Consider the following 61,503-nt stretch of genomic DNA (forward strand, 5'->3'; position numbering starts at 1 on the left):
ATCACAACAGGCGTGGTTATTACAGAGACCACTACCATTTCTTCTCTATGCAAAATTTTCCATGCGATTTTTTATATAAAATTTCAAATTATTAATTCAGTAAACATTTTTTAAAATGATTTACTGATTTTTTAGAGTATAGACTGACAGGTATATTCATATTTAAACTATAATTATGTTTTAGAATAAAGTAGGAATTTTATTAAAATAATATATAATATTCCAACATATTGAATATATTAATGTTCAAACCCAAGTGGAAAAAATATATTTAATAGAAATTTACTTTATATTTAGAAAAAATTTAGAAAAAATATAAATTTAATTTAAAATATACACAGATTTGGGCATACTAAAATTAAATTTAGAAAAAATTTAGAAAAGATTTAGAAAAAATATAAATTAAATTTAAAATATATATACAGTTTTGAACATACTAAAATTAAATTAAAAAAAAATTTACAAAAAATTTAGAAAAAGTTTAATTTTAGTATGTCCAAACTTGTACATATTTTAATTTTAATTTATATTTGTTCTAAATCTTTTCTTAATATAAAATAAATTTATTTCATATTTCCAATAAATATATTTTTTCCACTTGGGTTGTTGTCTTTGTTGATATCATTCACCTGCATCTTCAACAAAATTCAAACATTTTATTAGGACTGATTTTGTAGTCTGTAGTTACAGTTAACTAGTATTCAAAAAAAAGTTTAACTACTAGTTAAGGGCCGGTTTTTTCGTTCAATATTATACAGTTAACTAAGGTTTAAACTCTACTTAACTAACTAATGGATTTAGTTACCGACTGCGTTTTTATATGGCTTTAGTATTGAAAATATCAATCGATAAGTATATGAAAGAAATAAATTTCATTTTGTAATATAATGTATTGCATTGCGGCTGAGTTACCAGTATTATTATCAATAAAAGATACAGTAGAGACGATATTACATGTTACTGAAGTATGTACACATTTAATAAATAATAGTAAATGTCAAGAAGAATCATCAATTGGTAAAATACGTACACAAACATTAATAATGCTTTGTCAAATGAATCCAATTCAATCATTATCAATATGTGGTAAATGTGTTGAATTATGTAGAATGCCAGCATTATTGTTGCATTTGTATCGAGTTTATGACTCGATAGTGATCAACAAGTTGGACAATGGATTGCATTGTTTATTAATTATTAGAAATGGATAAAAAAAAAAGGTAAATCATATATTGAGAAATGTATAATTAACAAGACTTGGTTCAATAATAACATCAATACTTAATGAAAAAAAAATTGTTAAAGCATCAGCATTGTGGTACTGGTAGTATAATTTTCAAGATGATGTACAATTATTAACATCACATCCTGCATCCATTATCATCATCAGCTGGTGTACGTTTTGTATCACTTGGTTTCTGTATGTTAATAGCATGTCCATCATTAATTTGTAATAATAATAGTAATGATAATCTTGAATAAAAATGTATTGAATGAGTACAATGGCTTGTACATGAAGAAGCATATTTTGTTAATGATAATAATGCTAGTTTTGGTGTAATGTTATTATATTAATGGTAATATGTGATCTTGTACAACATTAGATATATATATTTATTTATTTATTTATATATATATATTTATCTTGTATGTTCAACATTAGATATGAAAACAATAATAAGATTTAATAATTTTACACAAATATTTATGCAAGATATATTTACTAAACAAGTTGTATTTGTATTTTTTTCAATATCACAAAATCAAAATTTGTACATTTTGGAAATTTCTTTTTTTTTTTTTCGCTTATATAAATAACGTCGAGCACAATAGACCTCTAAATAATAATATAATTATAAATTATTTTAAATTTCCAATAAAAAATTCATCCGATTTATCGATTGACATTTATATTTTTATTGAATATTAAGTCTGATAATATTTAAGTTTATTTTTCGATATTAAAATACCATTAAAAAATAAATTCAGCAACATGATAAATTGATTTTTTTTTGTAAATTAAATGTTTAGGATTTTATGAAATATTTTTCGATTATTTAGTTTTTTTATTTTAATTTTTTTAAAAATATTTTAATATTATAAGAAATTAAAAATCATCGGTTTTGTTGAAATAGGGTAACATACTAAGGATGTCCGAGTTTTCTCCGGCGAATCGTCAGATATTATTTGATTATATATACCTGCAGTCATTATACTTGATTGTGAACCTGAATCGTCAAGGGCTATATCGTAGCATGAGAATAAAAATTAACTTGAAATTAATGACAATTATCAAAACGATAATAATAACAAAAAAAAACCATCAACAGGTGATTAATTCGATAAAAATTATACGTACGAAAGTAGAGAGCTTTTTAATTATGATAAATAATTTATCAAAAATTGGCAGTATACAAAAAATTGTATTCGCAATCAGTTTCAACTTTACTTGAAAAAAATATACTGTAAATTCGTAATATATATACGTATACAGCGCAGGATCATACGTTGTTCCAAGCATACATGCATGTGTGTAGTACTTCTATATCATACACAGAAGAGTGCAAATAATAACGTTGCCTCGCGGTTAGATGTTTACATGAATCTCTTATTCGCGCATGCCTCAATGTATACAGATTAAAAACATTGTCAGGCTGTTTCAAATATGTCTATAAATTTGTTATACTTATAATAACTGTGTGTAGAAGAAAATAATATATATATTAATTATTCTTCAATGAGAAAAATATTGTGAGGATCTCAAAGTGTCGATCGTTATATACGTAAAAGAAATTTTTATTGCTGTGTATATTATATCAGTTGAAAAATTTTACTTAAAATAATGTGTCAATTTTGAATAATTAATTTCTTTTGTTTCGCAGGTTGTTGCACGACATACATATATACTTGTACGTCATATATGAAATTGTTTTAATTCAAATTTAATACAATTTAATTAGTGAATCAAACAATTATAACAACAATTTTACATTTTGTTCTATACTCTATATGGGATGATATTAAAATATATATGAATATACGAATTTATATATATATTATTACATGAACAAACAAACTATATGCAAATAAATAATCAATAATGTGAAAAAGGCTTGAATTCATCACGGGATTATACGCAGTTTACAAATTAACTCAATACAACAAAGAATCATATACCTATATAAAAATATAAAACTTGATTAGACATTTAAGGCGACATGAAACACGATTCTGCATTACCACCTTGGAAATTTCAAACCCAGTTTTCTCGAAAACTAATCTACAGAATTTCTTCAAATTTAGACTGTAAATAGAGTGGGCACTACCGAAGAGGCTCCAACTCTTAGTTTTTCGAAATTCGAAAATTTTTTTTTTGCGTCGATGAATTAAAAAAAATTTTCAAACCCAGTTTTTTCAAAAACCACATGTTGAAAAATTCTAAAAATTTGGCTGTATATGTATTTTGTAATCCTAGAGAGGCTCCAACTCTTGGTTTTTTGAAATTTGAAAATTTTTTTCAAAGTCGATAATTTTGAAAAATTTTCAAACCAAGTTTTTTCAAAAACCACGTGTTGAAAAATTCTAAAAATTTGGCTGTATATGTGTTTTGTAATCCTAGAGAGGCTCCAACTCTTGGTTTTTTGAAATTTGAAAATTTTTTTCAAAGTCGATAATTTTGAAAAATTTTCAAACCAAGTTTTTTCAAAAACCACGTGTTGAAAAATTCTAAAAATTTGGCTGTATATGTGTTTTGTAATCCTAAAGAGGCTCCAACTCTTGGTTTTGTGAAATTTGAAAATTTTTTTCAAAGTCGGTAATTTTGAAAAATTTTCAAACCCAGTTTTTTTAAAAACCACTTGTTGAAAAATTCTGAAAATTTGGCTGTATGTGTGTTTTGTCATCCTCAAGAAGCTCCAACTCTTGGTTTTTCGAAATTCGAAAATTTTTTTTAAAAACAATAATTTTGAAAAATTTTCAAACCCAGTTTTTTCAAAAACTACTGGTTAGAAAATTCTGAAAATTTGACTGTTTAAGTGTTTTGTCATTCTCAAGAGGCTCCAACTCTTGGTTTTTCGAAATTCAAAAATTTTTTTTAAAAACAATAATTTTGAAAAATTTTCAAACCCAGTTTTTTCAAAAACTACTGGTTAGAAAATTCTGAAAATTTGACTGTTTATGTGTTTTGTCATCCTCAAGAGGCTGCAACTCTTGGTTTTTCAAAATTTGTCGTAATTTGAAAAAAAAATTAAAAATTTACACAAATTGTCCTGTTTTACCGGCAAAGTATTATGATACTATATCAATTTTTTTCTATTATATAACATAGGCTTTGCCAGTAAAACAGGACAACTAGGGTTGGCCCTCAAATTACCACAATGGGATTAATTTTACTGCGCATGCGTTGTTCAGTGATTGTGTTTTCTGTCTTTTCTTGTCGTGTCAAGATGGCCGCGTGATTGACACATAGCCGCACCAATTTGTTGACATAAAACGAAAATTTATTAATAATAAAAGTGTCATTGAAGTATATAATTATCAAAACATTAACCTGATGCAACAATTAAATTAATCTAAAGTGTCATTATTATTGTGTCACTGCATTTAGTGTCAACATGTTGTTCTAATAATCAGTACATCAACAACTGCATGTACAACATTAAAATGTTTACAACTTATAATTAAAAATATATAGAATATTGATAATCAAAGAATTGCGTAAATTTAAAAAGATAATTAAAGTACAAGCAATGTTTAGGGCATCAGTAATGTCATCAGTTGATAAAAAATTAACAAGAAAAACTTGACATATTATAGGTTATATTTTGTGAAAAATATAAATTGTCAAATTGTATTGATCAATTCAATAATTAGATTTATCATAACAATTGGTAATAAAGAATTAATAAATGCATTTAAACACAATGTATTGTATGCATTTATTCACTTTACAATAATAGTTGTAAAAGGTATGTTGAAAAATCCATAGTTAATAATTGGTTCAGTTGGACATATATATTGAGTGGTTTTGATATTTATTCCAGTAAAAAAATGATGTATGTCATGTATGTAATGGAACAATTGAAACATGTAATAATTATAATTATAATGAAAAATAACTGGAAAACACAGAATTTAGTGTCTGGTAAATTGAAGATTCGAACAAGAATCAATGACTCAATATAATTATTATTAATAAATAATAACTTTGAAAAACACAGAATTTAGTATCTTGTAAATTGAAGATTCGAACAAGAATCAATGACTCAATATAATTATTATTAATAAATAATAACTTTGAAAAACACAGAATTTAGTATCTTGTAAATTGAAGATTCGAACAAGAATCAATGACTCAATATAATTATTATTAATAAATAATAACTTTGAAAAACACAGAATTTAGTATCTTGTAAATTGAAGATTCAAACAAGAATCAATGACTCAATATAATTATTATTAATAATTAATAACTGTGAAAAACACAGAATTTAGTATCTTGTAAATTTAAGATTCGAAAAAGAATCAATGATTTGAAATATTAATATAATAATATTAATAATTGTAATAATTATTAGACACTTGTCGCATATAGACAAATTTCATATGCTTCATTATTTTATTGTTGTTAATAATAACAGATAATAATTGTGTTAATTTATTGTACATAATAATGTTTATTTACAATATAAATAAAGAGAAATCTCTTTCATTAAATCTTAAGTTGTCTCTTAACCGATCGGTAATAATCGTCTTTCTGATCGAAGTATAGGGCTCTAGTAATGCCACTGGGGACCTATAGATGGAGCGCGCGGCACCCCGAGATAAGGCAGAATCGTGTTTCATGTCGCCTTAATGCCCAAAAAAATATAAATTGCTTTTTGGTCATCATTAAATGTTGATAATTGTATTTTACAGTCATCAAAATGTATCTCATCAACGTGGGATTGTTACTTTTCATAGTGACAACAATTAAATTAATTTCTTGTACAGAATTGGATTCAAAAAATTTAAAATATCGAAAAGCAAGTAATAATGGACTCATTGATGTATCAACAAAAAGTGAAGTAATCAAAAATAAAAATTTATTACAAGCTTGTCTTGATGATTATGTCACCTCTCACTTGAAAAAACAGCCAAAAGTCATTACAGCTATTTTAACTAAACACATAACAATATCAAATATTTACTTGGAAGAATTACAAAAGATTTGGTCAACATTTGTTTTAACTGAAAACTACAATGTTAAAAATAATATGCAAAAAACAAGAATGGATATTTTTATTTTATTGAGAGACCATAATGATCTTGATGATTTGAAAATAAAAATTCATGAAATTGGTAGTCGTGGATCTACATATACAGTATTATTGGTTAATCATTTTAAAAATAAAAAATTATTCATCAAAGAATCAAATTTATTGACCAAATTATTATGGACTAAAAAATTAGCAAATATTGTTATAATTGGTTTTGTTGAAAATTATTATCTAGCAATGGAGAGTAATGAATTTAAACCAAAGATACTCAGAGAACCAATGGATCCAGTGATTGTTGGCCAATGTCAAAATGGAAAATGGATAATAAATAATACGTTATTTAGACCAATGAAAATGAATAATTGTTCTGTAAATGTTGGCTATTTGAATAATAAACCGTACATGTATACTGTTAAACAAAAAAATAATAAGCTTGAATATAAAGGTATTGATTTATCGATATTACGAGTTGTCGCAAGTTATCTAAATTTTACAATTAAATTATCGGAAATCGCAGGAACTAAAAATGATACAATACCACAAAGAATTGTTAATTCATTAAGCAGCAAAAGATCCTATGATCTTGTTATTGGTGGTATCCCTTGGCAACCAACAATTGATATTGATTACACAATTCCTTATGATGTTGTAAAACTTGTTTGGCTTGTACCTGTAAACCAACGTGAAAAACCAGCATCTCTACCAATTCCTGTAACAATAGAACAATGGATTATAATGATGGCTATTTTATCATTTCCAATAATTGTCAAGTTTATATTATTCCATAAAATATCATTGTTAGATGTATTCGCTATTTTCATTGGTGTAGCATGCAATAAACAACCAGTCAGATTTCCATACAGAATATTTTTCATGTCTTGGTTTATATTTGGTTGTTTAATATCAGGATTATTATCATCACCATTACTAGCAAATATATTATTTATACCTAGTAATAGAACCAATACAACAGATGCTTTAATTGAGTCAGGAATGAAATTTGGTGGTTCAAAGGATACAAAAAATGTATACATTGGAAATATAACATTTGACAATAATTCAAATGAACTTGCTTATAAAGAATTTGAAAATTTCAATGAGTTTGATAGTATTGAGTATGAAAAAAAACTCCAAGATTTAATGAATGGTGAAAATAAATCAATGGCATTATTAGCGGTAATAAATACTTCAACAGTAAATAAGAAATATAATCCTTCACATGTATATGTATTGCCAGAGGCTATAAAGATTGTTCCACTTAGTTTTGCAGTATGGCATGGTTTACCATATGTCAATGAAATTGATGTTATTTTACAAAAACTTATAACGAGTGGTATTATTACACATTTTAATAATATCGAAACAAAAAGTTATCATCGCGACATTAAATCCAAATTCAAACTCATCATGTTAAAAGATCTTTCACCAGCTTTTTTAATACTTGGTATTGGTCTTACAATTAGCTTCATAACTTTAATTTTTGAAATTATAAATTTTCGAACAAAGATATTTGATCGCATTTATATTTTTTATCTTAAATTTGCTCGCCAAGTTCGTTTTGTGCTTCAACTATAATAATAATAATGATACTTTTAAAAATGTATTGTCGTCGTTTTATTGAACAAATCTAATTATCCAGATTTTTTAATATGATATGGAGATTTTATTGTGAGTGAAGAAATTTTGTTGACCCTAAACAATGCAACTTATTATTAAATAAATAAATTTGTTCAGCTAAACTATAGCAATGATTTTTCTTTTTTCATAATTCACGCACAGGACAAATACGAAAAATGAGATGTTTAACTATAGTGTGTATAATTATTTGGGTTGCTAAAATTATAATTATCAATTGTTGTCAATATTTTTTAACACATAAGAGATTGATTGAATATTTTGTATTGTGAATTTTAAATCACCATGAAAAGATTTTATATTTACGAAAAAGAAGAATTTGTTTTCCGAAAATATCTAGATATAAATTAAATTTGAAACAACATATTTTAACTAAAATTGTATCTAATGTAATTGATGTGTTATAAATGAAATAATAAATAAAAAATGAAAAAAAATTATCATTTAACAATCTAAAAAAAAAAAAAAAAAACAAAATGTACTTAGTCAGATTTATTTTTTCAATTTTTGTTGATATACAAATTGGGCTTTTACCAGTGAATAATTATCTCACTCTTTATTTATCTTTGAAAATAGAAGAAAGTTTTTTAAAAATATTTATTTTACAAAGCACAATGCAATTGTTAATAGAAAATTTTAATTCAACAATTACATGGTGCCCCTAAAAATAAATATTTTCAAATAATTTTTTTTTTTTTATATCAAAGAAAATGACATGGGCCAATTTATACTGATATAACTAAAAATTTATAGGTCAATAATAACAAAGAATTATTGTAAATTAAACTTTTAATTCAATAAAAATTACAAAAATACATTTTATGCCGATTATTAATTTACAATGCTTTGTTATTGTTATATTATGGAGTACAAGTTGATATAACTGCAGTGAAAGATAGTGAAAATTAATCGAAACCCTGTATAATAAGGCACGGTAGTATTTTCACACACATATACATATATGTATATATTTATTTCTCACCCATTCATGTTTTTTTTAATGCTTGAATCGAGGCACGACCATACAGTGCCTCTTGATCGATAATGAATGAGCCTAACATATGACAATAATAAAAATATAAAATTTGATTGTCAAGGCAATTTTTTTTTTTTTATGACGCTCTCAATAAGTTCTTTCATAACTTTATAGGATTAAAGGTAAAACAAACAATTTGACTCCCACATCGATAAAACTGCAATATAACAAAAAAATACTAGATAATAAATATTTATACAAATGTATAAATTACCTGCTTGTTTATCACCCTTTAATCTTTATTTTTTTTTCCTAACATAATTCTATACAGCTTGTAATCACATCATCAACAAAGCCAAGTATGATTGATATATCCAACAAAAACTACAGTCGACAAAATGATTCTCATTATATATTATTAACACAATATCGTTTATAAAAATTAATACTGATAAAATTGGTGGTCTTTATTATAACTATAGACATTTTAAAACTTATTTATACTTTATTATATATAGGTTAAAAAAAAAAAAAATATCAAACGATGTGGCTCTGTTAAAAATTACAAACTAGCAATGGAGAGTAAAAAATTCAAGCTAAATGTGGATATCACGTGAACCAATGAACCCAGGGATTGTTGGTAAATTCCACAACATAAAAATAATAGATAACAAATAATATACTATCTATACAGTATAGATAATGAATAACAATTAATAATTATTCTGTAAATGTTAATTATTTAAATGATAAATTGATGTTGAAAAAGAAAAAAAAGAAAAATGAAAAGTTGACTATTAAAGAATTTTGTGACTTTCCTTGCTTCCAAATATATTTTAAACCTTGAGAAAAAAAAACTACCTGTTTGTGTTAATGTTATATACACTTATGATTATTGTTAGTGATAAAAAATTAAATAAAATAATTATTGATAAAAAAAATATAAATATGTTATTATGAATAAAATAAAAAAAAAAAAACAGATAATGATATAATTAGTTGAGAAGGTAGTTGTATAAGGTATTGTATAAAAACAATTATATTTGAATAGTAAATTTATTTTTACAGTTTACAATATTTATTTAAATTTTAAGATAAAATTTTTGTAACATTATTTGTCACAGTATCAATTGGAGCATCATCAATAAACAATAAATTTTAAGAATATAATTCTGATAATCAAATTGTAATTTGTAATTTTATCTGATGGTATTATTTTTATTTACTACCATTTGTCAACAGAATACTTATAATGTAACACTAAAAGTATAATAATTACAAGGATACATTTATCTTTCCCAATTATATACTGTGAATTTATTTAATATTAGCTTTTTACTTTTTACCATTGATATTTATTTGAATATTGATAATTAATCATTAAAACCAAAAACATCTACCTGCACATTTCCAACATGCATCACAACGAGAAAGTCTACATTCAGTTGCCGTTGAGGTATTGGCCTCACTAGAATAGCACCACCAGTGAAGATTACCTGCACATCTTGTCCAACATTTCCCTTCGTGACATCCATGATCATAGCCACAAGGTCTGCTGAAACTTCTGATATGAGCTTTGAGATCGTCACAAAACAGTGTACTCAAATTAAAAATTATTATTATTACCAATATTGATATGTTCTTCATCTGAAATTAATCATTTTAAAAATCTTTAAAGTATAATAAAATGATTTAATACACTTTTAAATAGAAAAATTCAAAATTCTATTGATATATTACTTTTTATATTTACCTTATTCAAGTTGGATAATTTTTTATTTTTCACAAGTTGATTCTGAAAATTGATTATGTAGTGAAAATGAGTGTTTTTCACCTCATTATATACTCGAAGAACATTAGCAATTATAAATAATTATATTTTAAAAATTACGAATAAAAATAAAGTGCATTTTAATTATGATAAAAAAAAATAATGAAAATAATTATTGTAAATAAGCTGATAAAATTTTTCATTGCATCGACACAAATATAAGAAAAGAAATTTTAAAAATTTTACCTGTTATTATTTTTATTATAAACATATATAGGCCATTTTATATGAAATCAGTTGAAACTGATTGCAAATACAATTTTTTGTATACTGCCAATTTTTGGTAATCAAAAAAAAAAAAAAAAAAAACTCAGAGTTTTGTCTAGTCTCGACTATTAAGTGAACAAAAGTAAATTTTTTTTTTTTATTATCAATACAGTATTTTTAAATATATACATTCTTATAATATATGCTTATAAAATATTTTTTTTTACGGAGGCTAGGAGCCATAGGCTCAGCCGGAGTATTGTATTTTATAACGAAAAAAAAAAAACGTTCATAACTTACGAACTAATTGAAGGAAAATCATCGTATTAGGCTTAAATGATGCGTCTTCGAAAACTCTATTGCCCGCATAATAGGTTTTTTCATCCATCTTCAATAGTTTTTGAACGAAAAAAAAACTATGAAATAAAAAAAAAAATAATCACGTATTTAATTTTATTTCTCAGAAACTATTCAAGGCCGAAAAAAAAGCCAAATATCTCATAATGGAGCCTTGTGAGGCCTTCCATTTGAGCCTAGTGTGATGTCTCTATCTTCATTATCCCGAAAGTTATAACGGTTTTAAACAAATTTGAAAAAATTAGAAATCGAATAACTTGACCAAAAATGAAAATAAAGACTTTGTATTAGGCTTATTTTTTGCGTCCCAAAAAACTCCATCGCGCGCATTGTCGGTTTTTTCCTGTATCTTCAATAGTTTTTGAACAAAAAAAAAAAACTTTAAAATAAATGAAAAAAATCAAATATTTGATTTCTTTTCTCAAAAACCATTTAAGGCCAAAAAATAACCCACATTTCCTACAACAGTAAAATATATCTATTTGTTGATCAATGATTAAAGAAGAAAAAGATTGATGAGTACATAACATAATATAGAAAAAATGTAATTTTTTTTTTGACTCAAATGTAGTGGTATAGAAACTACAGCTAAGTGTAAATCAAAATATATACTTATAAGCAAAAATAAAATTAAATACATATGTTTGATGACTTCTGCTATCAAAAGAGCTTCTCTAAAAAATTTCGCTTTCTTCAAGTTTTTTTTTTATGCAATTTTGATTTTCACTAATAGCTAAAATTGTATTATTTTTTATATATTCACCAATAATATCTCCTTCAATCATTGGAGTATAAATAATCAGCAAATGAACGTAATGCTGCAATAATTATTTTCTTAACTGTAATGTTTCGTTGACACAAAACAATATATTGTCAAAATATTTATCAATACATGTTATCAATTGAGATGAAGAATTACAAAATACAGTATCTTTATGACTGAGACTTGATTCAGATGCATTAAATCCAAGTTGAAATAATGTAATTACAGTAGCATTACTTTCGCATTAAACTGAACAAACGAATCTCTCTTTAGTTTTTCAAAGTCCAGATCGTATTTGTCTCTATATTTTTCAACCAGGCTTTCAAATATGAAATATTCATTCACTTCTGTCTCATATCCGTATACCGTCAGATGGGCTATAGAAAAAAAATATTTGATACTTGCCTTAATTCTATAATTAAAATAATATCAAAACAAAAATTCTTAATTTTTCTATATACATAAATGACTCATTTTTTCGCTTTTATATAAAATATGTGAAATAAAAATAATCAGGTGAAAAAATGCACAAATAGTAATTTTTTCATAATTTTTTTACCTTTATGTTATTCTGGTGGAAATGATTCGGAGCAATGAAAAAACTTCGGAAAAATATCTTAATTACGTAGAAATCCAGAGAAAATTCGAAGATCCTCCGGACTCCGGAGAAATGCGGAGAGATTATTTCTACCAGGGTATGTCTATATATATGTAAAAAATCTGGTGTTTCATATATTTTTCTTTATTTTTGTTTGTTGATAATAAACTGATAAATAATAATTATTTTTAGAAATTATCATGCAAATATAGTTAATAATAATAATTATATTAAACTTCAAATTCCATATTAAAATTTATATCTATTAATAATAAAAAGTAAAAATTAAATGTAAAACATATTCAAACTAATTCTACAGCATCTTAAATGATTATTTACAATCAATTAATATATACATTTAAAAAAAAACAAAGAATAAAGAAAATTATTCATGTAATGATAATATCACGATGCTGTGCTTACGAAATAAAATATATGGCTACATATTTAGATATTTTTTAATATAATTTTTATGTTATAATAATGTCATGTAACAATTAGTTTTCTTTTTTTTTTTCCACCTCAAAAATAAACATTTTTTTTTTCAACTTTACATCGAATAATAATGCCTGTTTAAATATAAAATTAATTAATGATTATTGCAGCCAATACCAGCTGACCAATTGCATATTCCACCAACTGGATCGAATGATAAATTAGCTGGACATGTATACTCAGTTGGTGTAATTTTTTTATTAGCCATTTGTGTGCATGTTATAAATTTTTTGCAAGATGCTTTGAATCTTCATCAACATAATAATCATAATCAATAATAGCTGCTTGTCTTGGTTTTAATGGTCAATTTATTTTATCAAAAGCATCAATTGTTTTTTGACGTTGTCTTATTGGTTTTGGTGATGATGTTGTTTAGAAATCTAAGAAATAGATGTTGCTTACCAATTAATTGTCAATAGCCTTTTATCTATTTAAACAACCCTGGTGGAAAAAATCTCTCCGGATTTCGACGTAATTGAGACTTCCAGAGATATTTACAGAGTAATCTCCAGACTATTTTCATAATATCTCCGGATTTTTTCCGGAATTTTCGCTTAAAAAAAACCAACAAAAAAAAATAGAAAAATCAATAAAAGAACCAGAAATAAGAGTTTACATACGAAATATAAAAACCGAATTTTCTTCCAAGAAAATCCGGAGAAAATCCGAATACATTCCGGATTAATATCTCCGGTAGTCTCAATTGTGAATTGCGTAGAAAATTCGGAGAAATCCGAAAAAAATCCGGATAAATTATTTCTACCAGGGAAATTGAAAGCTATAGAAAAAATGGCTAAGGAAAGGATGTTGCTTACCAATTAATTTTTGAAGAATCAATTTAGCTAAAAAAATTAACTGGCAAGCCACATCCTTTCTTTAGCCATTTGTTAATAGCTTTTTATTTATTTAAACAAATTATAAGCTGTAGGAAAAATGGCTAAGGGAAGGATGTGGCTTACTTATTCATTTTTAAAAAATTAATTTAGCTCAGAAGGGTTGCCTACGCTATAGAAATTTTGCATCGGGCCCTCTATACTCGATAGGACGAGGTACATATTCCGCACGCCATTTTAATTTCAATAATTAGAGGTATTCAAGAGTCTATCATAGTTAGCGTAAATGATAAATTCTATATTATATTTATTAAAAAAAAAAATTATAATAAAAAAAAAATTTTTTAAATTGTGAACAAGTCTCAAAAATCAGGACATTTGACAAATCAGGACCGTATCAGGACAAGCCAATCAAAATCAGGACATGTCCTGCTAAATCAGGACGCATGGTAACCCTAATTTTATTCAATTTTGTTTATCTGAATTAGACTGTATGTGTGCGTGTGTGCGTGTGTGTGTGTGTATGTGTGAGTATGGTGTGCTGGTGTGATCGCAAGAGGCTGATGCGTGGGGGTGTAACTGAAATATTTTTGATTTGGACAAAGGAATGAATCAGCTTTGACACAGTCTCCTTATTCCGAATTAATTAATAAATAATCAAATAAATAAATAAAATAAAAACTAAAAATTCTAACAAAGGTGTATAATAATGAAAAAATAAAGACAAAGGAATAAAAGAAAAAGAAAAAAAAGTCTTTTCGTTTTTTCTTTTCTAACGAACTATTGTGTTTTATGTAAGTAAAATTTACTTTTTATATTTTATTTTAAAAAAAAAATTGCATTTAATAATATGTTTGTTTATTTAAAATTTATTAAAAATTAAAAATCAATAAAAAAATAAATTATTAAAATTTTTTTTTAGATTATAAATACAGAAATTTGGCAAATTATTCGAATATCATTCAAGATGATATTATACATTCATAGAAATTTTTAATTACTCAACAATTATTTGTTCTAAAAATTTAAATTTATTTGTCTCTTTACATGTTGCATATTTATAATAAATAATTTAAAGATTATTTATACGTGTTCAGCTTTTTATTCATAAATTTATTATAATTATAAATTATAATATTTGATGACACATACATCATTAGTCATTAAATTAGGTTAGAATATATTTTCAGATTATATATGGTCGTTCACACTTTTTTATTCATCAGCCACAATTTTTTTTTTTTTTTCAAACGATGATAATATTAATATTCTACGGCGAATAAATCCAGTAATCATCAATTATTGTAGCTGAAGACAAAATTTAATTGACATACTCAAACAAGACATATTTTAAATCAATATTTATAAGAGGTTTTTAAATTTTTACCAAAAAGTAACGATTCAGTAGTAAGTGTTCATTGTATACTGTTCGTTGTTAATATTATCCATAATTAAATTTAATTTGTATATTTTTATTTGATGGATTCTTAATATACAAAAAAACAAATCCAACGTCCCCTTTTTTCAAATAATTATATAGTAATTCCAAAAAGCATTTAATTTTACTGTTTTTTTTTTTTTTTTCAGTGATAAATTCATCAACAATTAATTAATCATGGGTGAAAATAACGAATTCATCTCTTCAGCAATTCATGGAAATCCAGCTGATAATCACAAAGTCATTGAAAGAAAAAAAAAACAGTTAGTAAATTTAGAAATAGCAAGGAACACATTAAAAAAAAAAAAAACTAAATTAACAACAAGTACAATACAACATTGGTTAAATTTTACACTAAAATATAATCCATATCCACATTTAAAATATCCAAATGAAAAATTAGTAGCTGCATTTAAAATTTATTGCAAAAAAGAAAAACACGTTCTACTTGACTATGAAAACTGCAAATTTACTCAATTCAAATCTAGAGTTGTCAAGCAAATTTATAAACCAATAATTGAAGGTAAAAATGATTTTGATCTTTCTAAAAAAGATTTAAAAACAATCTCTGATAAATTTAAAAAGTAAATTTAAAGATTAAAAAATATGAGACAGTCGAAGAAATATTTTACTTAAATCAGCCAACAATTATTGTTTGCAAAACAATGAAAATTTATCGGGTAATATTGTTTTAAATAAATAATTTTTATCCTAAATTTAATGTTATCTATGTCTATGTAAAAAATCTGGTGTTTCATATCTATTTTTCTTTATTTTTTTTCTTTGATAATAATCTGATAAATAATAATTATTATTATATTAAACTTCAAATTCCACATTAAAATTTATATGTATTAATAATAAAAAGTAAAAATTAAATGTAAAACATATTCAAACTAATTCTACAGCATCTTAAATGATTATTTACAATCAATTAATATATACATAAAAAAAAAAAACAAAGAATAAAGAAAATTATTCATGTAATGATAATATCACGATGCTGTGCTTACGAAATAAAATATATGGCTACATATTTAGATATTTTTTAATATAATTTTTATGTTATAATAATGTCATGTAACAATTAGTTTTCTTTTTTTTTTTCCACCTCAAAAATAAACATTTTTTTTTTCAACTTTACATCGAATAATAATGCCTGTTTAAATATAAAATTAATTAATGATTATTGCAGCCAATACCAGCTGACCAATTGCATATTCCACCAACTGGATCGAATGATAAATTAGCTGGACATGTATACTCAGTTGGTGTAATTTTTTTATTAGCCATTTGTGTGCATGTTATAAATTTTTTGCAAGATGTTGGATGTGCAAATGTTCCTTGATCTAAACAACCAATTCTTCCAACAGGTGTTATGTAAATTTTATTTTTCAACTCAGGTTTTAATGATAGCTTTGAATCTTCATCAACATAATAATCATAATCAATAATAGCTGCTTGTCTTGGTTTTAATGGTTGATTTATTTTATCAAAAGCATCAATTGTTTTTTGACGTTGTCTTATTGGTTTTGGTGATGATGTTGTTGTTCTCATAATAATTGTTGGTTCAGTTGGCACAAATATTGTTTCAATAAATTGGGATTTTTGATCATCTCTCTCTCTTGTTGATGTATCTTTACCTATCCATAATTCATTGTCTATTAATAATCATCTTGTTTCATTTCAATAATATTGATCGTTAGTACATAATTAAAATAATGATATTAAAAACATATAAACATTGTTAAGAAACAAAAAATAAATCAGCGACAGAATGATATGAAGCAAGACGATGATGAGTTATTACGTAGATGTTTGAAGAGTCTCTGCACCATCCTGAGACTTAATTTTTTTGTTGAGATGAAGTTGAGTATATTGGTTAGTTGAATGATGTAACAACGTTGAACTTTTTCATAGCTGAGGGATAAAAGTCAATTTAGAGATAATAATATTAATAATAAATAGTAATTATTATTGTTTTTTTTTTTTTCTATTTAAATTATATAGAGTACCAATGATACCAAATGATAGTGATGATAGTTTCATAATGATATTTAAAAATAAAAAATAAAAAGCAAATATTAAAAACAATTATTATGATGATGTAATTTTTGTTGTAATTAAATAAATATTACCTGTTTGGAATGTGGAGGTGACTGTTGATGGATCAGCAAGCTCTTGAACACGACTATTTTCATCAAAATATTTATCTGTTTTACGTGCATCAATTCTACTGGAGAAACGCTCATCCAAAGTGTGACCAACTGTTGTAAAAATTAATTAATTAAATTCAATAATATCAATGTTTATTAATTAACAACAAATAAAAATTTACTAACTTTTAATTGGTGATGCTGATGGTCTAATTAATGAAGCTGGTCTTCTTAACAATACTCGATTATTTTTGATGAATGTTGGAATCTATGAAAAATAAATATCCAATAATTTAATAAATATAAATTTTATTAAACATTATTTAATCATGTTAAATGAATTAGATTATGAAAATTAAAAATAGCTAAGCATTATTAATAGAAATTTCTTGTTTTTTTTTTTATAAACTATATGGTATAGAAATAATTATATATTATTTTAGAAAAAAAATAAGATACGAAGGAAAAGCCAGAAATATTTCTGATGAAGATTCGCACAGTTGTCTGTTTATGGCGATTGGTATTATTATTTATTTTTTTTTTGAGGCATTAAGATACACGTCCTGATCGTTGACGTATGATTGTTAGACCATCCACGTGTTAATTTTTAGCTTGATTTGTTTTTTTGAAAAAAAATTTAAATATATATATTAATGTATAAATAAAATGTATATATTTCAATTTAATTTTTTTATGCTCCAGATTGATAGCAGAGATTTTATGTTTATTTATTTGCAGATGTTTACGTGTGTTTTATATTTATTTTTATATTTTTGTTTTTGTTGATTTTTTATTTAACAAAACTGACCTCCTGTATAATAACTCCTTCGGAATAACTGCTTTCTGCGATGTTCTGATCATCAATTGGTGCATTATCTTCTTTACTTTTTGTATTGTTGTTTATATCCAATTGTGAAATATCAGTTGTGAAACTTTGCATGGTTGTAGAAGACGTTTGCACTCGACTACGTGAGGTAGAATTACGACGTTTATTATGAAAAGATATTTTTTTAGTTGAATTATTTACTTGTTTAATTGGTGATGATTCTTGGATTAATACAGGAATTTCAATTGTTTGATTTGTATTGTTTGGAGTTTTTGATAGTGATGAACGTTGACGAAATGATTGTCTAGATGATGGTCTTTGTGAACGAGATGTATCTTTAATTTTTGGTCCTTCTTGGAACCTTACTCTTCCACGTGAACGAGAACGAGATCCAATATTTATTTGAGACTGTTCAATATGTGTTGAAGTTGATGAACCACTTTCAGTGGTACTTGATTCTCCTTCTTTGATATCAATTAAAGTTTTTATTTGATTTATTTCTGTTGTCGTTGATGTATCAATTTTTTTGGTAACCAACATTGTACTAACATTGGATGTTGCCATTTCTGTTGGCTCAGCTGTCGTGGGAATTTCTGTACTTTTTTCTATTTTAATTTGATCATGATGAAGACTATTTAATTCATTATCAGCATTACTAGAAAGTTCTGTTGTTTTTATAATTGATATTTCTTCATTTGTAAATTTACTTGAAGGCATAGCTGTTGTTGTTGTTTCAAATATCATTGTGGTTTTATCATCAGCACTATTTTTCTCAGTCGTAATGCTTGATAATTTTTCTAAACTTTCGTTTGTTGGAAATTCTGTTGATTTTTCTGATGAAATAATTACATTATTTTCTTGTGATGATGGTGTAATTGTTGTTTCATCAAAATATTTCATCATCAATGTCTCCAAAGGAACATCTGTTACTTGATCACGACGAGTTGTTGATATTGTCGATGCTTCATCAGTCTCAGCAAAATTTGTTGTTGTCTTCATATCATCAGATGATTCAAGAGTTGATCCAGCACTTGTTTTTTTAGTTGTTAAATCATCAAATTTAGTTGTAAAATTTAATTCATCATTGATAATACTCTCAGATGTGTATGGAATTTCAGTGGTTACAAAATTACTTGATAAATTTAATGAATCAATTGTTGTTGGTGCCATTGTAATCATTGTTATTTCATCAATATTTTTTGTAACAAAAAATCCTCTATTAATTCTCATAGCTGTTGTCAAAGTTGTGGAATTTTTCGTTGGTTTTAATGTTGTGATTGAATCATCAGTTGATGATGTTTCATTCAAATCTTTATTTTCAACAGTATAAATTTTTGAAGTTACTCTTCTTCTTGATACATTTTGTTTTACAGTCTCTTCCGTATTAATATTATCTCTTAATCCTCGTTTTCTTGGCTTTGAATCATTCAAAAGTCTACGACTTTTTGATACTCTATAATTTTCAATTTTATTAAAACCACTATCTTCTTCATTATCATCTTGCTCAAGAACTTGAATTCTCAGTATATTTTTTTTACTATTTGGTATTAAAACACCATCTGGTAAATTTAAAAATGCAAATTGATGATTATTATCACTTTCAGAATCTCCAAAACCAAGAATTTTAACTGGTACTTTTTTACCATGATTATTTTTATTTGAAAAATAATTTTTAGCATCATGTGATATTTGTAATTTTTTTTCTTCATTTAATTTAACACTAGGTACGTCATTCAGGTCATTATTATTTTGATAAATTGGTGAACTTGTTGTGCCAGAAGTAGCAGCAGTAATGTTACTTATTGCCACATTATTATCAGTATAAATAAATTCACCAATCAGCTGCTTGAGTGTTGGTAGTTCATGACTTTTCTGCTTGACCTGAAAAATTTTATTTTCCCATTGTTTTGTTTATTTTTAATTAAATAATTTAACTATCTAAGAAGAGTTTGATTGAAGCATACAATAGATAAACGACTCTTTCGACGTTCAAGGTCGAGATTATGGTCGTCAAGTTTATTTTTTTATTATAAAATATAATAAGCATAGCTCGTGATGATTATCAGTTTATCATGGCAATCGTTTTTATTTGTACATTATTTATTTAAGTTATTTTGGTTTTTGTGTTTTATTTTTTTAATGATGTATGATATGGTCTATCGTGATTATGACGATGATGAAATGTAAGTTGTTGTTGTTGTTTTTTATTTATTGTATAACAATCTACGTTTGGTGAGCATAACCAGGAAGATTGTTGAATACTGATTCTATTTGAATTGTTGATGAATCAATTGATGGCTCTGTCATGAAATAACGTGCTCGACGACGGGAAAATACCCTTTCGATTGGCAACGTTGATTTTTCGTGAGATCGCTCAGTTGATTCATGAATGTCATTTGATATAATATGTATTGAACTTGATCCATTATTATCTAGTATATCAAATTTTTCAAATGGAATTTTTTTAGATCTTATATGTGATGATATTATTGTTTCAATTGAAATTTTTTGTCTCTCAGTTGTATCTGATTCCATAATGGATGTAACAAGTCTTGTAACTGGAATGGGTGAATTTGTTGTGGATATATACTGATATGATTTTGGTGTTGTTGTGTAAGTTTGTGATTTTCTTTGTTTAGCATTAGCAAAATAATCAAATTTTTTAGCTGATGATTGATTTTCAACAAGTGAATTATCAGTTGTTGTTGTTGTTGTTGTTGTTGAATGACGAGGATAAGAACGATTTTTTGTTTGATTATTTTGTAATGATATATTGTTGATTGTAAATATCTTGTCTTTATTAGATATTGGTAATTTTGAAATTGAAATTGATGGTTTTTTTGTTACATTATTATCGTCATTTGTAATTTCATAGTTATTAGATATTAAGTAAGTTCTACCTTCCCGAAAATCTACAGAACTATTTATTTTTTCTGATATTTTATCAGGATAAATATCAGTATTAATAGTAATAGTAGTAGTAGGAATAGTTGATGATAGATCAGATGGATAGATAGGAGTCAATAAAAATGAATTTGAAGTTGTAATTGGAGTTGAAGTAGAAGTTAAAGAAGTTAACTCGCTTGATAAGTTTTTTACTTCTTGGCTTATAACAGGATCATTTGATTCTTGTGTTACCTCAGGAATTTTTTCAGGTTCTTCAATGTTAGAAGTTGTAGTATCATATTTGATTGTTAAATTTTCATCTCCATGACTTGGGACAGAAATTTTGGAATCTTCTATTACCTCAGGAATTTCAGGTTCATCATGTGAATTATTATTGTTATCATTATTAATTTCTGATTCATCATCAGGAGTCTTGGATGTTGTGGATGTTGTGGGAACTGGTCTTCGTCGTACAAATAAACTTTTTCTACGATTATTATTTTTATTAGTTTCTAATGATTCTTCTGTTGGACGATTTTGATTTTTTAAAATTCCAAAACGACGTCCTACAGTTGAGGAACTTATAGGAGCATTAGTTGTTGTTGTTGATATGGATAATGGTCGTTTTCGAATAAATTTTCGTTTTACAAAACGTGTTGTAGAATCAGGAGATACAGTTGTTACGGAATTTTTGGAATTAACAATTGGAATAATAGTTTCATCTTTAATTTTTTCAGTTGTTGTTGATATAATTTTAATGTCTTCTTGTAATGTTGTTATTTCATCTTCTGGCTCTTCAGGTACTGTTGTAATATCAACTAAATCAATTGACGTTATTGGTATAATTGTCGTTTGCTCTGAAAGTAAAATTGAAGAATCTGTTGTCATTTCATCTTCATTAGCATTATCAGTCATTGTATCTTGAAGAGTCGTCATAAAAGTTGTTGAATTTATTTCATACTCAGTTGTACCAATGTCAACTTGTGATGAATTGTATTCCTTATTTTTTTCAATCAACAAATCTTGTTCATGAGCATTCATTTGTACCTCATCAGATGAGGATGAATTATTATTTGTTTCATTGATAACAGGACGAATTCTTTTGAGAATTTTAAGTCTTCGATGAGGATTTTCACTTGGTTCATCATTAGTTACTGGTGTTGCATCAGTCGTTGTCGTCACAGGTCTTCGTCTCAATGTCACACGTTTTCTAACTGGCTTAGCCTCCTCAGCAGTTCCATCATTTTCTCCTGATGTCACTTCAGTATCTGTATCTTCTAAATCAATATTATTCATTGCAATTGTTGTTAATATTGATTCAGTTATATTTAATTTATTATTTTGATTTTCTGTTGTTGATTTATCAAGATCTGTTGATGTTGCTGCTGTTGTTGATGATGATGCTAAAGTAAAACTTGTTTCTGGTCTAATTGTATCACTCTCTAACGTCAACGACTCAATAACATTAAGCTCAATTTTTTTTTCTGGAATAATATCATCTGGCGTTTTAAATACACGTATATTTTTTATATTTTTTTCATCAATATTATTATCATTATTTGTAGATTTAGAACGTGAAAATTTTGAAGAAAGATCAGAGTTATTATCTTGAGCAATTCTTATGATAGGACTATCACTTACATCAGATATTTTTTTTGATTTAAGAACAACACGACGTTTTGAAGCTCCAGTTGATTGATCAATTGGAGTTCCAGTTGGTCTACCTCGTCTTCTTGATGATAAATTTTTAGGTTTATCATCAATTATTTCGGTTGTTGTTGTATCTAAATTTTTTGTTATTTTTGATGATAATCTAGTTCTAGTTTTTTTATTATTATTTTTTTCAGTTGTTGATGTTAAAGGAGATGTTGTTGTATATTTAATTGTATTTTTTCGTCTTCCATTGAATCTTGAAACTTCAGATGTACTTGGTAAATCAATTTCTTCATTATCAAGAATATTATCATCGGATCGGGGATTAATTGTTGTTCTTACGCGTTTTGCAAACGAATTCAACGGCCGTGCAAAGTTTCTCGTTGGTCTATTACTCACCTTTGTTCTACTTGATTCTGTATAACTTGGCTGGATTGTTGTACTCGTTGTTGTTGTTGGTCGTCCTCTTCTTGATACTCCATATGGTCGTGATGGATTTACTGGGCTTGTTGATGATTTAAATAATGTTGTTGATTTTGTACTTGCAAGAACTGGAAGAGTTGTCAATAAAATTTCAGTTACTGAATTATCAACAAGTTGAACTGATGGCTCAGTTACTGATATTTTTTCTTCAGATGAATCCATTGAAGTTAGTATAAATTCTTCTGTTGAAGATGTGGGAATTGTTGTTGATTGTACAATTGAAATAAATTGATTTTTCGAAATTTCAGGCTCCAAAGATGTTGACTCAATTGGAGACTCGTTGACTGGTTTTATATCCTCAACTGAAGACTCACTGGATTTTAATGTTGTGCTTCTAAAATTATGGGTATTTTTGTACCTAAAAAAAATATAATCGTTATTAAAAAAACGTAGAAAAATTCACAGATAATATTTTCATCGTTTTAAATATTTATAATTGAAATTTAAAATAAATTTCATTATTAAATAATAGAAACCTAGATTTCTGAACAGGTTGTTCCTTTGACATAACTTCTTCTTCTTCTTCTTTCGAGATACTATCCTCACTTTCAATGCTAAAAAATAATTATTTTTCCATTAAAATAAATATAATTAATAATATTTTTAATAGTAATAATAAAAATTTAATTTACTTGTCGTATCTTTCTTGGCTTAAAAATTTCGATGGAGTCTCATCCCTAGATTCATTTCTACCATCAAGATCATTTTCATTTCTAAAAATAGAATAAAATTAAATTACAGTTGTTTACATATTAATATAAAAATTTCTATTTACATTCTTTGATAATTTCTTGCTTGCGCAATAGGAATTTTTATAGACTTATGACGTCATATACTAGATTAATATATTTTTTTTATTTTCATAATTTTCATATATGAATATTAAATTGTCATATATGAAATATGAAAATTTTTAGAAGGTCATTGCTTTCAAGTGAAAGTTAAAATAACTATTTTTCATCAAGTGATATGAACTTCAAAATATTAAATAAACATGACAATATTTACAATGTTGCATATTATTCGACAGGTCAAATACCATCGAGATATTAATTTCAGAAAATTCAACATTTCGCAATTCAATAAAAGAGAAAGTATCCTCAACATTATTATCATTATAAACTCTCTCGAATTTTTTAGTATGAAAATTATTAATTTATTTGATTTAAAACTGTATTATTAAATTTAAAAAAAAAAAGTTAAAAAAGTATCATCAATATTTCGTTTAAAATTTATGAAAAATAAAAAAAATATTCTTACGCAGGTGTTGTTGGCCTTGAACGTCGTATATTAACATAACTTGGAGATACTTTTTTAGTTGATGATTGATTCTCAATATGGTCTGGTAAATTGCTGATCTCACTGTCATCAGTAGATGCAACATCATCATTATCTTGTTGTTTTTCATCAGATATTGTATCTTCTTTTTCATCATCAGAATTATCATATACAGTTGTTGTTTTTTGACGTTCAATTGTAACATATTGTGGTTTACCAATTCTTCTTCGACTTTTAACTTCAGGTATATCATCAAGACCTTCAAATTGTGAATTACCTGGAGCATTTTGTACTGTATTTAATTTTGTTGTTGTTGTTGTTCTTGGACTTGTTACACCAAAACTACCACTAAATCTTGTTGCTTGACGACTTAATACTCGTTCATATAAACTTCTTGTTATTGTTGCTGGTGTCATTTTATCATTACCTTCAGCTTTATCTTTACCTTGATAATTTAATTGTTTTTCTAATTGTTCTAAACCACCAGCTTTTTTTATTAAATCAATTAATTCTTTAATAACACGTGGATCTTCTTCATCCTCAAAATTAAATTCTTTTTCATTTGTTTTTAATATTCTTGATGGAATTGTAGTGATTGTTTGAGTCTCTGTTGTTGTTGTTGCATCTGTAGTTGTTGTAGATGATGTTGTTGTTGGTCTACTTCGATTGATTGTTTTATACTGATGTGGCTTTGATGTTGTACTTACAGGAACTTCATCATCAATTTCTTCAGCAGTATTAATATCATCGTCTTCAAGTTCTTCATCATCTTCTTCTTCTTCGTTTGATATTGATTCAGGTGTTGTTGTTGTTGTACGACGTGTTGTTGGTGCTTTTGTTGTTGTTGTCGTTGTTGTCGCTGCAGTATTGGCCTTGGGGCATATAACATTTCTTGGATAATCACAAGAATCTGCTGCCTTGTTAAAAACAAGTCCTAAAAAAAATCATAAATATTATTTTTTATATATTTTTTTTCATTTTTAAAATAAATATAATTTACCTGATGGACAAGTAAATGCATGTGCAACAACACCTAAACCTCCAGGACCACTATCTAAACACCAAAAATATTTTTTACAATCTCGAGGATGTGAAAAAAATCCTTCATCTTCACATTTGAAATCTGGAATTTAATAAAATACATATAATAATGCAATTTATATTCTTGAATATAATAATGTTTGTTGAAAAACTTGTTTTTTTTTTTTTATTAACTTGTCTATCATTTAATCCTTAATCAATAATAATATTCAAAAGAAAAGAAAAACCAACAAAATAATAATTTAATATTAATTAAAATAAATTATAATTACCACTTCCAGGATCAGGTGTTGTTGGTGGTTCTGGAGTTGTTAATTTATTACTATCTGATGACTCAGCTTGTTCATTTTTTTTCTGTTCTTTTCTACGATTACTTGAACGACTTCTTGTTCTTGTTTTTACATGATTTTTATTTGACTTATCATTGACTTGTTCATCACTATCAGAATTATCATGTTGATCAATTTGACCTCTATCACGTGATTTAGCTTTATTATCATTTGGTCTTGATACAATTCTTTTTCTTGTTGGATGAATTTTATTAGATTTCTTTTGATTTGAATTTGATTTACGATTTACAATTTCTTCATCATCAGTCTGTTTATTATTTGTTTGATTTTTAATTTTTTTTTGATTAACAATTGTTTTAGTTTTTTGAACTGATTGATTACCTTTAATATTACCAGTTAATAATGTTTCTTTAGCAGCTTCAATAAGTGGATATGGTCTACCATGACATTTACCACGAAAATCATCATTATCAATTGACCAAAACATAATACCACCAAGTTTTTTTTCAATAGCATATAATGCTTTAATACGTACAATATTTTCATCATCATAACCAACCCATTGATTACCTTTAAATGCATATGGTCCCATGGCTTTTGAATTTGGCTGTACAACTTCCCAATCATTTGATTTATCAATATTTTCACATATTTCATAATAAGCAAGATAACCTTTTTCTCTTGTTGCATCACCTTCTTCACCTGGTCCTTCAGCTGGTGAACCAATTTCAGTTGATTCATCATTTATTAATGTATATGATCTACCATATGTTGGTATACCCAATACAATTTTATCTGATGATACATCATGTTTTAATAAATAATTCATTGTAAAATCAATTGTCAATTCAGCATCAAAATTATACTCGTTATCTTCTTCCAAACCATATAATGGAGCATGATGATTAACTGATGGTTCAAATGCTGAATGATAATCATATGATAGTAAATTAAAAAAATCTAAATATTCATTTAATTTTGGTAAATCATATCCTTTTTCAAGATATTCAATTCCAGCTGGTATTGCCATTGATAGTAATAATCTTGGTCTACCAGTTTTTGATGATTCACGTTCAAATTCTTCACGAAGTTCTTGTACAAGATCAGCATAATTATTTTTATCTCTTGGTTTTCCTCCATCTCTAAATGATGGATATTCCCAATCAAGATCAAGACCATCAAAATGATTTTGTCGTAAAAATTTTACGGAATTTTTAACAAGTTCTTTACGACGATTTGGATCAGCAACCATTGATGAAAATCTACTTGAACCTTCATTCCAACCGCCAATTGCTAGCATTGTTTTTAAATTTTTATTATATGTTTTGAGACCAGTAAACTTTGCATAACCACCTGTAATATTATACATTTATTTAATAATAGTTATTATTAGATTTTTTTTTATGATATATATTACATACCTTTTTCAATATCTTGATATTTATCAAATGGTTTTAGTGTATTTTCTTTAGTAAAACCACCAAATGCATAAATAAGATGTGTGCATAAATATGGATTAATATTTTGTGGTGAATATTTTGCTGTTCCAGGTCTGTATACTGACCAATTTGTATAATAACAAACCACTCTTTGCTCAGCGTTGCCTGAGCGAAATTAAATATTTAATTTTTAATAAATTTATATTTTTATTCTGGTAATCTTATGGATTAGATGGAGTATCATTTTAGGTTTTATTTATTGTGATTTTAATGAATAATAATTTTATAATGATAAGGAAATTGGAGAATAATATTCAATTATTTATAAATGCAAAAAATTATGATGAACACTTACCATATTCAAGGCCAGCCAACAAGATTGCTAGCCAAAGAGCAAACGCCATTCCTCCAGTTTTCTGAGATAAATAAAAAAATAAACAAAAAGTCAATAATTAAATAAAAATAAATTTACTTTTTTTTAGTTTATATTAATGATTTTTTGTTATTATTTTTCAAGTTTTATTATCAAAATTAATTATACAAATAAATTGACATTTTAAAAAACTATTTGCAATAAAAAAAAATCATAATTTATTTATCTTTTTTGATATTGCAGTCGGTGAAGTGTGTAATGGCATAAGTATCTTAGACCGTGATGGCAAAATAATATAAAAAATTTATAAATAAATAATTTAATTCTCTTTTTACAATTAGAATTTTTCGATTGACTTATTTTTTGCATTGGATTTGCAAAGTATCAACTTATTTGTATAATAAATTTTAATAATAATTAACTTTAAAAAATAATAATTAACAATTAAAATTATAAACGTATTCATCTGTAAATTTTTTATAACAACAATTGACATTTTCACTGACGAAATGCAAAAAGAACTCAATCGAAAAAGTCCAATTGTAAATGTGTAGAATCGAAATTAGTTTAAATTTTTATTTACATCTAAACTGAGTAAATATTTTCTGCTGTGTTGATGTTATATAAAAAGGATTATTAATTTAGTAAGATGAAAATACTGTCATTAGATTATTAACTATATTATTGATAGATAAATTGAAAAAAAATTCGCGTATTAAAACAGGAAATGATACACCTGGTTGCGATCAGTTACAGATATATTCATTGTACTGCAAATCCCGTGACTAAATTCATACAGCCAAGCCCTTAATGTTTGCAAATGATTCAGAATAAAATCATGAATAAATAAAACGGATGTAAAATATATACTTAAATTGTATCTGATCGCGAAAAACTATCACGTATCGAAGAAAACGTGTGACGTCGGCGCAACGGTTTTTTCCACTCGGGAATTTCATCGACTTGTTACTAACGAAATACTGTCATGTCGCTAATGTACTATTGAAAAACATTGAAAATAATTAAATTTAAAATGAAATAAATACTTAATTATATACAATGGAGATAAATAATATTATGAAAACTGTCAAAGACATCCGACAGACTCAGGAATTTTGGGATATTAATTAATTTATTGAGACATTGTAGAGCACTGATGTCGTTCGATGCTCTGGCACTCCTCTTTCGTTATGCAACGTACGTAAAGAGAAAGCAAAAAAATAAATAATTTTTAAAAAAAAATGAAAGAACGAGCAAGTAAGTATATATAATAAGTCGCTTGACTTTCTTTGGAACCGGCATTTTTCGAGTACGAAATATATAATCGCATTTTTTTTTTTAATTACAAGTTGTATTACAGATTGAAGTGTTGGCTATCAAATAACTATATTATTTATTATAATGATATATATATATAAAATAATTTCATTTTTCCTTTTTAATTTCGTAAATAAAATTGTCTTTTTTATTTTTAATTAAATAATATTTTTTTATTCTCAGAGAGAAAAAGAGCATTTTGTAATATCTAATAATTGACATGAGAAATATTTAAATAAATAATTGTAATGGCTATTGGTTATGTGAAATATTTAAATAAATAATTGTAATGGTTACTGGTTATTTGGATTATTATTTTAAATATTATTTCGATATTTAGAATAATTTTTATTAACGTGTTTTTTTATTTCGATGTTTAGTTAACACTTTTGTTCATACAAGAGTTTAATTGTAATGATTTTATAAGAACTATACAAACAGTTTATATCAAATAGATTTATGTATGTATATGAATTATGATTAAAATAATACGTGATGATTTGATACGCCTTATGTATCTTAACCGTTGATATATTGTGGTTTTTTCCACAAACTTGCTGTGGATATTGTTGGCAGATTAAATACACAATATTTTAAACGAGTCAGTTGCAATCTATTCTTATTTATTATCCTTATTGTATTGGGAAAAATAAAACTGATTTTTCATGAAGAAAATATATAAGTTTATGTGAATATTTTTATTAAAAAAGTTTAAGCACAATTTAATTGTCTCGAAAAGTTGATGATACTTTTAAATTAGACTTGTCAAATAGTTATACATGCTATGTCAAAATTTCATGACGATTTTCCGGCTAGTTTGAAAAATATTTTTTGTTAAAATTAATAAATTTTAGCATGTACGTAAATTAATTTTTCAAATATTCATATTATAAAGATATTAATTGAAAAATAAAATAGTCACTTTGCTTACTAGTCTATGAAGTGTTTACCAAAATAAAAAAAAAAAAAAACATAATGAAAATAATTCAAGGCCATACGTGATGCCTCACATTGGAGAAGCAAAAATTTTCTATTTTTCCTTTGTTTATTTACTAATTGATATTTTTCAATCAGCCCAATAATTTATTATATCCAATTTTCTATCATCAAAATTTTGCACCAATAAAATTCCATCACAGTAAAAGCCTTATATTTTTTTGATACAGCCCCATTCTCTCAAACTTCCTCAATATCAAAAAACACTTCAAGTTAAATTATATAAACTTTAAATAATTTTTCGTTTGTTTTTCTTTAACTTGCTATTATTATTATTATTTAAAAATTTTAATTTCTACATTCACTTGAGACAAATATTTGTACAGTAGTTTTCATCATCATCATCTTGATATAATTAATTTAAACTAAAGAAAAGGCTTGACGATGAGTTTCTTGCTCAAACTGTTTGATGGGTTTTTGTTTTTTATAAAATTACTTTTGACACAACAAACTTCCTTGAAAATATTTTTTACAAAAGTTTATAGGTATATATTGTTTATCAATCTTTTATAAAGATAAAATTTTTATGGTGTGTATGTAACTGGTTTTTGTCATTTTTCAAAACAATAAAGATAATCCAGTGTCATTTATTAACCCTGGAATGCAACTTAAAGAATCCGGTTTCAATCGTTTTCACATTTTTTTTGCATTTTATTTGTTTAGAATAATATCAATAAAAAAGAAGAGAACCTCGATTGAGAAGGGTTGTTGTATGCATATTTGTGAATGTATATAAATGACCTTTCGAACTGGTCTGTTGTTTCTATTAAAAGCAACCAGAATGCATATACGAAGACTCAAGGTTATTCAAGTTGTCTCGTATATCTTTCAATAAAAACAGAGCAAAGTGAATGAAAGTAAAAATAAAATAAATAAATATATAAAAAAATAATACAGCATAAAAACGAAACAAAAAAATATCTGAGTATAATTTAATACATAAATTTGCATCTTTCATCGATAATATGATTTCTTTTGAAATTTAATTTATAATCAATTCATTGATCTCACAAATGTAAAATCAAAATTGCCTTTGGATATTTATTTGACTCACTTTTACTTTTACCCCGTTAATCAATACTTAAAACCCAAACTAAATAATTTTTAAATAAAAAAAAAATATTTTTAATATCCAAATAAATGAATAGAAATGTTTTTTTTTTTTCTTTTATAATTTCGAAATTGAAATTCTCAACAATATCACTACGTGATTTGCATGAAATTTAGGATAGAGAAAATCAATGTACATAAATGTAGTGAATAAAAATATATAAAAAAAATGAAAACTTCATTGAAGATGTTGTTCACATGAAATTAGAAATTTAACAAATTAAATAAACAGGAATTTGATATTTTACAATATGAAGTTTAATAAAAAAAAAAAAATATAAAAGGTCAGACAGCTGACCATCTCTTCTTTCTCTCATTTAGCCACAACTTTCGTTGTCGTTATTAAGTGTACACTTTCAAGGTATACCTGCATCGACCTCGATCGAAATTTTTTCGAAAGGTCGATGTAATATAAAAATAACTTGTCAATTTAAAACAAAAAATTTTTTACATTTAAACTTGCAATATATAAGTTCGAATAAAAAAGAAATTAAATTCTCAATTTTATATACAATATAAATGTCAAATATATTTATCAGCTAGTGATATTTACTGTAGACCTTTATGAGTCACACAGTGATCTTCCTTGATTTATAAATTATTTTTAAAAAATCATGCTTTCACTATCCATAGGTATACGTCAACATGTATCAATACACACACGTGGACGATAGACAACTACTTTTCTTTTCCTCGAAAGCAGTACACTAGTAATCACCAACATTTTTTTTTTTTCTTTAATTTTTTTTTTTATTTAACATATTTATTTTTTTATCTCATTAGACTGTATTAATAAAAATTTCATTCATTTTCTAAACTCTGTTTATATATATTTATTTGTCCTACAAAATTCAAATAATTTACTCTGATATTTAAAGTCAGTTTGAATACTTGTAATTACAATTTAAAAAAAAAAATATATATATATTCTAATAATAAATTTTTAGTTCAATTCTTTTTTTTTTTTTTTTATAGCTACCTGAATGAACCTGTGTAACTGTAAATGATCAAGTCATATTGCTCAATAACTCATCAGAATAATAATTTTTTTTTTATGAATTTATAATTTATATTCCCAAGTTAGTTGCATACAATAAAAAAACAATAATTTTTTTTTTTCTAATTCCCACAGTTTATTGCAATTATAATAGATATTTCATTTTTTTTTAGTCATTAACTTTTTAATTTAATATATAAATTGTTTTTTTTTTCTAATTTATTTTTATGTTTCTGTGATGATTTTTTCGATTTTTTAAATATCAAAATTGCATTATGGAATTTCCGGAACATTCTTGAGACTTGTAAATTTTTAAATTGGCATTTTTCCATTTATGTGAATTGTAACTACATATGGATAGTTGAATTATCCTTCCAAGGCTATTGAAAGTTCATCCAACTGATACATATTATATATTTGAATTTTTTAAATTAAAAATATTTTTTCTTTTTTTATATACACATGCCTGAGCATTGCGTGTAATTTATTTAAAATTAAATAACATTATTTGCAGTAGAAAAATAAAATATATGAACTTTTTTTTTTTTTCAAATGATGAGTAATTTAAATTAAATAAAATATTTTAATTATCTTACCCAATAATACATTTATATAAATATAATTTTCCTTTTAATGTCAACAGGTTTTTTTAGACATTTGCAATGCACAAAAATAAACACACACTTTCTTTCATTACACAAATTAATTACGAAATAAAAAAACTATTTAAAATTTCTAAGTATAATTATTTTATCATTTATTGATATTTAGATATTTATTTTTCAGTTGAATAAATTGGAAGTTTAATTTTTTAAAATTGAGAGAATATAGTTTGGATGTTTGTATTCATCGAGGTACTTTACAGAACTGTTACTTTCATGGGTATTTGCTGCCGGTTAGACTCCACCTTTGCAAGAACCCCACTATTTAGGACAGAATCCTGTCTGTTTCACTCGACTGTGCAACAGTGAGCAAAAAAAAAAAAAAAATACAGGACACCATCAAGACATTATTCATAGAGGTGAAAGGAAGATATTTATTCTTCATATGATATATACATTTCATTAGTAACTTGTTCACTTGTTACAATTATTCTTAATATTATTAAAAATTTTTTTTTTCAATTTACATCTGTTGAACATGATGAATTTGTTTTTTAAAAAATTTATACATTAAAATTTTTAACATGAAAAGATGCAATTTAAAAATATTATTTATCATTAATTATAATTTAGAAAATATAAAATAAATTTGTATATTTAATTCTAGAAATTAATACTTAATTGTATTCAACGAAAAAAAAAGAAAAAGTATTAAAAACGTGATATGGGAAGCTAGACATTTTTAAGGTGGGAAAATGAATGCATCGGGTGTTTATTTTTTTAAATATAATATTTTTATTCGAGTAAAAGAAAAAAAAAAAAATTATAAAATTAATCACATGAATATTGTGAAATTCGAAATTTTTTCTTTATCGAAATTTATGAAATTTATTTTATTTTTGATTATGTTATTTTTTATTTTTTTTTATATAATATAATTTGATGAATTTTGGAAGTTATTTAAAAATGAGGGAAAATTATTTGTATGATCTTGTACAGAGTCATTTGATTATTGTAGTGAAAATATTTTACTGTTTGCTTTCTAATATTGTTTATGTGTTCCACGATGTCTAGACTCCCTCTCCGATAAATCATTGATTATACAAATTGAATATATTGCATTGAAGCAATGCCAAATATCTTTGAAAACAAAACAAACTATGAGAAAGTCAAGAGTCATAATTATTTTTTAATATAAAACATCTAAAGTCTCAAAATTAGTAAAAATATTCAACAACACTTTCAGTGTTAGTAATAAATTATTCGTAATATAAGCTATAACTAACAACAGTAATTATTTAATCATAAAAAAAACTAATAATAGCAACATAAACTTATCATCGTAAAATTCTTTCTATAAACAATAAAAAATTTATGTTCCAAGTTGATTTTTCAAATATAAAAACAAAGAATCTGTGCTTATTAAAATCTAATAAATGACCCAAAAAATTATTTCCACTTTTTGTAATAATTGTTTAAAATAGAAAAAATAAATTTATAAAATTCATGTTAATATTTGATAAATATTTAATATAAAAAAATAACTAAAAGTAAACTAATATTTCAAAAAATTTATTTAAATTTATTTCAAAAATTAAATGACAAAATTTATATCAACAATTAATATTGTTGTTATAATATTTACATTATATAATTTATTAAATTTTTATTATTCAGCAGATAAACCAACAGATTCAGGATCTAAAACAGCTTTTTTACTTCTCTTTGTTGATGCTTCACCTGAAATAATTAACGATGTCATTGTTAAAAATTTATTTGTTCAAATAATTAATTGATAAGACAAAAAAAAAAAAATAGATATTTTATAGTCACATATTTAATTTATTACCTTGGTGAAAATGTTTTGCAGTTCGCTTTCTATTATCTTCCACGTCTTCCTCAAGTGCAGCCCATTCTAGGTTCAATCTTCGTCCATACAAATGAGTACTTTTACTGAGTGCTTCAAAAGCACGCTGAAAAAAAAACAAGGTCATGTGTTATTTTATTTATATTATTGTGTTTTTTTTTCTTGTTCTTTTAAAAGAAAGAAAGTGAAGATTTAACATACCCCTGCTTGTTCTTTTGTATGATATTCAACAAAACCAAAACCACGATGTCTTCCATCTTCACCGTATTTTTTTGGTAAACGTGTTGATTTTATTTCACCAAATGCACTGTTAATAAAATTTAAAATATTATATTAAATATTATCAATCAATTTTTGTATTAAATGATAAAACTTACTTGAATAATTCTTTTATTTCCTTGGTAGTTGCTTGGAATGGTATATTTTTAACCATAATTATTGAACTAGATTGTTTTCCAGTCTTTGATGTCTTTCTAGTTGTTTTAACATCAGTTCTATAAAAAAAAAAAATATATATATAAATGTTTAATTTTTTTAATTATTATAAAGCTAATAAAGCTAATTAAATTATTAATAATAACTTACGTTAATGTTCTTTCTGATCTTTTTAATTCCAATGTTCTACCATCGAATTCTGTATTTTGTAAATCTTTCAATGCTTTATCAGCATCTGCTTTGCATTTATATCTAACAAATGCGTATCCCATTGATAATTTTTCACCTGGATTTTGTGGATCTTTTTTTTTAGCAACTGTTGCATATTGTAGTGGTCCACATTTACTAAAGTATTCATTTAACATGTCATCAGTTGTTGTAGAATTAATATGTTTAACAAATAAAGTTGTGTCTTGTTCAGGCTCATCTTCATCTTCATCTTTAACTGTTTCATTTTTCATTTCAGTTGTTGTTGATTCATCAGATGTTTTATTTGGAATATCAGTATCAGTATTATTATTTTTACTTGGTTTACGATTGCTTGGTGTTAAACTATTATCAGGTGCGAATTCAAGATACAATGGAAGATGTTTAAATTTAGTATAGGCTAATTTTGTAACGGCTTTTCTAGCTTCAGATGGTTCTAAATATTCAACAAGAGCTGTTACACCAGATGGTGGCATAATAACACGACCAAGTTCACCATGTTTTGCAAATATTTCTCTAATTTCATAAACTTTTGTATTTGGTGGTAAATTTTTAACAAGAATAATTGTTTTAGATCTGTTAGTTGGTGCTTGATTAAATGCATCTAATTTAACACCATTATCTTCTAAAAATTTTTTAGTTTCTTCTACTAATTGTGTTTCACCAAGTGCAACTCTAACAGCAACACTTGTACCATCACTCTCTTCAAGAACCTTTTCTTTAGTTGTATTATATGTTGATGCAATTGCTTCAACAACAGCATTTTGTCCAAGAAATAATGTATTCCAATTGTGTGATGAATGTGCTGTTGCTTTTTGTTTTAAATCTTTTTTTTCTTTGAATGATAAACCTTCTTTTTCAAGTTGATCTGTTAATGATGGTGGTGCTTTACCTGGTAATATATGTAAAAGTCTACCATTTAATGTTGAACCATCTAATTCAGTAAATGCTTTAACAGCATGTTCTGGCATCATAAATGTTACTGTTCCAAAACCTTTTGGTTTTCTTGTTACTTTATCAATTGGTAAATTTACTTCTACAAGTGTTCCATATTTTTCAAATAAAGCTCTAACATCATCTTCAGTTGTTGTGTATGATAAATTTCTAATATACATTCTTCCAGATTCACCAATTTCATCAACATCTTTTAATCCATCAATTTGTGCTTTCCATCGACAATTTTCATCTTTATTTTTTATATTTTTATCATCTTGTTCTTTTTCACCATCATATTTTGTTATTAATAAACGTTTACCTTCTAAAAAACTTTTATTTTTAATCAATGCTTGATTCATTATTTTTTCAGTTTTAAATCCAACATAAGCTATACCCTTTATTTTTTGTGGTACACGAATTGATTTTGCTTTCAATGGTTTAAAAAAATCTTTAATATGTTTTTTTTTATGATTATATCCTAAACCACGTATTTTAACTGTAAAAAATTTTTTAATTTCACGATCTTTTTTTTCTTTAACTGGTTTAACATTTTCACTGTCATCTGGTTGACTTTTTTTCTTTAATGCTTGCATATATTCAAGATCACTTATATTTTTATTTGCTAATTTTTCTTCTTTAATGTCTTCATTGTCTTTATTGTCTTCTTCGTCTTTTGTACTTTTATCAGCAGCAGCATCATCATCATCATCCTCATCGTCATTTGATGAATCTTCATTTTCAGATTTTGTTTTTTTAATTGTATTGTTAATTAATATTTTTTCAACATTAGACACTTTATGACTTTCAAGAAATTCATTGAAAAGTGGATCGTTGATATGCTAAAATTATAATATTATTAATACACATTATACAAGCTAATTATTTTTGCTTTAACGTTAATTAAAAAATTATATAATTACCTTTTCTAGTGCTTCTTTAACTTGATTACTTTCTTCAATTTTTTTATCTTTTTTTTTCTTAGATTTCTTTTCTTTTTCTGTACTTTTTTTTGAATCACTACTAATTTTTTGGGCATTTTTTTCATAAGCACTACTGTCTGGTGCATATTTACTCCAAGATTTTGGCTTATTGGCATCACCTATCAATAAAATAACAATTAGAATAATTGAATAATAAATTACAATTTTTTAATATTAAAATTTTACCTAAATCAGAACTTTTTTCCACTTTAATTTTTTGGGCATTCATGTAACTTCCATTAAAGTATTCAAGAGCTACATTTGCCTCTTCTTCTGTTTTATATCCAACAAATCCAAAATGACGAAATTTTCCATCTTGAGTGTATTTTAATTGTACATCAGTTACAACACCCTTTTGACTAAATAATTCTTTTATTTTAGTCTCTGTAACCTAAAAAAAAAATAAAAGGAAAATTATAAAAAACTATTATTGTTTGTAATTAAAATAATAATACATGTTGTTTTTATAATAATACTTACGTTGTTTGGTAATTGTTTAATAATTAATCGTGACATTGTTGATTGTCATTAAGTTGTATTTAATTGTTAATAATATCCTTCCTCTTATTTTGTTGATTGTTAAAACATAAATACAAAAATAAAGTTTGGAGCAAACGCGGGTACACCAAAAATATACACATGTGGTGTGGCACCTAACCTAAAATTCCAACACCAATAATATTAAGGGAGCGTTTGATACAGTTCGATAGGGGAGCGTTCGATACAGTTCGATAGCTGGCCGAGGCCAAGCTGGCCAATTTTTTGTTATGGTGGATTTTATATTTTTGTAGTGGTAGCACCACTGAGTTTGAATTCAAAAATTAGGCAATATTATTATCTTAATTATTTAATAAGTTTTTTAATTTATTCTTTCTGTGAAATCTTATTAAGATAACACCGTAAACACTGTAGAACTTGTTGAAAACAATCGTACTTAATCTATGATGTTATGTTAGCAATTATTTTTTGTTGTTTTAAAGTATATATCAATTTATTTTTTTCATCTTTTAGTGTATAAAAAAATTTAAACTACTAAATTATTACTAATAAGAAGAAGTAATGACGATTATTTATTTAGTCATATAATTTAATAATTAATGTATGTAACAGGACTAAATACATCTTTATTACTTTTTTTTTAATCTATTTTTTGGTGTATTTTTTTATTATTTATTATAATAATTATTTGACAAACTGATACAAAGATAGCTTGCAGTTCAACTGCTTGTCACATACCATATAAATTCTAATTTAAAAAGATATTTTTACTGTTATTATATAGTTTACATATAATATAATAATACTTGTTTTGTTCATTACAAAAATATTATCTTTTATATTTTATCTATCAATGTATGTAACAGCAATAAATACATGTAACAAAACAAATATTTTTACCTAAAAATATCAAATGTATTTATTTACACATAATAATATATCTGCCTTATACTTATTACAACAATATTATCTTTAATATTTTATACTGATTTATATTTCTCCGATTTTCTTCTCATATTGAATAAAAATTTCAAAGAAAAATCGGAGTAAAACAAACAATCTTTTTTTCCGATTATCTCCAACTTGTTCCGATTTTCGTCCGCATTTTCTCCGATTCTTTCCGAATTACTCCAATTTTTAAAAATCGGAGAAAATCGAAGAAAATCGGAGAAATCATTTTCACCAGGGCATTAAAGCTCTTATTGAGAAAAAATGCTACGTTGATAAGACCGAAAATATAATGAAGTTATTAAATAACCCTGGACATTATGTATTTTAACAAGACCAAAGAAATTCGGAAAGTCTTTATTTCTTCAGACAGTTGAACATGTATGCAATAATGATAAAGAATTGTTTAAAGAATATTATATCGGTAAAACAAAAAATGGCTAGAAGTGGAAAAAGTATTCAGTTATAAAATTAAATTTCTCTTGGATATTTAAAGACGCTAGTCTGGAATTATGTCAAAAATTATTCATTGAACGTTTGATAGACATATTGCTAAAAAAGAAAATATAGTTTTAAAAGTTGATAAGTATGATGACTTCAAACTTTTAAAGACTTAGTCATAGCACTAAATCGTGAATATAAGTCTGAAGTAGTAGTTTTTATTGATGAATATGATCATTTATTGATACATACAAGATATAAAAAGATCAAAGACATGAAAAATAATGATGATAATTTAAATGTATTCAAATTTCTAAAAAAATTTTTTAACTCCACCGATGACCTTCGTCAAGATTATCTACACCTAGTTCTATGTACAGGTGTTGTCAGGTCATCATACAATGATATCTTATCAGGTGGAAATGATGATAACTTAGATTATGCGGCTGGTTACGGTAAAATGATTGGTTTTACTGAAACAAAAATAAAAGCTTTTATCTATATGTTTTTAAATTTGCCATAAATAAGTGGATTAAATTACAACCGGATCAAACCAAAGAAAAGATCTGATATTCAACTTGAAAAACATTACAATGGTTATTCATTTGATGCTGAAGCTAAACAAAACATTTATAATTCTTGGTCGATAACGAAATCACTGTTTTTAAAAGATTTTGAAGCTTATTGGATGCAATCAGGTTCTTCAACGATATACTAATAAATAAGGTTTCAAATTGTCCTGAAGCTTTGTCAGAACCAAGGGATTCATCAGAAACATATTAACTCAGTGTACTGTTATCAGATTACCATGAAACAAGCGATTTTAATATATTACTGTTCCAAATGGGATATTAAACGTTAACTAAACGGCAAAAAATTGAATGTAACGACAACAGCGGGGAATACGTATATAATATAAACTATCCAAACGAAGAGCTTGCAAAAAAGCGTATGACAGCTGGTTCTTATTAAAACAAATGTATGGCAAAGGTGTTTTAAAATGATGATGATGATTGGTTAGCACATAAAATGATGTTACAACCCTGGTGAAAATAATTTCTCCGGAAATCCTCCGTAGAATTCCGAAAACACTCCGTAAAACTCCGGACATGGCCCATTAAAATTTCAGCCAGCTTAAAAAGTGAATTATTCGTAATATTCATCAGTTTTTTGATACAACAATATTTAATTTTTGACGAAAATGTTTCATTCGTTTATTATCTTTCCTATTACCCTGGTAGAAATATTTCTCCGCCATTACTCTGGCTTTCTCCGGCATTACTCCATTTTTGGCCCATTTCCAGAGAAATTACTCCGGCATGAGGTTGATGGCGGAGAAATTACTCTAGTAACTCTAGTAACTTGAGTATTTTTAAAATGCTACGAATTTCTCCATGTTTTTTCAAAATGAGCCAATTCCGAAATAATCTGGAGTGATTCGGGAATAATCCGAAGCCATTCCGGAATACTCCAGAGAAAATCGGAATAATCCGGGGAAATCGGGAATAATCCGGAGCTTTTCCGGAGGAATGGAAATTTCCAGAGAAACTCCTGAATATATAAAAAATAATTGAATTGATATAATAATGAGGGTCTGGATGCAATAACACGTCGAGCGCTCGAAAGTCAAGAAAATGCTATGTTGCTGTGGGTGGAAAATAAGAAAAACTAAAATTGAAAAATTAAAAAAAAAAAAATACAGTCGTCGATAAAATTAAAAAATACATGTTTTTTTCCAAATAAACTTTTTTATATGATAATTAGTTTACGGGATAAAAAATAAAAACGAAATTTTTTTTTTTGAAAAAAATACTTTTTTTTAACCATATAACTCGAGACAACTTCTTTAAAAAGTACTAAATCGACTTGAAATTTTGACTGTAGCTTCATTATGAGCTACCGATTGCAACAGTATAATAAAAAAACTCATTTATTCATATTGTTCAATTTTTATTATATGATTATTTAATGTCGAGGAAAAATTCAATTTGTTTCACTTTGAATGAAAAAAGAGTCGAAGAAATTTAAAAATTGAGTAACTTGTCAGTGGCAATATTGTTGAGCAGTATATCAAGAAGTTTTTTACAAATTTTCAGATATTTTTATTAATTATTTACTGAGTTATTAATTTAACAACAAATTGCGAGCTGCCGTTAGGGCTATGTATGCGTGATCGTCAGCCCCCTCTCTCGCGAACGCGTATGTTCGCGCTGGTTCGCGCGTTTGTATATCCATATAAATACAAACAGTATACGCGCAATTTGTTGTTAAATTAATAACTCAGTAAATAATTAATAAAAATATCTTATCTAAAGATTTACGCGACAAACAAATACATTTAGTTTATAACACTTGTTGGTCAGTCATTGGATACAGCATCAATACTGGCAATATTATTACGTCAAGATTATCCAAATTTAATATGTTATTTATATGCACCACCTGGTGGTTTATTAAGTATGCCAGCAATATATACACAAAAATTTATAATATCAACGATTCTTGGTAAAGATTTTGTACCACTTATGGGTTTACGACAAATGGAATGTTTACGTGCTGATGTTATAAATGCATTGAGACAAAGTGCTGATCTAAAATGGAAAACAATATGTTCAGTTATGTGTTGTGGTCGTAGTTCAAAACCAACAGCTATAACTAAACTCGAAAATGGTGGATGTATTGTTGAATATCATAAAAATAAAAATCAAGCAAGATTATTAGTACCAATTGATACAGTTATTTATAAAACCACGTCATTTACCATTATATATCCACCAGGTAAAATAATTCATGTTGTTAGAAAATATCCAAATGATCAAGATGAAGATGACAAGTAATTTGACCTAGTTTTTTTTTTTATATTTCAATGCTTATATTTCAGAAAAAACAATAAGAAGCTGATATTGAGGATGATAGTTTTGCTAGACCCCCTTGATACAGATATAAATTTTTCATTCTACTAAATTGGAAAATAATAAATAACTAAACTAATTAATTAGTTTATGAAAAATATGTCCAACTTATAAATAAAATTAGACTTTAACTAAATAATGTCGTTAATATCTAAATTAATTTGTAATAATTAATAATTTTTATGTTTTTCATTGCATCCACAAGAAAGAGTTGATCAAAAAACAGTTAATCAGCTCCAATTTTTTACCCAAAACATCATGAATAATTTCTTCATTTTGATAAACAAAATGTATGTTGTAATAAAATAATTAAAATTTTATTTATTAGTCAAGTAATTTATCAATAAATCTTGATACAATTGTTACAAAATTATTTTATATCATGTTTAATTCGAAATATAATTATTAACTTTTCTTATAAGTTTAATTATAATAGCCAAAGTTTTAAAATTATAAGACAATAAATTACAAATGTTTATTAGTAATGATTTTATTATCAATAAAACAGAAAAAAAAGACAATACATTAAATATGTATCTAAAGTTTATTTATCATATGAATTATTATTATTTTTCAAAAATAAAAATTAATATAAATGTAAGCCTATTTATTCAAGTGTAAAATGAGCAGGTTAAAATAATGAATAACACTAAACAAATTAAAAAAAAATCTAATTATTCATTATTAAAATATTTTTATTCAACAATAATAAAAATATTTTTATGTTTCTCTTGCACGTATAGCAGCACGTTTACCAGTAACAGCCTAAAAAAAGAAAAACAATAAATTACAATTTATGTCAAATGAAAAATTAATAAAAATTAAATTTTTGTTTATAAAATTTACCTGGAAACCAGACTTGATATTAGCAACTGAACATCTTGATCCACATGTTTCACATTGAAGGAAAAATATACGTGTATCTTTTTGTAAAATAGTATCTGGTGATTTACATGTATGACAAGTTATGTACTCTTTGATGTATCTTCTTAAAACATTTTCAATTTGTTTTTGCTGAAATCTTCCTTTGATAATTAGCTGGCTGTTACCATCAACTGAGCCACTTGTACCCAATTCAGCAAGTAAAAAATCAAGCAAATGTTTTGGCTGTCTGTGTAATGTTTTGCAAATCTAAAAAACAATAACAACAATTAAATACAATAAAAAGAAAAATAATAAAGATGAAATAGTAATTTACCTCGGTAAAATTGACAAATGAAGTTTTTTTTGTTCCAATACGAACAACTTGTGGTGGTCGCATGATAAATTTTTGTTTTTTTCCAGCAACCATGTCTGGATTTTTTTCTCTCATAATAGAAAATATACGTTCCAATAATTCTTCATGAGTGTAATCTCTTTCATTGTCAATCCACACATCTTGTTCGACAGTATCTAAATAAATTACAAATTAATATTTGTATTATTTAATAAATATTAATCAATAGATATATTCTTTTACCATTTTCATTATTTTCAATATTTGTATTATCTTGGGCAGAGACTAACTCAACGAGCTCTTTTCTTTTCTTCTTTTTTTTCTTGGTGTTTGCAAAGTCCATATCAAGATTAAGAATACTATCAACATTATTAACATCATCAGCTAGAACTTCTGTTAATTCCTGTTAAAATATTTCAACATGTTTTTGATTAATAATTTTCATAAATATTTTGTTAATAAAGTATTGAAGTTTTTGTTTAATTATTCAAGAGATCAATTGTCAAATGATTTTTAAATTTAGATCAAAGGTATATATATTTTTTATTTACCTCAACATTGTTTTCTTCTATTGGCACAATGTCACGATCAAAAGGTGTTACAATCTTCTTTTTTTTCTTTTTTTTCATTGTGACATCAAAGTCGAGAATCTAGAGAAACAAATTTTATCATTAAGTGTTTGTTATCATTTTTTATTTGTGATTGTAATATTAATTAATAATGTAAATGTTTGTAATTGATAATGGAAATATTTTTAATAACTCACTGGTTCTTCAGCCATTATTATTGCTTTATTATTTATATATTTTTTTATAATAAAAAATTAATTGAGGTAACTGAACACATGTAGCATATAAATTGCCATGACAGATTCAACCATAAAAAGTATATTGTTACCAAGATGAGAATAAGTGTGATGGTAAAAAAATTTAGTTATAGAAGTCGTTGATAGGTGGCTGAAAGTGTGGATTCCTGTCTAGGATCAACCATTTTTTTTTTTGAAGAGTAAGTCGAAATCGAATTGAAGAGTTTAAAAATCTAAATGCAACGCGTGTTCATTTCGTAATTAACAATTCGAAAAAATTTCATAGAAATACAGAAAAATCTTTTATAAATTTTCGAATTAATTTAATTGCAACGGGTCAATTTAAGAGCAGATTTATTTGTGATATACATTTTAAAAATTAATAATCTATTGATAAAATATTTCAGAGAACTAGTCAGTGTCTAATTAGTTCTCCCACCATATCTACAACATTTGAAAAGAATAGAAATAAAAAAAAAAAAAAAATAGTCAACACGTCGATGGACAATTAGTTGATGTCAGCTGACGTGGTCACTCAAATTTTATCAAACGGATAACAATAAAATAAAATTAAAAAAAACATATTAAATTCATTAAAATAAGTGTGAAGAAATTATTATTCTGCTTTTTTTTTTTTTTTTTTTAATTGTACTTTTTTGTATTTAAAGAAAAATAATATTCAAAAAAATTCAATATGACAAAAACGGGTCCAAAAATGTTTGTATATTACATGGCAGTTCAAACAGTAAGTGATAATTGTCAATGTTTAATATAAATTAATATAATTATACGATATTTTATAATGAAATTATTTTATTATAAAAAAAATTATTTGGTAATTTTATCATTTTATTTGTGTGTCATAAACTATTAATGATGACTCACATGATTAGTTACTTATTAGCGATAACGATATTAGTCACGACTATTTTTATTGAAAATTTTTGTTTATTTTTTTATATTATATTTATTTATTATTATCGTTAATATTTTTATTCAATAATTTTTACTTTCAGGTTATCTATAGTGTGTTCTCATGGGTATCAGTGGAGATTCGCTATTTTTCTTCATTAATTTCACATGTCGTTCCGAGTGAATTGGGAATACAACTTAGATGTCAATATCTCGCTATTTTGGTGCTTGTCTGTTTGACGATGATATCTTGTTCTATAATACTTGGATCGAGTAGATGTACAAAAAATGAACGCTTTTTTTATTATTGTTATCTTGTGGTAATTATTTATTAATTTTACTTTTTTGAGCTGCATGAATTCACTTTTTAATATATAATTTAATTAGTTTTTTTTTTTTTATTTCAGCTTCTTTTTGTGCACTCAACAACTTTCATTTTTTCAATTTATATAAGTATCAGCATCTGTTAACAAATTTATCATTTTACATACAAACGGATGAATTTGAGTGAGGAACTTAAGGGTGATTGTTTTTTCTGGTGGATGTGTGTGGATTCTCACACTCAAAGGATTATTTTAACTTGATTCAACACAAATTCATCATCATTGAGATAAATTTAAAATAAGAATTGAGTAAAATGTTTATATATTTCGAAGCAGTTAATACATAACTAATACGAGATTATTTTTTTTTTTATTAAACTACTTTTAATATGACGATTTCACTTTCATAATAATTTTGTTTTTATTTAACATATAAAACAATAATTTCAAATGAATCGATTCAAATCACTTAATTTAATTGTAACAATGTTTTTTCATTCAGTATTTTTAATTACTTGTAAATAACTTTTTTTCAATGTTTGTTAAATAAAAAAATAGATTTATAAATTATAATTATAATTAGTCTCAATTGACATTTTAAAAATTTATTTGGATAACATATATGAAAATATAAAATTGAATAAATAATACAAAAATTAAAATTAAAATTGAAAATATAACTCTACAAAATTGTTTTTATATCAAATTATTAAACAAATATAAATATTTAAAAATATATTTTTCATATATCCGCATTGACAAGAAGAAAATAAAATCCATCTGTAAGTGATAGCTCATTTTTAAATATTTATACCCTTTTTAACTTGGTTCAAGTAGAACGATAAAATAAATATTTTAAATTATTTTAATTTAATATTATAATTAAATAATAAAATTGATTTTACAATATAAAAAAATTGATTATAAAATGGATTTATTTTCTAACAATAAAATATATTGTTGGCTCAAAATAAATTAAGTAAAATATATCTATTTGTTTATCAGTAATTAAATTGGAAAAAGATTCATGAGTTTAACAATAGAAAAAATGTAATTTTATTTTTTTTTGACTAAAATGTAGTGGTAAAGAAACTACAGTTAAGTGTAAATAAAAATATATACTTGAGAAAAAATAAAATTAAATATCTGTTGACAAAATTAAAATAACAATAGATGATGGATAATAAAAATTTTATTTGAAAACCAAAGATAGGGTTATCATCATGCATTTTTCGAGCCGAAAATAAACTTGTTACACCATCGGTTATTTTCGAAACATCATATCAACTTATCTGCAGTAAAATTAGCGTAAAATAATCGTGGTATATTTTTCTCTCAAGTATACTGTCTATGTAAACGATAGAATATTTTTTTATTTTTTTTCCAACTTTGTCATTAATTTTTGTCCTATACACTTATAGCTTGTATTCAATTTTTAAATTTTATTTACAAATTAGAAATATTTTTTTACAATTTAAATTATTTAATAAATCTTATTAATATTTTCAAATATGAATTTAATTTTTTTTTTAAATGTGCAATTGAAATTTCAACACAAAATGAATCAAGTTATTTGAATATGTAAAAATAATTTTAACATTTTATTCGAGTTATTATACCGACATTGTTTTCAAATTTTCTTTAGTTGTTAAATTACTACATTTGAATTTATTACTTAACTATTATCCAACAAAAAATATATATCAATTTTAACATTCAAAAAATTATTCCTTTTTTTTTAATTGAAATAAAAAACATTGATCGAATCAAATATCTCAAAATATCAACGCTTGTTCGTTTGTAATTGATAATTCGAAAAAATAACATAGAAATACGGAAACATCGGTTATATATTTTCGCGTATATTTGCAATTGATTAGTTTAAGCGCAGATTTATTTGTAGAATAATTTTTAAAAATTGATAATTTATTCATAGAATTTCAGAGAACTAGTCAGTGTAAATTGAGTTCTCCCACCATACTCACTAACACTTGAAAAGAATAGAAATGAAAAGAAAAAAAAAAAAAAAATAGTCGACACGTCGATGGATGATCAGTTGATGTCAGCTGACGTGGACACGTGGTCACGCAAATTTTATCAAACGGAGAATAATAAAATATAATAAATCATATTAAATTCATTAAAATAAGTGTGAAGAAATTATTAATTTGCTTTTTTTTAATTGTACTTTTTTGTATATAAAAAAAAATAATATTTAAAAAAATTCAATATGAAAAGTACGGGTGCAATAGTGTTTGTATATTACACGGGATTTCAATTAGTAAGTAATAATTGTCAATGTTTAATATAAATTAATATAATTATACAGTATTTTATAATGAAATTTATTTTAATATAGAAAAAAATATTTGGTAATTTTGTCATTTTATTTTGTGTGTCGTAAACTATTAATGATGACTCACATGATTAGTTGAAAAAATATCCAGCGATAACGATATTGGTCAGGACTATTTTTGTTGAAAATTTTTGTTTATTTGTTTATATTATATTTATTTATTATTATCGTTAATATTTTTATTAAATAATTTATACTTCCAGGTGATCTATTCTTTTTTATCATGGGAACCACTGGTGATTCACTATTTTTCTTCATTATTTTCACATGTCATTGATAGTGAACTAAAAACACAACTCAATAATCAACATACCGCTATTTTGGTGCTTGGCTGTTTGACAATGATATCTAGTTGCATCTTATTTTTATTGAGTAAATGTTGGACAAATGAACGCATTTTTCTTTGCTATTATTATATGGTAATTATGTATTAATTTTATTTTTTTGAGCTGCATAAATCCACTTTTTAATATATAATTTAATTAGTTATTTTTTTTTTTCTATTTCAGCTTCTTTTTGTGCATTCAATAACTTTCATTTATTCAATTTATATAAGTATCATGTCTATTTACAATTTATCATACATACAAACGGATAAATTTACTGAATTGCTGAAGGAAAATTTTGTTAGTTCTGCTGACAGAATGCAACTACGTGTAAGTTGTAAAATTATATTTTAAATTGTATCAATTAAAAAATATCATTTTTATTGCTTTTTTTTTTTTAAATAGTTTGACTGTTGTGGATTTACGAATGCAACAATAGAATATAAGGCCGGGTTTCCATTCTCCTGTTGTCAACAACTCTTTCGCTGCACATTTGAAAATATCTACAAAGTTACATGCAAAGATCCAATGATTTCAGCTTATGCTTCATTAATCAAAAGTATTGGTTGTGTTGCTATTGCTTCTTTTTTTATTGAGGTAATTCAATAGATAATTTTTTTTTTATATACTGATAGTTATCAATTTTTATTAAAATTATTTATGTTTTTTTTAGTTGGGATTCTTTTTAACAGTTATTTACACGTGGTTTTCAAGTGGTCATGATTCTCTTGATTCTCCTGTTTCTGCTAATTCTCCTGAGAATGATGTCAATGCCAACACAGAGTGCATCGCCATGGAGACAATTTAAAATAGAAATTGAGTAAATGATAATATATTTTGGAGCAACTAATACATAGCTAATACGAGATTATTTTTTTTTTTTTTCAAACTACTTTGAATATAACGACGTCAATTTCAAAATAATTGTGTTTTTATTTAACATGTAAATCAATAACTCAAATCACTTAATTTATTTGTCACAATTTTCTTTTTCTAAATATTTCTAATTACTTGTAAATAATTTTTTTTATTCAATGCTCGTTAACTAAAAAATATAAATTAATAATTATATAATTAGTCTTAATTGACATTCTAAAAATTTATTTGGATAACATATTTGAAAACATGGAATTGAATAAATAATCAAAAATTAAAATTAAAAAATATAATTCTACAAAATTTCAACATTCAAAAAATGATTCTTCTTTTTCGAATTGTGTAAACAAAAAAAAATAATTAAATCTCGAAAAAATATTGAGTATAATGACTGTAAAGATAATATGTATTTAAGATTTTTTCTTGATAAAATAATCTTGATAATAAAATTATTTTTTAATAAAATCATACATTTCATTTTATTTCATATATATCAAATTACAAAATATCAACGCTTGTTCGTTTGAAATTGACAATTCGAAAAAAATTTCATAGAAATACAGAAAAATGGGTTATAGATTTTTGAGTGATGTTATTTGCAATTGATTAATTTAAGCGCTGATTTATTTGTAGAATAATTTTTAAAAATTGATAATCTATTCATAGAATTTCAGGGAACTAGTCAGCACTAGTCAGTGTCTATTTAGTTCCCCCACCATACTCAATAACATTTGAAAAGATTAGAAATGGAAAAAAAAAAAAAAAATAGTCAACACGTGGATGGATGATTAGTTGATTAGTTGATGCCGGCTGACGTGGTCACACAAATTTTATCAAACGGAAAATAATAAAATATCAAAAAGAAAAACGTGTTAAATTCATCAAAATAAGTGTGAAGAAATTATTAATCTGCTTTTTTTTTAATTGTGCTTTTTTGTATATAAAAAAAATAATATTTAAAAAAATTCAATATGACAAAAACGGGTGTAACAGTGTTTGTATATTACATGGGATTTCAATCAGTAAGTGATAATTGTCAATGTTTAATATAAATTAATATAATTATACGATATTTTATAATGAAATTATTTTAATATAAAAAAAAATATTTGGTAATTTTGTCATTTTATTTTGTGTGTCATAAACTATTAATGATGACTCACATGATTAGTTGAAAAAATATCCAGCGATAACGATTTTGGTCACGACTATTTTTGTTGAAAATTTTTGTTTATTTGTTTATATTATATTTATTTATTATTATCGTTAATATTTTTATTAAATAATTTTTACTTTCAGTTTATCTATGCTTTGTTATCACTGGAACCACTGGTGATTCACTATTTTTCTTCATTATTTTCACATGCCATTCAGAGTGAATTGGAAACACAACTCAATGATCAACATACCACTATTTTCGTACTTGGCTATTTGACAATAATATCTAGTTGTATGATGCTTGGATTGAGAAATTGTTCAAAAAATGACAGCGTTTTTTATTATTCTTATACTATGGTAACTGTATATCAATTTTATTTTTTTATTGAAGCTGCATTGATTCACTTTTTAATATATAATTTAATTAGTTATTTTTTTTTTCTATTTCAGCTTCTTCTTGTGCATTTAATAACTTTCATTTATTCAATTTATATCAGCATCATGACTTTTTACAATTTAGCATACATACAAACGGATGAATTTACTGAACTTCTAAAAGATAAATTTGATTGTTGTCCTAATGGAATACAACTAGACGTAAGTTGTAAAATTATTTTAAATTTTAACAATTTTAAAATATCATTTTAAATATTTTTTTTATATGCTTTTTTTTTTTTAATAGTATCAATGTTGTGGATTTATGAATGCAACAATGGAATATAACGTCACTTTACCACACACTTGTTGTCAACACTTATTTGGCTGCACATTTGAAAAAATCTACAAAGTTACATGCAAAGATCCAATGATTTCAGCTTTTGTTCCATTAATCAAAAGTATTGGTTGTGTTGCTATTACTTCTTTTTTCATTGAGGTAATTCAATAGATAATTTTTTTTTTATATACTGATAGTTATCAATTTTTACTAAAATTAGTTTTTAGTTTGGGTTAGCAACAGTTATTTACTCGTGAACAGTGGTAATTTATGATTTGTTGATTCTCCTGTTTCTGCTATTATTCTCCTGAGAATGATGTCAATACTAATTTTGGAATATATATGGAAGATTGAAATAGAAATTGAGTAAATGATAATATATTTTGGAGCAACTAATACATAGCTAATACGAGATTATTTTTTTTTTTTTTCAAACTACTTTGAATATAACAAGGTCAATTTCAAAACAATTGTGTTTGTATTCAACATATAAATCAATAACTCAAATCACTTAATTTATTTGTCACAATTTTCTTTTTCTAAATATTTTTAATTACTTGTAAATAACTTTTTTTTTTCAATGCTCTCTAAATAAAAAATATAAATTAATAATTATATAATTAGTCTTAATTGACATTCTAAAAATTTATTTGGATAACATATTTGAAAACATGGAATTGAGTAAATAATATCAAAATTAAAATTGAAAAATATAATTCTACAAAATTGATTTTATATTAAATTATTAAACAAATATAAATATTTAAAAATATATTGTTTATACATCCATTGACGAGAAGACAAAAATCTACCTGCAAATCATCGGTTATCTTCAAATATTTATACTCTTTTTCTTGGTTCAAGTAGAACGATAAGTATACTGTTCATGTAAGCGATAGAATTTTACTTGTGACACATTCTTCCCACCTCATTAGTATACACTTCCCAACAGTTCGCGGATAGAAAAAAAAAAAAAAGAGTAACATCATACGTGCAGGACAACACCGAAGTGTTGCATGAGGCACGTTAAAATTATATAATAGTATTTAATTCATCAGTGCAAGAATATATTTATCGGAAAAAAAAATATAAAATATTCTATAATACTTGAGTGTTCATTCGTAGTTGAAATTTATATATATATTTTTTTTTATTATTTATAAATATATAATCAAAGAAATTTCAACATGACACAAACATCCCAAAAATGGATTTTCATTTTTGAATAGTCCGGTTTTATTCAACTGGTAAATGATAATTATTTATTTTAAATTTATTAATATACATGCGGTATTCATAAATTTATTTTATGCAAGACAATTAAAAAAAAAATGTTTCGTAGTAATTTTTTATGATTCAGATTTTTAAAACTGATAAATAGTGATAATGATATTACTATATTAGTCAACACTTGTCATCCATTAGTTCCCCTAAATAAAAAATTTACGGAGAAATCTCCAGATTGTTTTCATGATGTCAAAAAAACAACGGAGAAAAACGGAGAAACAAGAGTCTACATAAAAAACATAAATAAAGAATTTTTTTTTTCAAGGACATCTCGAGAAAATTCAGAGTTTTTTTCTACCAGGGTTATCAGCGTCATTTCACATTGTATTTTCTCAACGATGTGTCTTTGTTAATAGTAAAGCCAAACTTGGTAGCAATACCAATTTTGCACCTGATAAACTCTTTAAACTAAAAAAAAACAATATTCATCATTCTAATTATTTGGTCTTGTACAACGCACAATCTATATGTTTGCGTCACAATAATAACAGTTATTGCCGCACATTCGTCAATTATTACTAATAATTTATTACCTCATTAGTATAATAGTTATAGTGTTATGACACAAGGGCAGTGGGAATAATGTGAATTTTTTAAAAAAACATACCTCTAACTGCAGCATGCATTTTAAGCTGCCTGTCTCAATATATATATATATATATATTATAATAACTTCAGGTTCAATGAACTACTTCCAATGAACCCATCAAGGGATGTTCAACATGAAGTACAAATACAGAGAAATTTTTGAAATTTTAACAGTAGATTATTTATAGAACAATACACAATCCTTAATTTTTTTTATAATTTGTTGATCGGTGATTTTTTTCAACTTAATTAATAAAGTTGAAATTTTTTGAGGAGGTTACATACATAGGCTCTTATATATGGCCAGCCGAGTACACTTCACATAAAACTGGTTAGAAACTATATAAAAAAATACAGCGACTATTCTGAAAAATTTTTATATTATAACATGAAAAAAGACAAAAATTTTATGCCGTATATGAAAAAAATTTGGTCGGTAGGTTTTTTATAATAAATAAAAATAGACGCAAAAAATAGAAATTTAGACGTATTATATATTTTATACCACTCATGCATTGTAAACTCGATTTTACACGCGCCCTAACGGTGATTTAAATTGACGTTTATGAAACGATAACCAAATGATCGTGGAGTAACCGAAATGTGCTGGGTAACTGAAATGTGCCTCTATTTTGCGCCCTCAAAAAAATTTTTGCTTTTTACATCAGTTTTAAAGCCTCTATTCCACCGACGTAGTATGACAATCGCACCCATACACATAGGATATAAAAAAAAAAACGCATACATCAATTGCACTCGAAGTGCAAGTCATCAAGATTGTCCAATATGACAGAATCAGATTCCAACGTCAATGGATAATTTTATTTTAAAGTGATACACCCTGGCAATAAATATTTACATTGTGTCAAGATACCTTAAAATAATATTTGTTACATATGTTTAATATTACAAATAACTTTGATTTTTCAATTTCTTTTTTTGGTTTAACTTTAACTAAGGATGTGTTATCTTTGCATGACCAAGCTGTTTGAAATTATTTAGAAGTTTTTTTTTTTTTTTTTAATAATTATTACCTTTATTACTTGTTGTAGTTTTTAATTTCATATTTTATAGTTTGATCATTAATTAAATGGAATTTTTGTTTCTAAATAATTTGAGAAATTTTATTTGTTTTTATCATATCATGTCAGATAATTTTTTTTATTTTTAGCAAATATTATTTATTATTTATTTATTTCTGTGATTATTTGTTTTAACAAATTTTGACATATCATTTACATATTTTTAGCAAATATTTTAAACTTTAAATATTTTTTATTTGAATTATATTGGATGTGTTTTTTTCATATGCTGGGGGTTTCACCTTAAAACACTGGGCTCCATGACGTGTTTCGCGTTAATTTATATATTATTTTTATATTTATAACTTATTATTGATTTTAAGACAAATAACATTTGTATATGACAGGCAAGTCTAGGTTTTTAAAATCTCAATTTAACAATGCATTCATGGTATAAAATATTTGTTCCTTAACTCCGGTGGTAAGTTTAATATTTACTGAGATGGTATTTGCGCGCTACGAGCCTATTCCTGTTAGAAAAACAAACTTACAGCCTCTTATTTACCACAATATAAATAATATAACAGCTGGCAAAATTCAAGCATGAAAAAAAGTTCATGACTTTAAAATAATTAATAAACAAATTTCCCTATTGTTATATATATATAATAGCAGCTGGCATAGTTCAAACATGAACTCAAGTTGGCCAACATAAAATTGATGTTATTTTTTAATATAATTTTTAATTTATAGTAAATGCCATTTTGAATAAATAAACTTAAATAAAATAAGTCAATAAACATTTTTTTATTATGAAATAAGATCAAATATGGTAGAAATAACGTTTTACATTTCTTAAATTTTTTTCAATGGACAAATAGTTAATTTACAATTGAAATTGAAAAAAAAAAATCGTATACTTACTTTTGTTGATTTTAATTTAAATAACAGCTAGATAAATTAAATTTTTTCGACATAATTTTTTACCTTTATGTAATTCTGGTAGAAATGATTCAGAGCAATTAAAAATCATGAATGAAAAAAATGAATAAATTTAAAGCAACATATTATTAGAAAAAAATATTTTAATTAATTAATTTTTCAAAATTACAGTTTATGTTAATATTGATGATCACATAATGTATAATTAGCCCAAGTATTCACTTTAATTGATTCAATATCATGTTCTTGAAGATAGTTGTATTCTAAATTCAACACATTCAATTGTAGCTCTGCAAATACTCCAGGTGCTATTTTCGTAATATTATTATGTTGCAAATAAACATATCTCAGATAGTCATGTTGAGTTAAAATATCTGCTGGAATTGTTGTTAAATTATTATTGCTAAAGTCAATTGACAAAAGTTCTTTTGTGCCGTTAAATAAACCAGGCTCAATACCAATCAATTTATTTGAACTGAAATTGATCTCCCAAAGATTATTATTATCCGAAAATATATTTATTGATAATGTCTTAATTTTATTGAAGCTCATATCAAGATAACGAAGATTTTTCAAACCCTTGAATGTATCGCTCTCAAGATTTATCAAATTATTTGAAGACATCGATATTTTTTTAAGATCATGTAGATCATGAAAAACATTATTCGGCAAACTTTTTATATAGTTATTACTTATATCAAGTTCTTTGAGTCTCAATGAATTACAAAATACATCATCTTCAAGATTTTCCAATTGATTTGATGTCACTGATAATTTTTCAATATTTTTTAGGCTTATGAGTATATCACTTGATAACATTTGTAAATAATTTTGATCTAATAATAATGTTTTAAGATTCTTCAATCCTAAGAATGCATCAATATTAATCGATTGTAACCCATTGTTTGATAAATTCAATGTTTGAAGAGACTCAAGTCCATCAAATGTATTTCCTAATAAAAATTGCAATCTATTATCCGACAAATCTAGCCATGTGAGGTTCAATAATTTTTTAAAAATACCAGAGGGCATGAATCCCACATCACATTCTTTCATATGGAGTTCTTTTAAATTAATAAATCCATAAAATAGATTTTTGGGCAAATGAGTTAGTTCTCTATTGGAAATATTTAGCTTATTGATTTCGATTGGATTTTTTTCAAGTAAATCACAAATTTTTTCATCGTAAAAATTTTTTATCGGCATACAAAAAAAACTGTTCACATATCCTTCCCTTTCTAAAACAATAATTTTTAAGTTATTATTTATTTTATTTAGGAAATTATTGTTGTTAATAAATAGGGTTATCATATGCGAAATTTTATTGAAACAATTGCATTGTTTCATGCCAGCCCTATCCAGAATTTTAATTAACCATACTTTGTTATTATTCAGGTATAAATTTTACTTTTATCGGTACAAATTACGTCTCGTTTATCCCTGTTTGTTTATATTTTTAATTAACAATTATATAGTGCTTTTAAAATGGAATAACTTTGATAAATTTTTATTTCATTTTAAAGAGATTAACGTGGTCTGATGTGTACTGATATAAAAACAACATTTGTACTTCAATAATAATAATAAAAAAATATAGTTAACTTCAAAATTTCAAATTACAATACTTTATTATTATTATTAAAAATAGAATTGATAATTTATTAATAATTTATTATTGAGGGTACAAGTTATAGTTCTTGTCTTTTCCTTGAAGTTGGAAAAAGAAAAAGTTTGAAAATATTGATTGGTGAACGAACTAGACATTTATCAAGTGAAAAAAACAAATTCCTTGTGAAAAAATATAAATAATTGCTTTATATATAATTTAATAATTATTCATGTAGTGACTTTTGTCATGTCATATATTATAAATACAAAAAATAAGACTTTACTAGAAAAAATTTAGTTACACTCAAAGATACGAAAATGAATTGAATTTAATTTAAAAGACTATATAAATAAATAAATAATTTATTCAATTTATAAATAATAATATTGATAATAATTTCTTTACTTTATAAATAAATAAATTTTTTTTTCTTTAATTCTTTAATTACTTCGGAGGGGTGGGAAGGGTCTTAAAAAAAAAATGTTCTGATTTGGGACTAAGAACATATGACAACCCTATTAATAAATATGTATTAAAATTGTAAACTTACCATAAAAAGGTACTGGATATTTCCAATAGCTGGGAAAATTTTGTGGTTCAACATCGACAGATATTTCGTCACCAGCAATCTGGAATTAAGCTATTATTAATTTATTTAAAAATAAAAAAAACTTAGTACATTGTGAAAATATTTGAAAAAATCAAATAAATTACCGCCGACACTTATACCTGATTATGAATCAAAAACGACATATTTTTTTCCAGATAAACTATATCCAATTATCATTATTCAATAAATTAAAAAATAAAGTTTAATAATTTTTCTATTTGGATTAACTTTTCAGGTCTAATTTGTCACAACTTTTTTAATAATAAATAAATTAAATCGACTTGAAACTTGTTTTTATAAATTAATGACTTTTTTTTTTTTGTACTTACATGAATAATAATGCAATTTGTGATAATAAATATCAATAAAAAGTTTACAGAGTTAGCCATTTTTAGAGAGTGTTTTTCAGACAGTCCAGTGCAATGGTCAAATATCAATGCCAGGAGATGCAGCTCAGCACAGGAGACTAACACTACATGTATATTAAGAGCTCAAATACGAAAATTGACTTCTGCGCATATTTCTACCTGGTCGTAAAAAATATAAGCCCAGAGAAAAAAATACATGTCAGTGGTTCAGCATTTTAGGTAAATGGAAAAACGGTAAATTTATTCCAACCAGGTACACATTGAATTTGTCGGATGTATGTAAACGGCTGGAAAACAATGGCCTAGGGGGTGACCAATGGGTGCCATGGGCTTGAATTTGGTTACAGTCGGTCTTTCTAATGTTCCAATGAATATTAGAATATAAAAAGTAGGGGGTGGAAGACCTTGTAATGGCAATGAATAATTTTCTTCAACAAGTGGTGAGAGTAGCAAGTGTGTTCGTGGAAATTTATATCACTTGTTGGTTATTCAGATAGAATAGTATTTTTATCAATAAAATTATCATCTTTAGTTGTTTGTGGTCTCATTGGAAATACAATTTTTAATAATTTAATTAAGTCATCAGTATTTTTCATTGCTGCATCTAATGGGCCAATTTTTTTTATTTTAAATTTTTTTTTCATTCCAGTCAATGGTACAGCAGTCATCCATACGATGCTCTATATTTTTATTGATTTTTGTAAATACTGTTTTGTTATTACTAAAGTGAAACAATGATAAACCTTCAAATTTTCAATTTAAATATTTTCAATCCATATAATAATACACAGACTTGAGTTTTCTTTTCCTTGATTTTTGTATTTTCATATACCTGTCCTCAAAATCATTGTAGTTCTGAAAAAATTCGTGGAAATTTTTAACGACTAGAAAACAGAAAGTTTGATGGGGATTAAGAGACCTAGAGGTTCTCTGGTCTTCATGGACCATGACAAAGATAACTCCTAATAATTTGTTATATTTGCAAACGTTCTCCATGGGGACCTCTTTGGATTTCAAAAAATATTTGTAGAAAAAAATCTAGTCAACTTATAATTTCTAAACGTGTTTATTCGTAAAATACACAGGACATTTTTTGAATATTTGAATTTTTAATTTATTTGTCAATTTTGAAAATTCTTTTGGTTTATAATTTCAAAACAGAGTGACTTTTTATCTGAATTAAAATACAACATAACAGTATTTTTAAAATTTATTTTTTCATAATTTTAAGAAAATTTTTATTGCTAAATTTTGGTGAATTCGATACAATAGGCTATACATTTTTTCGTATAATTAACCATGAAGTTTAAACACCGAGTTTATCCGAAAACCATTATATATATTTTCCAAATGTATTTTAAAAAAATTAACTTTGTCTACTCATCTGCTATACAGACACCGTCATGAACCCTGCAGGTTTCTTTTTTCAAGGCTAACATATTAGAAAAATTTCTTTAACAATACCTGGTCAAAATTATTCAATAGAAAAAAAAGTGAAATGTATTTTCAAGTCTTTGATTCAAAAATTTTACCGACTTAAAAAATCGAAAATGTCAAGCTCCCAGATTGTCAAATATTTTAATTAAATAATTTTTCAAAATTACAGTTTAACATATCAATTGATATTGATGACCACATATTGTATAATTAGCCCAAGTATTCACTTTAGTTTATTCAATATCATGTTTTTGAAGATAGTTGTATTCTAAAATTAACACAGTCAATTGTAGCTTTGCAAATGCTCCAGGTGCTATTTTCGTAATATTATCATGTTGTAAATAAGCATATCTCAGATAGTCATGTTGAGTTAAACTATCTGCTGGAATTGTTGTTAAACATTTGGAATAATTTGCAAATTGGAATAATGTTATTTCTATATAAAAAAATTTACATAATAAAAAACAAATATTGAAATTGAAATTGAGTGATATTTATTTGTATAATTTTTTTCTTCAAACAAATAATAATAATAATAATAATAATAATAATAATAATGATATATTTTTTTAAATGTCTATCAAGTGTATTTTATTTATTATCTTTTAAATTTAATTATGATAATTATAACATTTATTTAATTATTAATTTCATTTTTTAAAAAAATGCAAAAATATCATAAGAATCATTTGAATAACTACCCAGGTAGAAATTAAAGTCAATTTGAGGTCACTTTTTGACTTCACACGTTATAATTTGATATGAGAAGTCAAAAAATTGACTCTTATTTCTACCTGGGTAGCAATGAACAATATTATATTTATTTAGCAAGTGATTCGAATTTTGATTAAAAATGATACATCATAGATCTGTCGTTCATAATAATAAAAAAATATAATAATTTTCTAAGACATAAATCTATAGAGGTTCTTTTTTAATTTGAGCAATTGCAATATTACCAGAAGACGATTGAGCTGATGATGTTTTTTTTTGATTATTTTTTTCATTTCTTCTGGTGAAGATGATTTCTTCAATTTTTTACAATTTTCTACGAATTTCTATACGATTTACTCCGCTTCATTCCGATTTTCTCCGTATATTGTTGAATAAAAATTTCGAAGAAAAATCGGAGTAAAACAAAAAATCATTTTTTTCCGATTATCTCCGACTTATACCGATTTTTGTCCGCATTTTCTCCGGTTCTGGTCAGTATGATTATAAATATAAATTATATAATTTGGGATATGATAAACTTAAAAAATATCTTCAAGATTTAAAAAAAATTAACGAATTTGAGATATTAATGTTTATGATCCATGTAATTATATTAATATTACAAAATACCGATTGAAATGGTCAAAGCTCAATTATTCTTTGAAAGAAGGAAAATTGCACGATTTTCAGGGAATGCTAAAATTAATGATAGACACGAAGTAGCAAGATTTATTAATTATATAAAATTTGGTCAACGAAATTATCATCCAAATGAAAAAACCAACTATATATAATCTACCAATCTATATAGAGGTTCTTTTTTAATTTGAGCAATTGCAATATTACCAGAAGGAATTAGGACAAATGGAAGAAAAAAGAATTAAAAACGAAATAGAGTATAAACTTACCACAAAATAATGGAAAAGTACTTGTCTTTATTGGAAGAGTTGAGATGCCATCAGGTATTAAAGGACATGTCCAGGCACCAATATGTCGTTTGACTCAAGAACTTTTTAAATCTTCAGATGTTGTATTGTATTAGTCAATGAATATAACACTACAAAATCATGTTGTTTTTGTGGAGAAAAATGCTTCGTTAGTATATCACCAGACAGATATGTATGTTGTAAAAATTGTAAAATTGTATCAAATAGAGATGTAAATGCTGCCAAAAACATTATGAATTTAACGCTTGTTGACAATGGTATAAAACGCTATTCATTGGTGTAGTCATGGTGTCATTCTGAGTGTAGTTATGGTGCAGTAGCATGTAGTCAAGGAGTAGTCACGTTTAGTTATGTAGTATTTGTACTTTTTTCACTACAACTTTTGCAAAAATATTTTTCGGAATTTTTTTGCTACTACTTTGAGTTTCTCCGTGATTACTCCGATTTTTTCCCATGTTGACCAATGCGGAGAAATAAGTAGAAAATTTTTTTCTCCGAAAAATACAGAGGTGGAGAAATGTGAAAAGAAATATTCTTAAACTTAATAAAAAACTTGAAAAATATAGTTAAAATGTAGTAAATAATGAAGTCATCATATTTTGATGGTGTAGTAATTGTAATTATGTATATAAAGTGTATCAAGTGTAGTACTTGTGTTTTTTTACTACATTTCGTAGTCGTGGTGTCAGCGATTCTGGCAATGAATAGCCCTTCGGTAAAAAACCAAAATTTTCCATGTTTTCGAATTTTCAAAGTTTTAATTTTTGTGGAGTGTCTGAAATTACTATAAAAAAAAAAAAAATTCCAAGTGTAAAATATATATAAAATATATATGCATGGAAAATCTATACCTCCAAATATATTCTATATGTATATATTTCATATATATTTTACACATATTTGTTCCACATAGAGACTGGCTCTACTCTCAAAAGAATTCCCATCGAAGACCGAGCATTATTTATTTTACTATAAAAAATACAAACTGTTTAATTTCGTATTATTTACAACTTCCTAAATATTATGGTATATATGTATGGCTTAAAACAACAAACCCATGTATGTTTAAATTATATTAACTGATCATTAAATTCCATATCCACAAAATATTTTTAAAAAATACATAAAAAATTATTTGACGAAAAATAATAAAAAACAAATTGATATAAAAGTAATAAATAGTGTAATCATCATATTTTGTTGGTATAGTCCTTATAGTTATGTATAAAGT

At 25.1% G+C, this 61,503-nt stretch overlaps 6 protein-coding genes and 1 long non-coding RNA gene across 9 annotated transcripts; 3 read left to right on the forward strand and 4 right to left on the reverse strand.

The window, feature by feature from the left end:
- Nucleotides 1–5,896: 5,896 nt before the first annotated feature.
- LOC122855167 lies at nt 5,897–8,242 on the forward strand. The gene has a single exon (XM_044156336.1). It carries the CDS (start codon nt 5,925–5,927, stop codon nt 7,830–7,832), a length of 1,908 nt encoding a protein of 635 aa, XP_044012271.1. The 5' UTR covers nt 5,897–5,924; the 3' UTR covers nt 7,833–8,242.
- A 4,690-nt stretch (nt 8,243–12,932) lies between these two features.
- Nucleotides 12,933–33,130, reverse strand: LOC122855168 (serine-rich adhesin for platelets-like). 3 transcript variants are annotated; one of them, XM_044156340.1, is made up of 14 exons: nt 32,832–33,125; nt 27,798–27,858; nt 27,425–27,607; nt 25,986–27,356; nt 25,673–25,795; nt 24,655–25,606; nt 24,027–24,107; nt 23,871–23,948; nt 23,311–23,752; nt 18,355–20,253; nt 17,733–17,814; nt 17,529–17,657; nt 16,703–17,033; nt 12,933–13,346 (listed from the first exon to the last, which is right to left on the reverse strand). In XM_044156340.1, exons 1-14 carry the CDS (start codon nt 32,841–32,843, stop codon nt 13,214–13,216), a joined length of 5,877 nt encoding a protein of 1,958 aa, XP_044012275.1. In that variant the 5' UTR covers nt 32,844–33,125; the 3' UTR covers nt 12,933–13,213. The 3 variants fall into 3 exon arrangements, with proteins under 3 accessions (XP_044012275.1, XP_044012274.1, XP_044012273.1); XM_044156339.1 differs by having other exon boundaries at nt 12,933–13,337; nt 16,694–17,033; XM_044156338.1 differs by lacking the exon at nt 12,933–13,346 and having other exon boundaries at nt 16,235–17,033; nt 21,511–23,752; nt 32,832–33,130.
- LOC122855169 lies at nt 14,435–15,712 on the forward strand. The gene is made up of 2 exons (XR_006374049.1): nt 14,435–14,746; nt 15,540–15,712. It is a non-coding gene; the product is annotated as an uncharacterized LOC122855169 (long non-coding RNA).
- Nucleotides 33,131–34,396: 1,266 nt separating the features above from the next.
- On the reverse strand, nt 34,397–37,907 carry LOC122855170 (probable RNA-binding protein 19). The gene is made up of 8 exons (XM_044156341.1): nt 37,743–37,907; nt 37,449–37,653; nt 37,203–37,381; nt 35,290–37,121; nt 35,082–35,198; nt 34,906–35,011; nt 34,687–34,810; nt 34,397–34,577 (listed from the first exon to the last, which is right to left on the reverse strand). The coding sequence occupies exons 1-8, from the start codon at nt 37,776–37,778 to the stop codon at nt 34,507–34,509; spliced, it is 2,670 nt and encodes an 889-aa protein (XP_044012276.1). The 5' UTR covers nt 37,779–37,907; the 3' UTR covers nt 34,397–34,506.
- A 1,682-nt stretch (nt 37,908–39,589) lies between these two features.
- LOC122853935 (diacylglycerol lipase-alpha-like) lies at nt 39,590–42,069 on the forward strand. The gene is made up of 3 exons (XM_044154344.1): nt 39,590–39,604; nt 41,492–41,927; nt 42,031–42,069. The coding sequence occupies exons 1-3, from the start codon at nt 39,590–39,592 to the stop codon at nt 42,048–42,050; spliced, it is 471 nt and encodes a 156-aa protein (XP_044010279.1). The 3' UTR covers nt 42,051–42,069.
- Nucleotides 42,070–42,586: 517 nt separating this feature from the next.
- LOC122855171 (eukaryotic translation initiation factor 2 subunit 2-like) lies at nt 42,587–44,166 on the reverse strand. Its single transcript, XM_044156342.1, has 6 exons — nt 44,044–44,166; nt 43,829–43,927; nt 43,521–43,680; nt 43,260–43,453; nt 42,908–43,192; nt 42,587–42,826 (listed from the first exon to the last, which is right to left on the reverse strand). Exons 1-6 carry the CDS (start codon nt 44,056–44,058, stop codon nt 42,782–42,784), a joined length of 798 nt encoding a protein of 265 aa, XP_044012277.1. The 5' UTR covers nt 44,059–44,166; the 3' UTR covers nt 42,587–42,781.
- A 10,598-nt stretch (nt 44,167–54,764) lies between these two features.
- Nucleotides 54,765–56,949, reverse strand: LOC122853936 (SLIT and NTRK-like protein 2). The gene is made up of 4 exons (XM_044154345.1): nt 56,926–56,949; nt 56,747–56,825; nt 55,280–55,540; nt 54,765–54,895 (listed from the first exon to the last, which is right to left on the reverse strand). The coding sequence occupies exons 1-4, from the start codon at nt 56,947–56,949 to the stop codon at nt 54,765–54,767; spliced, it is 495 nt and encodes a 164-aa protein (XP_044010280.1).
- Between the last annotated feature and the right edge of the window lie 4,554 nt (nt 56,950–61,503).

Source organism: Aphidius gifuensis, linkage group LG4 (assembly GCF_014905175.1).
Source record: "Aphidius gifuensis isolate YNYX2018 linkage group LG4, ASM1490517v1, whole genome shotgun sequence".
In the NCBI taxonomy this organism is placed as follows: domain Eukaryota; kingdom Metazoa; phylum Arthropoda; class Insecta; order Hymenoptera; family Braconidae; genus Aphidius; species Aphidius gifuensis.

What these genes read in the sequence shown, in the direction of transcription:
- LOC122855167 (XM_044156336.1), top strand. Translation starts at nt 5,925, where the DNA reads ATGTATCTCATCAACGTGGGATTGTTACTTTTCATAGTGACAACAATT.
- LOC122855168 (XM_044156338.1), bottom strand. An exon ending in AAGGAGTTATTATACAGGAG is followed by an intron (nt 17,815 to 18,354) that starts GTCAGTTTTGTT and finishes TATTTTTCATAG; the next exon opens with ATTCCAACATTCATCAAAAA. An exon ending in ATCAGCATCACCAATTAAAA is followed by an intron (nt 17,658 to 17,732) that starts GTTAGTAAATTT and finishes TTTTTACAACAG; the next exon opens with TTGGTCACACTTTGGATGAG.
- LOC122855170 (XM_044156341.1), bottom strand. Translation starts at nt 37,778, where the DNA reads ATGTCACGATTAATTATTAAACAATTACCAAACAAC. An exon ending in GAAATAAAAGAATTATTCAA is followed by an intron (nt 35,012 to 35,081) that starts GTAAGTTTTATC and finishes TTTTATTAACAG; the next exon opens with TGCATTTGGTGAAATAAAAT. An exon ending in ATACAAAAGAACAAGCAGGG is followed by an intron (nt 34,811 to 34,905) that starts GTATGTTAAATC and finishes TTTTTTTTTCAG; the next exon opens with CGTGCTTTTGAAGCACTCAG.
- LOC122853935 (XM_044154344.1), top strand. An exon ending in TACCATTATATATCCACCAG is followed by an intron (nt 41,928 to 42,030) that starts GTAAAATAATTC and finishes CTTATATTTCAG; the next exon opens with AAAAAACAATAAGAAGCTGA.
- LOC122855171 (XM_044156342.1), bottom strand. An exon ending in TAGAAGAAAACAATGTTGAG is followed by an intron (nt 43,681 to 43,828) that starts GTAAATAAAAAA and finishes ATATTTTAACAG; the next exon opens with GAATTAACAGAAGTTCTAGC. An exon ending in CATTTGTCAATTTTACCGAG is followed by an intron (nt 43,193 to 43,259) that starts GTAAATTACTAT and finishes ATTGTTTTTTAG; the next exon opens with ATTTGCAAAACATTACACAG.
- LOC122853936 (XM_044154345.1), bottom strand. Translation starts at nt 56,949, where the DNA reads ATGTCGTTTTTGATTCATAATCAG. An exon ending in ATATCCAGTACCTTTTTATG is followed by an intron (nt 55,541 to 56,746) that starts GTAAGTTTACAA and finishes AATTTTTATTAG; the next exon opens with GAAATACATTTGATGGACTT. An exon ending in ACTCAAAGAACTTGATATAA is followed by an intron (nt 54,896 to 55,279) that starts GTAATAACTATA and finishes TTACGAAAATAG; the next exon opens with CACCTGGAGTATTTGCAGAG.